General features: G+C 42.0%; 1 long non-coding RNA gene across 2 annotated transcripts; it reads right to left on the reverse strand.

The window, feature by feature from the left end:
• Positions 1–15,673: 15,673 nt before the first annotated feature.
• On the reverse strand, positions 15,674–34,237 carry LOC141276947 (uncharacterized). 2 transcript variants are annotated; one of them, XR_012327406.1, is made up of 4 exons: positions 34,221–34,237; positions 32,696–32,813; positions 31,675–31,740; positions 15,674–16,740 (listed from the first exon to the last, which is right to left on the reverse strand). It is a non-coding gene; the product is annotated as an uncharacterized lncRNA (long non-coding RNA). The 2 variants fall into 2 exon arrangements; XR_012327407.1 differs by lacking the exons at positions 15,674–16,740; positions 31,675–31,740 and adding an exon at positions 31,787–31,855.
• Between the last annotated feature and the right edge of the window lie 37,852 nt (positions 34,238–72,089).

The following is a 72,089-nucleotide window of genomic DNA, read 5'->3' on the forward strand; positions in this document are numbered from 1 at the left end:
CGGCAGGCAGACTCCCAACCGCTACGCCACCGGGGAAGCCCTCAAAGTTTTTTTTAACTCAATAATTAATGAGGTAACCACAGTGAGATGTTATAACCAGTTCAACAGAGAAGTCCAAATGCCATGCACTGATATTCAGCTAAGGAATGCTGAAACGGATTTACAAACTGATGTAAAACTGACAAAACTGCTCAATATCGACAAGGGGATAAATCAGTTGCATTGCACCTGACACAGTTTGCAATTCTATGGGCAGGAAGTAATTGCATGACTAACAGTTTTCTACAACTTCTATCTCTACAGAGTTGTATAGCCTACTCAAAGACAAAGCCCCCACCACCACCGCCATAGTATCAAATAATCTTTAGAAACTCCAAATCCATTCACAGGATATTCAGTAATCTCTTTTGCCCATTTCAAAATCATCCACAGTTTTCCCTATAATATTACTATCTGAAAGTGTTTTATTCCTTTATTTGTTCCTTTTTTCTAATCTCCCTGCCCTGGAACATAAGCTTCATGAAAGCAGAACCTTTGCCTGCCTTATTCACCAGGGTTTCCCCAAAGCCCTGAATCATGACTGATTTACACTTAGGTGCTCAGGAATATTTGAATCAATAGGTGACCAAGAAGTACATTTTTTAAAAGTCACAATTTCCCTAAGCATAGTGCCTTCCAGGTCCATCCATATTGTTGCAAAAGGCAAAATTTTCATTCTTTTTTATGGCTGGGTAATATTCCAGTACATACACACACACACACACACACACACACACACACACACTCACATCATATCTTCTTTATCCATTCTTCTATTGATGGACACTTAGGTTGATTCCATATCTTGGCTACTGTAAATAATCTGCTGTGAACATTGGGTGCATACATCTTTCCAAATTAGTGGTTTTTTCTTCAAATATATACTCAGGAGTGGAATTGCTGGATCATACGGCAGTTTCATTTTCAGTTTTTTTGAGGAACCTCCATACTGTTTTCCATAGTAGCTGCACCAATTTACATTCCCACCAACAGTGTACTAGGGTTCCCTTTTCTCCACATTCTCACCAATATTTGCTATTGGTAGTCTTTTTGATGATAGCCATTCTGACAGGTGTGAGAGGGTATCTCACTGTGGTTTCAGTCTGCATTTCCCTGATGACTACCAACGTTAAGCATCTTATCACATGCCTGTTGGCCATCTGTATGTCTATTCAGGTAAGTTTTCTGCCCATTTTTTAAATCGGGTTGTTTGGTTTTTAGCAAACTAAGGCAGACAAAGAAATACAAATACTGTATGTTATCTTTAGAATCTAAAAAATAAAACAAATGAATATGTTTATATATGAATATAACAAAACAGAAACAGACTCACAGACATACAGAACAAACTAGTGGTTATGAGTGGGGAGAGGTTTGGGGGGAGGGGCAAGATAGGGTTGGACATTAAAGGCACAAACCACTATGTATAAAATAAATAAGCTACAAGCATATGTTGTACAGCACAATATAGCCAATATTTTATAATAACTTTAAACAGAGCATAATCTATAAAAGTATTGAAGGACTATGTTGTATACCTGAAACTAATGTAACATTGTAAATCAACCATACTTCAATTTTAAAAGTCATAATTTAAAAATGCACATTAAAATAAGATAATCACTTCTTCCTTTTAATACTGGCAAAGAATCATAAAAGGTTCCATCAAGTTCTGCTGAGTATATAAAGAGAAGGTGTAGTGGATTGTCAATTCTCACCTCAGTACCCTCACTACTCCCTGCTAAGGTATGAACTGTGTTTTCTAGAATCTCCCCCCTGTGTGTTTCAGCGTTAGAGTTTGTCAAAGGGAAGAACTCACAGGAGATCTGGAAGGCAGAAGTGAAGCAGAAGCCAGAGGTCTTAGTGGCCAGAGGTGGTGAATTTTTAGACCTTTCATGAGTTTCCCCTCTGCAGTCATGGTGACCAGTTGTGACTTCTCGGACTTCTCTGTAAGCTCCAACTTCTCTGTAAGCTCCAGAACGTGGGGCTGAAGCTGAAGTCCTTAGTGATAGTTTTTCCCATCTCTGGCTGCAGGCTTCCAGACCTTCACCAACTCACTCATCCCACATTCACGTAAGCCCTAATTCCTATATTAAACTCTCTTTCCTAACAAACTTGTAATGAATGATTTTATTTTCTTGACCACACCCAGACTGATACGGAAGGGATTCATACACTGTTGGGATAAATGCCTTTCTGTTTCATTCAGCACTCAACAAATGCTCACTAAGTTATTATATCTTCGAGAGAAGTTTGATAGCAATCAAGAGTTCACAACATTTGACCCAGTGACTCCACTTCTAAGAATTAATCTATTCTAAGGAAGCAATCATTAATCCAAAGATCTAGGTTTATGTAAAAGGATATTAATGAGAGCAATAGTAGTAATTTCCCCAGTTAAGTGAAGACCAAAAAGTCCAACAATAGGTAAGTGGATTAAAGCTTAAGGTATATCCATAAGATACAACATTATGTAGCTTATATGAATTGTTGGTTTTTTAATTACTTCATGATATGGTAAAAATTATGTGAAAATGCAATATATCAAATAATGTGTAAAGTATTTCAATTTGCTAAAAAAAATAAAATAAATGCATGCCACACTCTGTTGTGTATTACCTTTGTGACTTTGGGCAGATCAGTTAAATTTTTGAACTTCTATTTCCACATCTGTCAAGTGGAGATTACAATACTTGCATTGGCTTTCCTAAAGAGTCCAATGATATAATTTTTTTATCTGAAACACCAGACCAACGTTAGGGGCCTTATATACTCCATTCTCATTATACAGCAGGGAGAGTACAGCATAGTGGTTAGGATGAAGCCCTCTGGGGCCAGCTGCCAGGGTTCAAATCCTGGCTTTGCCATGTACTAACAGTGTTATATTAGGAAAGTCAATTACCATCTGAAGCTCAATAAAGTTGTGACTTCCCCAAGGGCACACAACTTGAAAATGGAGGGGTAAGAACTTCATCCCAGGTCAGGCTAACTTCAGCCTCCCAGGACTCTTTCCTCTGAGCCATAAATCATAACAACTTTTAATTTCAAGTTTCTAATAACATTGTGATTCATTGCATTATCCTTAACCTCCCACATCCCGGGATCCCGGGATCTTTTACCCCTAGACACCAAGAACCAGCTCTTAAGCACTGTCACCGTATTACACAGTACCTAGTATGATACCTGGCTCATAGCAAGCCCTAATACATCAATGTCAAATGAGTGAAGAAATTCACACATGTTCAAATCAATGGGGAAAAGATAGAACAATTGCCCCCGACCTATTAAGGGTTTATTTAAATAGCAAGAATAAAAGCTGAGATAACTAGCTGTGAAAACAGTAACCACTCAGCTCCCAGCAAACTGTCGTATGCTCCCTGACGAGTCTGCCATCAGCTTCAGTCAATGTGCAACCCTACGGCACATTAAGTGGAGTATCTGATCCAAAAGAAACACAGTCAGTAGGCGCACAGGCAACTGTTCTGATTAAACAAGGCCTGCTGGAATCAAAACAACATAGGCTGTTCGCAGAACTCCTTGATTTTAATTAGACAAACCCCATCTTAATAGCAAAGTTACAACAATGCATTGCTCAGGCCCTGTGGAGAGACAAAAGTAATGACTCTATAATAAAGTGTGGCGATTCTGCATCCAGTTGGGGAAATTACAAGATGATCGATTAAAGCTGCCCAGTTTAATTCCTCCAAGTCTCATTTGGTGGACTAAGGTAGGCAGTTCTCCCTGCGTCAGCCTTCGGGGAGCAATTTATCTCACCAACATTCCAACCGGAAGGGGGCTAACATTTGTTACCAGCTGATTACGCACCAGGCGGTCGGCTTAGGCATTTGCATAGAGGATCTCCATCAATCCTCCCAGTGACCACCATGCCTCAGGTGTACAAACTGAGGCTCAGCGAGGTTAAGTAACTTATTCTGACACACATCTGGTATGTGGCAAAGCTTGGCTTCAACCCTGGAATTGTCTGGTTTCAAAGATATTGGGGTTTGTGGGGCAGGTGAGAGGTAACCCTGCCTGGATTCATATCCTGGCTCTGGTATGTATTAGGAGAGAGCCGTAGTAAGTTTCTTAAATTTCTCCATCCTCAGTAGTCTCATCTGTCAAATGGATATCACAGTAGTACCTATCTCATAAAATAGGCATGAAAAGTACATGACCACACATAAAGAGCAAAGCGTAGTTGTTAGCCACTAACTATTATCTCATGGAGTGTTTCTGACATCTCTGAGGTATCAGAAGAAATAAGAACGTAACAGAGAAGAACAACCCTGACTCCATATTGGATCTATTCCTTTAGCTTGAACCCTGTGTTCTGTTGCCTGTTGTTAGTCATGCTGGCTCTGCACCTTTTGTAAAAGAACGTTGCCTATAGCCTGAAATACACAGGATAGCCCATTCTCAAGGCTCTGACCTTTAAAGGTGTAATAACACTTTTCCATTCATATAGAGAGAAGAAGTTGCAGAACAGAGAATAACAATTGTCCTGTTGGAGGTTTATAGGAACATAGTGACCAGACCTATGTGGACAGCTGCAAGAACGAGGGATTCTGGCACCAAGAAATCTGCAACAAGCAGCCACATCCCCTCCCCTTTTAGTATAAAAGAAACCTGAATTCTAACTCAGGTAAGATGGTTCTTTGGGACACCAGTCCACCATCTTCTCGGTCTTCTGGCTTTCGAAATAAAGTTGCTATTCCTTGCCGCAAAACCCGTCTCTCGATTTATTGGCCTGTCATGTGGCAAGCAGTATGAGCTTGGACTTGGTAACAAGTAGAGTTCAGAGAGTTCCACATGTTTGAATGAGGTCACACAGATAGTAAGTGCCCAAGATAGGACTGAAGTCAGCTCAGGACCTCTTAAAAACTCAACCAAACGCTGCAGACTTTCACTTTATCTACACTGATCCTCAGAACAAAGCAGCCAGGTAGGGAGCACAGATGCCCTATCTGAGGAGACTCAGCTTACAGCAATAAGGTGACCAGACTCCAGGCACTCACGTGTTGAAACAAAGAGGCAAACTTAACCCTTCTCCACTGCCCTGTGTCTGGGGCACCAGTGCTGGGAAGGCCAAGACCATGGTTAAGATGGTCTGGGTCCAAAGGCCAGCCCTGCAGCTTATTAACTGTGAGACTCAATTCTCTCATCTGTAAGACAGAGACAGCCATAGTCCTTAAACTCATGTTGCTGTTGTAAGTGTTAAATAAGTTATTGTTGGGCACGTGATTAGGACTGTGCTTGGCATTACTTTGCCTTGCTGTGGTCAAGCTCCATTATCCCTCCATGGGAATAACAACAGTTCCCACTTTCTGTGATGGCTGTGAATATTAAATGATTTAGCCCATTAGAAACGCTTAGCGTGGTGTCCCACATATATACTGGAAGCATTCAGTAAATGTTCCTTTTCTTCACCTCATAGCACTAGGGCTGGGAGTGGTGGTAGTAGATCATCAAAGTACAAATCTCCTGGTAGAGATAATCCTCCCTTTATTGTTACCAAACCTTCACGCCTTAACCTGAAGGGTATTTTTATTTGTTTGATTTGGTTTCTTTCCTAAGAAGTGTACTTGTTTACTCCTGGGGGAAGGAGAAGAAGGTGGTAATTCTACTTATTACCCCCAATAATGGGGAGAGTCCATCTTGCTAAAGGTACAGAAAGACAAAGTTCACCTGCTTGGTATTTACCTCCTGGAGCTGTTGTGAGGATGAAATGGGACAATTCCTGGGAAGATCACGGTGGTGATTCAGATCCACCGTAACTTCCTGAGGCTTCACAAAACTGAACAAGTGTTATATAGAACATCACAGCAGGTGATCATCTGAAGCTCTTGCAGCTCCAGTGCTCTTCCAATGGAAGCTTGTCTCTTTGTATATGTGTTTGTATGCTGACTTTGGATGGTGTTAAAGAACAAAATGTCTTGGACAGCAGTGGCCCCTAAAGATCCCATTCTCATTTAAGAGTCTAAATCTTGGGCTTCCCTGGTGGCGCAGTGGTTGAGGGTCCGCCTGCCGATGCGGGGGACGCGGGTTCCTGCCCCGGTCCGGGAGGATCCCACGTGCCGCGGAGCAGCTGGGCCAGTGAGCCGTGGCCGCTGAGCCTGCGCGTCCGGAGCCTGTGCTCCGCAGCAGGAGGGGCCGCGGCGGTGAGAGGCCCGCGTACCGCAAAAAAGAAAAAAAAGAGTCTAAATCTTAACCCAAGAAATTGATGCTCAAATGATCCACCCCAGTTAACTCAAAACTGTCTTAGTACTTTTCAACTCAGTGCCCAGCTGTGTTCTAGGCACTGTGGGGAAAAGAAAAGATTGAGAAACTGTGGTGCCTCCCTGGTACTGCTTTAAAAACTACCTCTTGCCTGTCTCTGGGGCAGTAACGCATACCCCTCACCCGGGTTGTCTGTGCTCCAGCTACGTCGACCTTCTTTTTGCTACTTGCAACAATCTCCTTCCTGACCTCAGAATCTATGCATTTGGTTTCCTCTTTCTGAATGACTCTCTTGCCTCTTCCCTCCACCCCTCACGACTTCTCTCACTTATCACCACTTAGCTTTCAGGTCTCAGCACAAACATCACCCAGAAAAGCTTTTCCCCACTCCCAAGGCAAGGACGTGTCCTCCTGCTATATGTGTTTATCTCACCCGTCATTGCTTCTTACAGACCTTATCACAGCTACAGTTAAACTAGTAATTGGGCCACTGGGTGTATCATGTCTATCTCAGCAACTCAACTGGACTCTAAGCTCCATGAGGACAAACTCACACCTGTATCCCTAGCACCTAATACATCACTGGAACACAGTTGCCTCTCATTAATATTGTGTTTAATTACTTCAGTAATTACAAAGGAGTGTGAGGTATTTTAGTATATCTGAGTTTACATTTTTGTTTTATTTTTTGGAGGAGGAATAGCAGTAGATTAAATTTTTTAAAGCAACCTGGTATTTAAAAATATTGAAATACCTGTTTTTAAAATACCTTTTATAAAATAAATTCATTTATTCTTTGCACTTCGAATCAGTTTAGGGGGCCAACATTGGGAAGAGATAAAACCCCATGGGCTTCAGCAGTACCTACCGGAGTTATAATTCATTTACTCTTTGATGCATTAATTCTACTTCTAGACATCTATCCTACAGAAACACCCGATAAAGCATGAAACAACATACGTGGAAGGTCATTAATTGTAGTATTATTTATAAGTCAAAACATCAAAAACAACTGAAATATCCAGCCATCAGGTGTGGTTAGATAAGCCATGGTACATCCACACAATGGAGTGGGCTTAAAGAATGAGGACAATCTCTATGCAGTAACATGGAGAGCTCACCAGGGTATACTGCCAAGTGAAAACAGGACTAAATGTAGACCAATTATGATATATTTGTTTTTGCCTAAAAGAAGAAAATAAAAATGTTTCCTATATTTGCAAAAACAACAAAAGAACACAAGAAATATAAACAAGAAACTAACAAATATTGTTACTTCATAGGAAATGTATTGGGGAATGTGTGGAAGGGAAAGAGATGGACATAAAACTTCCTGTGTTTGCCGTTCTATGCCGTTAATGCCCTTTGACTAGTGTAAGTTCATACCTATTAAAAGTAAAGCTAATTTTTAAAAGCCTTTCTAAAAATTGAAAATAAACCAAGACAAATAAACCTAACCATCTATCAATTTAGTAACATAACCACACAGAGAAACGATCATTTTTTCCCCTAAGACGCTTTGACCACAGTACTTTGATTGAACATCCTTTGTGGGATATGTTCCATGGACAAAAAGGACTACAAAGTAATTTAAACTAAATCTGACCATTGTATGTTAGTGATAAAGTTCATATTGTTACTTTGAAACTATTTTCTTTATGTCACACAATAAAACAAATGAGGGATTACTAATGACGGTCAAAGAGAATAAAAGATTCAATTATAAGATCAAAAATTAACTATAAAACTAACATTGAAATTGAAGTAGAAATAGTTAAATTAATGGATGGTTTTATTAATAGTATATTATCTATCTTAGTCCATTGAAATGGCCTAGCAACAATGTCATTAAGTAGGTATAATCACATCTAGCGCTCTGTGAAGTTAGGATTTCTTAGAGAACTGGCTGCTTTTAGGACTGGGTTAGGGAAGGTACAAGTTGAGCCTGGAACATGTTATCATGTTCAAAAGCAAAGAAGCTTTCCAATAGTAACTGGGTATGTCAAATGGACACAAGAACCAGCTGGAAGGAGTTCATGCTGCCCCAAACTGTGATGATTGGAGCCCTAAAAGAAACAGTGGTCATAGCAGATTGAAATACATGGGACTTATGAAAGCCATGAGTCCATAATGATACTCAGAAAAGAAAACTAGGAACAAAAATGTACTTGTCACCATTTGAAGTGGTTATTAAAGCAACATATTCTTTTGCAAATTGGTAAACAGAAGTGATTAAGTATTCATCCTACCTTGTCTGTAAAAACTGTATTTCAGGGCAAATAGACCCATTTATGCCAGATCTGTTTTATGGAAGCAGGCCAACCAATAAATGTATTGTAGAAGGAATGTTAGAAATAAAAAGTCAACACTTCACCACTCCTAACAGATCCTCGGGCATGGAAGGCTGCTCTGTTAGCACAGAAGGGTAGGTAACTAAGGGCAGTCTTTAGAGGATCAGAGAAGCTTCCAGGGAGTCAATGCGGGCTGAAGCTTGAATGTGAGCCAAGAACAAGAACGCAGGAGGAGGAACTGTCAGATGGAGGGATATGCAGGGGAGCCTGGAAAAGTCTGTGGATCTGTACTGATACTGAAGGGGACTCTTGGCCATTCAAGAGATCCAGAGTCAGCACAAAACCTGAAAACTGCAGAGTCAAATTTTTCTTTAGAAAATCCCTTCGGAAGGAGCTTTGTGTTGACCCAATATGCCTTCTTTCAGGGAGACCATCGCAGTCTGTTTCCCCAGAGCTGGGATCACAGCACTATTTGAGAAATATGAGGTGGTTAGCAACTGACAGCAAAGAGAGCATGCTCTGCGAGGTACATGGGAACTGTAGCCAACTGAGGGAGAAGACAAGAGTCCTGTCTCCCATCTTTGGCTTTCTAGGGGATGCGTGGCACATTCCATAGACTATATCCCCACTATTAACACTGTTCATCTTGTTCACTGTTATCCCCATCCCCTCTCAGTTGTAATTGAAAACATCCATGTAGCCAGCCCCTGATGCTAAGTACTCACGGTGCAAAGGTACACGAGAAGGGGTGAGGGACCAGAGGTGACACTAGAGAAGGAGGCAGGGGTCACCGTAGGAAGGGGCTGTGCTGGAACCAGGCAGTGTGAGACTTTGGAGTGGGGGAAAGCTCCTGGAGAGAGTTCCACATGGGGTGCGGCACCGCGAGATCTGTGCTTTGAAAAGATTGCTCCAGTTTCACTGTAAAGCAGGGCATGGAGGTCATGGGGAACTGGGTGAGGGTAAGAAATAAGATCCTAGTGTAGAGCACAGGGAACTCTCCTCAATACTCTGTAATGACCTACCTGGGAAAAGAATTTTAAAAAGAGCGGATGGGGCTTCCCTGGTGGCGCAGTGGTTGAGAGTCCGCCTGCCGATGCAGGAGACGTGGGTTCGTGCCCCGGTCCGGGAAGATTCCACATGCCGCGGAGCGGCTGGGTCCGTGAGCCATGGCCGCTGAGCCTGCGCGTCCGGAGCCTGTGCTCCGCAACGGGAGAGGCCACAGCAGTGAGAGGCCCAACTACCCCCAAAAAAAAAAAAAAAAAAAAAAAAAGAGCGGATATATGTATAACTGATTCACTCTGCTGTACAACAAAAACTAACACAACATTGTAAATCAACTATATTCCAATAAAACTTAATTTAAAAAATGAATGCAGACATGTAAGGAGGATGTTGCCATCATTGTGCTTAAATCTGGCTTCTCTTTTGGGTCCTCCTCAGGAGGCCAAGAATCATATGAATTGGATATGAATACAAAGTTTTAGATCTGAAGGGAAAAGTGGATGCCAGCTTTAGAACCCCAGGGCACAAAAGAGAGGCTATTTAGGGATCTAGATTTTTCAACCACAGAAAGCCAGCGGGTGAGAAGTGGTTGGTTCCCACTGAACTCCCCTGGGCAAATGAAGGGAACCACATGGCGTTTCTTCACAATAACTGACCAGTGATGGAAATTATAAATGGGGCCAGGAAGTGGTCCTTTTCACTTCAACCCACCTAGAATACATTCAAAATAGCTGTCACTTGCAAAAACAAATCTCAAAATTCTAAACAGTTTACTTAGCACATATTCATTTATCCAGCAAACTTTATTGAGCATCTACTACCTCAGGGACTGCACCATAGATTAGATTTGCAAAAATTAGAAATTAGACCCCTTGATAAATGAGACAGACAGGTGAACAGGAAGTTCAGAACAAGGTGATGCGTGATCTGATGGGGGTGAGTACAGGGGATAGATCTTTCACCAAGCCAAGGCTATCGACTTCAGTGACCCTTGGAAGCCACACCTGAAGGTAACTGGGTGGGAACAGGATTCTTATTACAGTCAAAATGTCATTAGCCCAAAGCATGAAAAATGGAAGAATTCTGGTGCATTTAATTTCCAACTTGCCTCAGGATCCACCAACTGTTTTTGGCTTCCAGCTTCATTGTTAAAAATACGCCTCAGGTGAACAAGACCACTATGATGGTTAGTAGCTATAGTAAAATGAATGAAAGTAATTATTCACTGATAGTTATATAAATAAAAGAATTTTGTTTCAGGAATTTAAGTCCTAGAGGTGGGAATGCATGCTTTACTCCCTTGCTCTTTTTTTTATTTGTTTGTTTTTTGTTTTTCTTCTTTTCTTGAATTTTATTTTATTTTTTTATACAGCAGGTTCTTATTAGTCATCCATTTTATACACATCAGTGTATACATGTCAATCCCAATCTCCCAATTCATCCCACCACCACCACCGCCGCCCCCCCCCCCCCCGCTTTCCCCCCTTGGTGTCCATATGTACTCCTTTGCTATTAAATGCTAAAATAAACAGTGATGATTGATAGATACATCAATGACTGATAGATGAATAAAGAGATTGCTAGATATAATATACAACAAACTCGCTTTTTACATCTCTGATATGGTCTTTGCTGCATGGTTATTTGCTTTCTTCAAAATACTTAATCAAAGGAAAATAAATCTCAGTTAATCTGAAAATTCTGATGGGTTTTGATCAAGTAGCACTCAACGTTGTGCAATAAACACTTGACACGCAAAAGCCCATCAACTGGTGAATGCATTGCCAAAATGTAGTATATCCATGTGATGGAATTAAAATTAATTAAAAGCAACAAACTATGATAATTCCACAACATGAATGAACCTCAAAAATATTAAACTAAGTTTAAGAAGCCAAATGCAAAAGACTATATATCATTTACATGAAAGGTCTAGAATGACTACATATTGCATCAGTAAGAAATGTCTATGAAAGGCAAATTTGTACAGACAGAAAACAGATCATGGTTGCTTATGGCTAGGAGTGGAAGTAGCCATGAACTGCAAACAGACACAGGGGAACTTCTCGGGGTGATGGAAATGTTCTACAACTGGACTGTAGTGATGATGGCCCAACTCTATAAATGTCCTAAAATAATTAAATTGAACACTTATAATGGGTGAATTTTATGATGTGGAAATTATAGTCCAATAAAGCTATTAAAACAAACACACAAATAAATGCTGCAGAGGGTGTGGAGAAAAGGGAACCCTCTTGCACTGTTGGTGGGAATGTAAATTGATACGGCCACTATGGAGAACAGTATGGAGGTTCCTTAAAGAACCAAAAATAGAACTACCATCTGACCCCAAAATCCCACTACTGGGCATATACCCTGAGAAAACCATAACTCAAAAAGAGTCATGTACCACAATGTTCATTGCAGCACTATTTATAATAGCCAGGACATGGAAGCAACCTAAATACCCACTGACAGACGAATGGATAAAGAAGATGTGACACATATACACAATGGAATATTACTCAGCCATAAAAAGAAACGAAACTGAGTTATTTGTAGTGAGGCGGATGGACCTAGAGACTGTCATACAGAGTGAAGTAAGTCAGAAAAAGAAAAAAAAATGCTGTATGCCAACACATATATATGGAATCTAAAAAAATAAAAAATGGTTCTGAAGAACCTAGGGACAGGACAGCAATAAAGATGCAAACATAGAGAATAGACTTGAGGACACAGGGAGGGGGAAGGGTAAGCTGGGATGAAGTGAGTGAGTGGCATGGACATATATACACTACCAAACACAAAATAGATAGCTAGTGGGAAGCAGCCGCATAGCACAGGGAGATCAGCTCGGTGCTTCGTGACCACCTAGAGGGGTGGGATAGGGAGGGTGGGAGGGAGACGCACGAGGGAGGGGATATGGGGATATATGTATACATATAGCTGATTCACTTTGTTATACAGCAGAAACTAACACACCATTGTAAAGCAATTATACTCCAATGAAGATGTTAAAAAACAAATAAACACACAAACACACAGACACACACACTTCACATATTTTTTATCCAGGTAAACAGAAAGTATTTGAAGGTAATGTCATGTAGCTAACTTATACTGAGCATCTCCTTAAGAGCCAGGTACTTTTATCTCTGTTCCAGAAAACCATCTTCAGAGAGAGAATGCAATTAGCCCAGAGACACACATCCAGTGCTAAGCTAAATTATGAATGGGAGCCAGTTGGGCCCACCTCTAAGTCCTGTACACAATTTGCTTCATCATGCCCCCCAAAACAGAAACATTTTATTGCCCCAGATTCACTTGTAGTCAAAGTAGGAAATTAGATTCACTCTGCACCAGTCTCCTTCCTCCTTCCCTGCTGTTGCCAGACTCTGTTCCCTCAGTCTCCTGGCCACTGCCTTGGGATGATTCTGTAAATCAAAACTGATCATGTCATTCCTGTGCTCAAAAATGGTGCTCTGACTCTGAAACTTTGGTTTGGGCCCTTCAGAACCTGGCTTAATCACCCAGCCTCCAGAGCAAAGCTGCTTTGCCGCTCCCCACGTTTAACCCTGCATTGCCTTGCTCTGAATGTCTCACTGGTCTTTGAAGGTGATGGCTATTTCCACATCACTCTGCCCTTTGTCCAAGCAGCTCCTCTCATGCGAGATGCTGGACCTCTCCTTGCTCCTGCCAGGTACTGACAACCTCCTGTTCTTCCGTAATATCATGAACAAATATCATACTCTTCGTAAAGCCTTCCACTGCTTCTCTAAGCAGAGTTAGTTGTTCCAGGCAGCTTGTGCATACTCAGATCATCTTCATCAGTCTTTGAAGTATCATTTAAACACACTTACCCAGTATCAGTCTAGCGTATTTTTCACATTTTCTTTATAACCATAGCGTGTGTCATTAAAGGGACTACTTGGATTCCATCATTTACTGGCTCTGTGACCTTGGACAGATTATGTAAACTTTGTGCATCAATTTTTCCCAACTGTAAAATGAGACCAAGGAAATCATATATTTCGTGGGTATTTATAAGAATTAAATAAGTTAATAATTGTTAAGGAAAAAGTATATGTTCTGGTCCATAATAAGTACTTAATAAATATTACCTAATAATATCAATTTTATTGTTATAAAAGGCTCAACAGATGTGAATTGAATAAGCAAGAGGGAGAAATACAGAGGAAAGGACAGAAGGAAAGAGGGAAGAAGAAGGAAGAGACCCTTGACGGTATAGGTAAGAGCGTAAGTTTTAGTCAGGCAGCCTGGAATCTTTGCCCTGCTACTTGCAGGTTGGGTAATCTTCAACGAGTTATTTAGCCTCCCTGTGTTTCAAGATGAATATAAGGGGCTTCTCTGGTGGTGCAGTGGTTGAGAATCCGCCTGCCATTACAGGGGACATGGGTTCGATCCCTGGTCTGGGAAGATCCCACATGCTGTGGAGCAACTAAGCCTGTGCACCACAACTGCTGAGCCTCCGCTCTAGAACCTGTGAGCCACAACTACTGAGCCTGCATGCCACAACTACTGAAGCCTGCGTGCCTAGAGCCCGTGCTCCGCAACAAGAGAAGCCACCGCAATGAGAAGCCCACGCACCGCAATGAAGAGTAGCCCCACTCACCGCAACTATAGAAAGCCTGCACACAGCAACGAAGACCCAATGCAGCCAAAAATAAATAAATAAAATAAATTTATAAAAAAGAAAAATGAATGTAAGTATGCTATTGGATAACACATGTAAACCACTTAGCAGCACTAGCCATAGTAAGTAATGCTGAAGAAGAAAGAGAAACAAAGTTTTGTGAAAAAGAAAAATCCTCTACTTAATTTCATTTACTCATTTTTAGGCAAGGGCCACCTAAATATTTCCTTAACCACTCTTTATTTGCACACTGGAGGATATTGCTAGAAGCCCAGGACTCCACAGTGGTTGAGAGAGGTGGATTATGAAAAATTACAATTCAGTCTCACCTCCATCTTGTTCCAAAGCTCATGGGTATTATAGGAAAGTTTCTTCCAACATGGTCATATCCAGTGAATCTTAAATATTTGTTTTTCAGCTACTTCTTCATGAGAATAGTATTAAAAGCAGAGAGAAAATAGTTCAGTGAAAAAGACAAGCCAAGAAACAATGAAGAAATTCTCAGTAAAATATTAGCAAATCATACAGATTCATAGAAGAAGAATTAAACACCTTGACCAACTAGGATTTGTCAAAGGAATACAAGGCTGTTTTAGCATAGAAAATCAAAAAACCACATGATCATCTCAATAGACAGAACATACGTATTTGACAAAATCCAACACACGTTCATGATAAAACTCTCACAAAAGTTGAAATAGAAGGAAACTTTTTCACCATGATAAAGAGAATCTACAAAAAAAAAATACAGCTAACATCATATTTAATAGTAAAAGGCTACGTTTCCCTGTAAGAGCCAGAATAAAGAAAAGACACCTGGGCTTCCCTGGTGATGCAGTGGTTGAGAGTCCACCTGCCAATGCAGGGGACACAGGTTCGTGCCCCGGTCCTGGAAGATCCCACATGCCGCGGAGCGGCTGGGCCCGTGAGCCATGGCCGCTGAGCCTGCGCGTCCAGAGCCTGTGCTCCGCAACGGGAGAGGCCACAACAGTGAGAGGCCCGCGTACCGCAAAAAAAAAAAAAAAAAAGATATCTGCTCTTGGCACTTCTATTTAGCATTATACTAGAAGTTCTAGCCAGTGCAATCAAACAAGAAGATGAAATAAAAGTCATCCAGATTGAAAAGGAAGAAGTAAAGCAATCTTCATATACATCTGACATAATCCTGTATGTAGAAAATCCTAAGAAGTCCACAAAAAATATTAGAAATAATAAAAAAGTTTAGCTAGGTCACATGACAAAAGATCAATTATAGTGATACACAAAAATCATTTGTATTTTATAGAAGCATTGAACAATCTGAAAGTAAAATTAAGAAAACAATTCAATTCACAATAGTATCAAAAGCAATAAATACTTAGGGAAAATGTCAATGATAGATGTTTAAGACTGTACACTTAAAATTAGAAAACATTGTCTAAATAAATTAAAGATCTAAAAATAAAGACAACACATGTTCCTGTATTAGAAAACTCAATATTGTTACAATGGAAATTCTACCCAAATTGATCTATAGGTTCAATGCAACCCCCATCAAATTCCTAGCTGTCTTTTTGCAGAAAATGAAATGGCCAAACAATATTGAAAAATAAGAATAAAGTTGGAAGACTTAGACTTCCCAACTTGAAAATTTACTATAAAGCTACACTAATCAAGACAGCAAGGCACTGGCATAAGAATAGACGTATAAATAAATCAATGGAATTGTGGGCCCAAAAATAAACTCATACATTTGCAGTCAACTGATTTTCAACAAAAATGCCAAGAAAATTCAATAGGAAAGAAAATTTTCTCAACCAATGATATTGGTACAACTGAATATTCACCAGCAGAAGGATTAATTTGGACACCTACCTCACACCATACACAAGCACTAACTCAGAATTGATCAAAGATCAAAGCGTAAGATCTAAAACTATAAAACTTTTAGAAAAAAAAAAGAAAATTTCTCATGATCTTGGGCAAGGCAACGATTTCTAGATACAACTCAAAACCACAAGCAATGAAAAAAAGTGATAAAATGGACATAAATTTAAAACTTTTGTGATTCAAAAGACAACATTAAGAAAGTGAGAAGACATACACATAATGGGAGAAAATATTTTCAAATCATATATCTGATAAGGCACTTCTATCTAGAACATATAAAAGTTTTACAACTCAGTAATACATAGAAAAACAACCCAATTTAAAAATGGACCAAGCATTTGAATAGACATTCCTCCAAAGAAGATAAATGAATGGCCGATAAGCACATGAAAAAAATGCTCAACATCATTACTCATTAGGAAATACAAGTCAAAACAATAAGATACCATCTCACACCCAGGAGGATGGTTAGAATCTAAAAGTCAAATAATAACAAGTGCTAACAAGGATGTGGAAAAACTGGAATCCTCATATATTGCCAGTGAATATAAAATGGTACAGCCACATTGGAAAGCAGTTTGACAGTTCCTTAAAAAGTTGAAATACACTTACATATATGACCAGCAATTCTACTCCTGGGTAATGTGTTAGAGGAATGAAAGCACATGTCTGAAAAAAAACAAAAAATAAAAAACCTTGTACATGAACGTTTATAGCAGCATTATCCATAATAGGCAAGAAGTGAAAAAAATCCAAATGTCACTGCACACTTTTTATACGGATTTGCTAATCCAGCTAATTTGAATGTCAGCTTCTCTAGCATTTTACATTTGTCTCCAAACACTTCACATAGTCAACATTTTGTATTCTAAAGATGAGACTTTAATTTTACAAACTTTGCTATTTTTGCAGCCTCATGCCCTTCCCCATTCCCTCCCCTCCTGAAGCCTTGCCTCTGCTATAGTCCTTAAGCAAAATCATCTGCTCTTGCTAGGAAACAGTTGCAGCAAACTGTCTTAGATCTGGCCTAAAATATTTGTTTGACAGTTTCCAGGGAATTAGGCAGGTTGATCTTTCGGCGGATTTATTTTCACTGAATAGGTTTACAGGGAATTGGTGTTTTGGTGAATCACCTTTTGGCAAATGGATTTTCAGCAAATTGACTGAGAGCCAGTGAACGACTCAATTCTCCTGTATTCTATGCCTCCTCACAGCTTCATTCTTTGTTCACATAAATGAGTCCATTGACAGTCACATGTTTTCACTGCTTGAGCCTCTAAGGAACTTTGAGCCTCTGAGACCTCAAGCTTGTCAATTCAGATTTGATGACGTGACTGTGGAGCAAAACAAAGTTAAAGAGTGCAAACCAGGCAGTATAGACTAGTTGTCCCCCTGCCTTTTTTTTTTTTTTCAATAGCCATGAAATCCTTTCTTCAAAAGCATCCGGAAGTCTAATATGCAAAGGAGATAAAAGAAGATAAGCTCCTGCTGATGTAGGATCCACTCAGCTTCCTCCCATGACCTCCCCTGCATGCACACTTATTTCTCTGAGCTCCTGGGAAGGTGACCTGGTGTTCTAAATTACTAGTTTCATCCCATCATGTCTTTTCAGGGATCAGAAAACTGAGGCACAGAGAGTCCCAGTGACTTAGTCAAATTCAAAAGGAAGAATGAAAATATAATGATAAGATATTAACTCCCCCCACCCTGCCCCAGAATGTGAATAACTATAGCCAAATCCCATTATTTGGTACAGATATCTTCTCTAGTATCCAAATGCATCTTCCCAAAGTGATAATGGAAAGAACATGGATTTCTACTCTATCAGATCATATTCCAGTTCTATTTCTTTCTATCTCTGTAAATGTTGGCTGTCTCTCAACCTATCTGAGCCTCCATTTCTTCATCTGCAATGAATGGATTAAAATATCTGTGTTCCCATTTGCTGTGATGATTAAATGAGTTAATATATGTAGGTGCCTAAACATGTGTCACAGTAGGTATATGTTATTTCCTTTCCCTTCTCCTTGCCTCCTACCTTCCTCTCTACTATACACAAGACCTAAGGATTTGAATGTTGTGTCTATCTTTCAAATGCAACCCTCCGCAATGAGTCACCAACACTCAAAATAATCTGTGACCGCAAGTCCAAATAAAGTTCTCATTGATCAGTCAATTAAAACCCACAAGGTAAATAAACACCACAGAGAGCAGCAAATAAAGCTGAAAATAGTTAAAACCCATATAAATTTGCATCAGAAATATCACTTCACTTTGACATTTCTCAAATCATCTATCAACCTTCTTTAGGTTCTTTACGCAGTCTTTTCTCCAGAATTCTACTGGCAGGTTCCCACGTGCTTAAGACAGATGTATGAACCAATAACTTTCCTAGAAGTTCCCAGACTTAGCTGTTCTCCAACACGCAGACTCTCCAGGGAGATAATGCTGAACACCTGTATGCTATCTTCTCCAATTCCCCCGTCCAGGTATTCCTGGAGAGCTAAATAATGTACCAATGGAAGGACCTTCCACAGAAAACTTGGAAATGAAACTCAGGATTTACCTGGAATTCATATTAAGTCTTCAGCTGGAGGGAATAGAGAAAGGGGGTAGGAAGATAAGTGTGTGTATTTAAAATATTGGAAAGCAAAAGAGAAGAGAGCAGTCTCTAAAATCCAGTTTGCCCTGTATTCCTGAGCGGTGAGAGGTGAGATGTCAAGTGTCGGCAAGAATGACCTTGAAGGTCAAAGTAGCCCAAGTTGCTTCATTGCGGCCAGCCTCATAGCTGCCTTTTGCTGAAAGCCTTTTATACAAACAGGCTCCAGGATGGAAGCTTTATATACATTATTGCATTTGAAACTTAGACCCCCATCTAAGACTTAATTTTGAAAGAAAGAAATTTTAACTTTGATCAAAACAGAGAAAATTATATCCCAATAATAAGATGCAAAAGATCCCCATTGGGGTCACTCTGATTCCCTTTCATTTCTCCTGAAATGGCTCTACTTAAAGCCCAACATTAGCCATTGCTTTTATACTATAAACCAAACTCCTCACAACGGCCAAAGAGTCCAACATGATTATTTCATTCCTGCTTACTTGTCCTGCCTCTTACTTTCTACTAGTCCTTCCTTTACTATTTCATGCTCCAGATATACATAATTGTATGTTTTCTCTCCCTGTCGCTTTCACATTTCCTCTTCCTCTCTCTCTCTCATGTATCCTGTCTCTCTCTCTCCTCTACTCTGCACCACTTCATGTATTGCTCGGGAAAGTTGCTGATGAAATATTTCTCACCAAGTCATGCGTAATTGGTTTAATGCCTTTGTCTCCCAAGAGCTTTTGCATTTTAATAGAGGACAATATTTTATTAGCATTAATGTTAATTATTAAGTAAAATAGCTTTCGCTTTTATAGCACTTTAGAGTTTACAAGGCACATTTACATATAGTATCAAATCTATACTCACAGACATGAAGAGAGGAGCACATTTTTATTGAAAGAAAAAAGCTACCTTGAATTACATTTTCTTCCTGTGGTATGACTCTTCCTTTTACTTGGTGGGAAGTGCACTTAAACTGAGATATTATATGCAAACAATGAATAATGCTAAACCCTAGACAATTTGTACAATTAAGAAAGACTGATTTCTACATTGTAATAGAAATCTTTTATTTTGTTATAATTAACAAATAATTCTCATCGTAACAAATTTAAGAAGTGAAATTTTACCTCGAAAGAGAATTCATGATAAGAATATTCTCTTATTGGAAGAACAGTCATTATTAAATAAGGGTGGCATTCCACTTACAATCATACTAGAAACATAAGACTGAGATGTTAGGACATTTGACAAGTTTCCAACTTTTTTCTTTTCTTTGCCATCTCTCACACTGGGAATCCATTATAGGGGAAAACATGGTGGTCTTTTCTTGCTGGATTTCAGTTCTCTGAAATCAGTTATTGAAGGCTTTGTATAAAAGTAGGGATGTAACCAGAGGAATTTTGTAAATCTTAATCTAATGACTATGGCCAAATTGCAAAGAACTGAGAGAATAAAAATGGAAAAAATTGGTCAGAGCTCTAGATGAGATACAATTAATTAAGATCCAGTCCAGGGTTGCAGCAATGGAGATGGAAAGAAAGTGAAACGTGTGAATATAACATGAATGTATCTCCATGTATCTCCAGTAGTGAATGAAATGTCATTGTCCTGCCATGAGGTGACATTCCTAAGCCCATTATTAATTTTGCCAAGAGCTCAAGAAGGAAAAGCCACATTCAATATGGTGATACAATCAGAGCCTCTACTTTTTCTTATACACAATGTCCAGCATTCATTCAATAATTACTAAGAAGAATAAGAAACAGGACTGAGGAAAAAAGAAACTAAAAATAGAAATATATAGACATGGACTTTTTAAAAACTGTTAATGTTTTGAAGAACATAGATGACAGGATGTAGAGCACTATCAGATAACTGGAATCTTTAAGAAAGAATCAAATGGAAATTCTACAAGTAAAAAATACAACTAAAATTGTAGTTCAATAAATGGATACATTGGGTCACATATAGCTCATAAAAGGTTGAGTGAACTAGAAGTATCAATAGAAATTATCCAGACTGAAGTACAGAAGGACAAAAAATTGTTTAACATATCAAAAGAAAATATAGATGACAATATGTGAAAAAGGCATAAATGTAACTGAAATTCCACAAAAGGAAGAAAAAGTATTGTTGACAATTATGCAATTTTCAGGTGTATGTGGAACATTTACCAAAACTGACCATATATTGATATTATGCTATAAAGCAAGCTTCAATACAATTCAAAGGCTTTAAATCATTTAAAATATATTTTATGATGGCACTGGATATAAAATTCGATAATAGACAACTAGAAAATTCTCAAATGTTTGAAAATCAGACAAGACTGCTAAATAATACATTCAATGTTAAATCAGATTGGATATTATAAAATATGCTGAGTGATATTAAAAATTTGACATGTTAAAACTTGTGGCATTTAGCTCAGGCATATGTTAGAAAAGAAGAAAAGCTGAAAATCAGCAGTCTATTCACCTGAAGAAGTTTAAATTTTGAAAAGAACAACAAATTAAACCCAAAGAAAACAGAAGGAAGAATTAATTTGAAATGAAGGAAGAATTAAAATGAAATAAAAACAAACATAAAATAGAGAAATCAATAAATTCAGAAGTTGGTTCTTTGAAAAAACTAATAAATTGAGGAATCTATAGCAAGAGAGAGACAGAAAGAAAAAATAACCAAAATAAGGAATGAAAATATAGACATAACTTTATATCAAGATATTATAATACAATAGTTTTGTGTTAATAATTTTAAAATTTAGACAGTCAACCAATTTCTAAAGAATACAAATTACCAAAACAGACACATAATGAAACAGAAAATGTAATACTGTATTAAATAAATTAAACATGCAATTAAAAATATTTTCACAAAGAAATCTATAGGCCCTGATGAGCACTTCTGAATTCTTTTTTAGATACTTAAAGAAGAAATAACACCAATATTACATAAACTCTTCCAGAAAAAATGAGAAAACAATTCCAAACTTATTTTATAAGAACAGCATGACTTGATTTTCAAACCTAACAAGAATATTAAAACAAAATAATATTATGGATAATTACCTCTCAAAAATACAGAAGAAAACATACTAAATAATTATTTCAAATCCAGAAATAATGAAAATCATAATATGTTACAACAAAATTTACTTATTCCAGAAATGAAGCTGATGTAGTTAACCAATAATATTTACTATCTTGAAAAAATGAGAAAAATCATGTAGGCCTATTTATAGATATGATAAAGTGATTTTTAAAAAACTTAGTAAACTAGGAATACAAAAAATCTTTCTTAATCTGATGAAGAGTATTTATTTTAAAAATCTATAAATATGCCTGTCTTTATGGTCTGAAAAAAAACTTACAACAAACATAGTATTAATGGTGGGATATCGAAATATATCGCCCAGATATTGAAAATTAGACAAAGATATCCACTATCAATACTCCTATTCAACATTGTACTGGAAGCCCTAGCCAGTGTAATAAAGCAAGAAAATGAAATGGATGACATAAGATTGATAAGGTAGAAATAAAAATATGATCATTCATTGACAATGTGATTGTGTACATTGAGAATCCATAAAATTCTATAACCTATTGAAATAAATGATTTTGTTAAATGATTAAAAACTTTAAAATATCATTTATTAAAAAATCAAACAACATTATATATTTGGCAGTAAAACTGACTAAAGATATGGAAGACTTCTAAACTGAAAACTACAAGATATTATTTAGAGAAATTTTAAAAGACCTAAGCAAACAGAGGGATAGACCATGATTATGGATCAGAACACTCAATATGTAAAGATATCGATTTCTTCCAAATTGACTTATATATTCTTTGCAATCCCTATCAAGACTCCAGAATTTTTTGACATGAATATTAACCAGCTGATTCTAAAATTTATAGGAAATGGAAAGGGTCAGAAAAAGCCAAGACATTCTTGAAGAAGAACAGTTAGAGGACTTACATTACCAGAGATCAAGATTTATTATGGAGTTATAGGTAATTAGGGCAGTGCAAAGATAGACAAACAGGGCCTGTGAGCCATGGCCGCTGAGCCTGCGCGTCTGGAGCCTGTGCTCCGCGACGGGAGAGGCCACAACAGTGCGAGGCCCGCGTACCGCAAAAAAAAAAAAAAAAAAAAAAAAAAAAAAAAAAAAGACAAACAGACCAATGAAACAAAAAAATCACGCCTGTAGTCATTCATAACAAAGGTGATACTGCAGTTAAGCAGAGAAAGAATGGTCTCTTTAATAAATGTTGCTATAGCAATCATGACTCCCTTTTTACAATAGACACAAAAGGCCAGATGGATTATAGATCTACATGAAAATGCTAAAAAAAATAGAGCTTCTACAAAGTACCCTAGAGGAATATCATGATATTTTCAATAGACAAAAACTTCTTATACAGGACTTACGCACAAACAATTAACCACTTAGGAAAAGTTTGACAAATTAAAATTTTAAATCTTTTCATCCAAAGAAACCAGAGTATGATAAGGCAAGCCACAATGTAGGAGAAGATATTTGAAATTCATGTGCCTGACAAAAGACTCCATTCTGGATTTTATAAAGGACTCCGATCAATAAGTAAAATCAAAGGTATAGAATTTGAAAAATGAGTAAAATATTAAACAGGCATGTCACTAAAAAGGATACCCAAGTGGCTAATAAACATATGAAAAGGTGATCAAAATCACTATTCATCAGGACAATGTAAATCAAAACTACAATGTGATACCATTACATGCCTACCAGCACGCCTTAAATAAAAAACACCACCAATATTACACAGCATTAATGAAGATGTGAAGCCATCAGAACATTCCTGCTCTGCTGGCAAGACTACAGGTTGGTATCACTTTAGAAAACCACTTGGTGGTTATCTCCCGAAGTCAAACACATTTGTACCCTCTGGTGCAGCATTTTTTACTCCTAGATATAAACCAATTAAAAATGAGTACAAGGTCTTCCCTGGTGGCGCAGTGGTTGAGAGTCCACCTGCCGATGCAGCGGACTCGGGTTCGTGCCCCGGTCTGGGAAGATCCCACAAGCCGCGGAGCAGCTGGGCCCGTGAGCCATGGCCGCTGAGCCTGCGCGTCCAGAGCCTGTGCTCCGCAACAGGAGAGGCCACAACAGTGAGAGGCCAGCGTACCGCAAAAATAATAATAATAATAAAAATAATAAAAATGAGTACATAAGTGTCCTAAAGAATGTGAACAAGAATATCTGTAGCATGACATATTCCTAATTGTGAACACCGGAAACAACTTAAATGTCTTCAGCAGAATAGATTAAAGTTTTTATATTCATATAATAAAATAACATACATACAGTGAGGAGGATAGACAAACTGTTGCTACACACAACTACATGACTAATTCTCAGAAACAGAATGTTGAACGAAGGAGACCAGATGCAAAAGAGTATGTGTTCTATGATCTCATTTATATAAAGTTCAAAACAAACACAATTGGAAGTCAGGGTAGTGGTTCCCCTGAGGGGAGGTGGTGATGGGAAAGGAGCAGCAGGGGTCATCTGGAGATTTGGCCACAAGCTATTTCTTGATTTGGGTGCTAGGTACTGGGGAGTGTTGTTGTTGATTTTTGGTTTTTTTGTTTTATTTATGGCTGCGTTGGGTCTTCCTCACCGCGCAGGCTTTCTCTAGTTGTGGCGAGCGGGGTCTACTCTTTGTTGCAGTGCACAGGCTTCTCATTGTGGCGGCTTCTCTTGTTGTGGAGCATGGGCTCTAGGTACGCGGGCTCAGTAGCTGTGGCTCACAGGCTCTAGAGCACAGGCTCAGTAGTTATGGCGCACGGGCTTAGTTGCTCCGCGGCATGTGGGATCTTCCCAGACCAGGGATCGAACCCGTGTCCCCTACATTGACAGGTGGACTCTTAACCACTGAGCCACCAGGGAAGTCCCAGAAGTGTTTATTTTTGAAAATTCATCAAGCTGTACTTTTATGATTTGTGCCCTTTTCTGATGTTATTTATGAAAGGTTTGTTCAGTAAGAGGTTTACTGATAAGAAATTTGTGTGGCAGTCCAAAATCTTACCAAACCTACTCTCCAGTCCCTGGAAGAGTCCCTCCACCCCATCTTTTGGGTTTCTGGACCAAATGATGTGTGTTGCAATATGTGTGTTGGTGGAGAGGGGTCCGCACACCAACAATTCTCAGGACACCAGCTGGGTGTCCTACAATTCAACTCAATTCTGACACTATCTACCCAGAGACAGCATCAGATTCCATAGGTTAAGGGTTCAATCCTACAAAGCTGTTACCCACCCACTTCAGACACCAACTGCAAGCCCAGGTGATAACCTGGGCTTCTGACCAACTGGCTATAAATCAGAGGTTTCCACACCTCCTCCTTGGGCTCAGTTAATTTGCTAGAGTGGCCCACAGAACTCAGAGAAACATTTTACTGGCTAGATTACCAGTTTATTATTAAAAGATATAATTCAGGAACAGCCAGATGGAAGAGATGCATAGGGCAAGGTGTGGGGAGAGGGCACAGAGCTTCCATGCCTCTCCATGTGCGCCACTCCACAAATTCACCAAACTGGAAGCTCTCTGAACCCAGTCCTTTGGGGGTTTTATGGAGGCTTCATTACACAGGCATAATTGATTAACTCATTGGCCATTGGTGATTGATTCAAACTACCCTTCCCCCAAAATCAGGGGATGGGACAGAAAGTTCCAACCCCCTTGTTGGGCTGCACCCCACAGGCCTGCAAGTCTTGTAGTTGCCCAACCGTGAGACCAAAGAAAGAGCCTTGATACAGTGACAGGGACATCAATGGCGTATTGGACAGGGGAATGTTACAAGTCTGAAGCACAGTCCTGGAGTGACACTCCACTGTGTATAGTAGACAACAGGCAGGACACGGTAGGAAGCGTCACTACTCCAGAGAGAAGGAGGCTACCATTTACAAAGGGATTGATGTCAAGTTGGCTCATCATTTACGAGGGAAACCAGTGGGGTAGGGGGCAAGCACGTAGGTATTTCCTGATTAAGCCCTACGATTAAGAGGATTGGATAGTCATGTGAGTAGCATGCAGGTGAAGCAGAGATTGGTCAAGCAGGAGATACACAGAGAGCAAGAGAACAGCCATGTTGAGTGGCCTGACCGCACACCCGTATTCATAGCTGGTTCGTCTGGCAACCAGCTCCCATCCTTCAGCGCTTTCCAAAAGTCACCTATAAACACAAACCCAGTTGTGATGGAGAAGGGATTGTTACGGATATCAAGACACCTGTTCCATCCTTATGGCTCTGAAGCTTTCAAGCAACCAAAGACAAGACACCAAATACTATAACAAGAGATATTCCCATTTCACTTATCGCCCAGGAAATTCCAAGGGTTTTGAGAGCCAGAAACTGTGGATGAAGACCAAATATATATAAGAAATATATTTTGGCCATCTGAATGACCAAATATATATGCATTTTTTTCTTTTTTTTAATTTTAATTTTATATTGGAGTACAGTTGATTAACAATGTTGTGTTAGTTTCAGGTGTACAGCAAAGTGATTCAATTATATTGCACGCCATTTTTCAACATTGCTTATCCAAGATACTCCCCCTAACTAAATGCCTAAAATGGTCTTGTGCTATTGGGCAAGAGAAAGTTGTCTTTTTTTTTTTTTCAAAGAATAGAAATGTATCCACCTAGAATAAATGAAAATGAGTATCTGAAATACCATATACACTTCAAGTATATAACATGGAGAGCCAGACTTTGAAAAAATTAAGACAATAAAAGAATTGCAACTTACAATAAAAAAAATTAGGAAATTAAGAAAATCACACAGAAATTCTTGAAATTTTTCCCTGAACTGTATGCCAGGGACCTTCAGATTCAACACTCCGGATTCAATGCCAGACCTAGCTAAAAAGTTTGGAAGAAAATAACCCAGTCAAGTGACAAAATCCTCTCTTCTGCTCATAAACTGGTGAGTCCTCAGTTGCAAACCGCTCAGTTCCTGAACAGGTGCTACACATTAGCCAACTAGCAAGCCTGTGAAAGCATTCGCTACTGTCTGCACCTAAGCCACGGCATGAGCACTAAATTTTCCTTCCATCTGAAATCCTTCCACAACCTCTTCCCCAATGGGCAGCCCTCAGCACAGCTGTTGGATGTCCCAAGCAGATGTGGAACACAGGAACCTCAGCGGGGAGATCATTCCAAATGTATGTCTGCCTGCAGATCCTAGGCCCCAGACTATCTCCCTGCAACAGAACCTCATCTGGAAACAAGACAGTTATCTTTTCTAGTAGGGGTTGCGGAGGGTAAAGGAAGAGAGCTGGAAAGGAGAAGGAGTTAGGGGATGGGAAACCAACAACATGTGGTTCGTTTTCAGGAAGCTGCTAGGCTGCATCTTTCAGAGCAGCTCACATTTTTTTCAAGATGCATTTTCTTTGAGGTCCCCCACTCCGGATACCCCAGTGCCCTCGTTTCAGCCCTGGCCCTTGCATCACCACCAACTAGGGGAAGGAGCCGGGGCAGCGGTCACCGTTCTCTTGGATAAGCTCTACCGTAATCTTCATAAACCTCAATGCTCAAGGTGCAGAGGGAGATTGGAGGAAACTTGTTTTTCCGTTGGTTTCTCTCTGACTTCTGTGGCTAATCATTCCTAGAACAGGAAGCTGGAGAAATTTAGGTGGGAAACACTCTTCTGACCAGTCGGGTTTCCTCACCCTTCTAGGGTACAACTGATTAGGAAAAGCTTCAGGGTTACATAACCTCCTTCTTTCGGTGGGGAGGGGGGTGGTTCTCATCAAAAGTTAAATGGGCTGCTCACCCCTGAGAATTGTGATGACCCCACCCCGGCCCGGAGAAGCAGGGCAGGAATCCCTTGGTTGTGTTTCAGTATTGTTGCCAGCCTCATCTCAACACCCCAGTGGACCAGTCCAGCAGGACAACCAAGTCCGTTCATTCATTCAACAAGTACTAATTGAGTGCCCACCATTCTAGGTACTTGGGATATGTCAGTAAAACAAAACAGAGAACTCTGCCCCGGTGGACTCATCTTCCAGTGAAGGGAAAGAGAATGAACAGTAGTAAATAAATTAAAAGTGTGTTGGAAGGTGATAAGTGAAATTAACAGAAGCAGAGCAAGTACAGAGTGTTGGGGGAGCGGAAGTGGGAGTTGCAATTTTAAACAGGGTTCGGGGCATGGAAAGATGACATCTGATCAAAGCCTTGAAGAAGATACAGTTATGTGACCTTCTGGAGGAAAAGTAAAGGTCTAAGGTCTGGGTGTTCCCAGTGTTTTCAAGGGACCACAAAAGTGGTCAGGGTGGAAGGAGCAGAGTGAACAGGGCAGAGAAGAAGGGGAGGTGAGGACCGAGAGACACGGGCCAGTGCAGGTAGGGTTTTGCAGGTAATTGTAAGGATTGGGGCTTTCAGAATAAATGAAACGGTAGCCATTGCTCTTCTGAGCAAAGGAGTGGCAGAATCAGACCATTCACCATTGTGCTCACTCTGGAGTGAGAACAAACACAGGAAGGTTCTTCGGATATTGTTATATCCTCCTCCATTGGAGACCCCTACAAGCTTCTGGGTCAAGTTCAGATGACCTACAGACCCACCCCATCTTGGCCTGGGAGGGGGTGGGGGAGGGAAGGGAGCCCAACAGCCTATGTGCTTAACAATATGGTCTAAATCATTCAAGGGGCCCAGCAAGAATTAAGAAGACCATTTTTAGTTTATTTTCCTGCAGAAGGAATGGCCTTATTTTGAGCCCGTCCCCTTTCCTTTCTTCAAACTTCCTTGTGACCACAGAGACAGATTCCAAGGACTGCTAGCTGGGTGCAATGGATACGCTCAGAACACGGAAAGCTACATGGCGACTCTGTCCCCAGCTGCCATCAACAGATGCTCTAACTTTCCGAGCTGGCCACCCATAATGCTTTATGGAATGCAACCTTTTTTTTAGTCATGACATAGCACACTATTGTTTCAGTGATGTGGTAGACCGGGGGGACTCTTTCAAGGCTATCAGTCTGTTCATTCTGAGCAGGGCCACCAGCCTCTGACAGAAGGAACTACTGTTTGTTTCTCTGAAGGCATGAAACCAGAAGGAGAAATATATACTGAACTCACTCAGGGCAAAACGCACCGTGGCCGAGCCATGCTGACCACAAAATCCCAACAAATAATAGCAAGAAGGTGAGGTTAGAGGTCATGTGTGGAGATGAGCCAGATAAGAATCACAGGCTAAAAATAAAAACCTCAGGGAATTAATTTTCCAAAGGCCCGTCCTTCCTCCTAATGCAACCTAGCGTCAAAGCCTCCATGATACTCTGGGGTCAAGTTCTTGGTTACATTTCAGAATTATTTTTAATTTGGCTTTGATTTGGTTTCACTTGATCCCCACAGCGAGCTGCATTTGTGGTCAAAGGCTTGAACAAGCATGCAGGGTTTGGGACGCCAGGCCTTGCCAGAGCTCAGGTGGAAACCATAAAACCACCAGGTTTCACTGGAAGCCGATGGAAACCGTAAAACCGCCAGGTTTCATTGGAAGCTGGTGGAAACCTCTTGTCCTGCTTGGTTAGCGGCGTTTAGACTTTGGACTGGAGTCAAAATGATGAGTGTGCCTGCCCCTCTCCCTCACTGGGATTGTGGCCTGGCCTGACCTGTAGCCAATGGCGAACGATATCAAAAAAACCTGTGTTTGGGACCTGGCAGCATTGTTCTCTGAGCTCTTTCCATTTGGTCCATATCTCCATCCCCCCTTTTGGGCTTGTAAAGGCCCAGGCTGTTCCATTTCTTGCCCATTCTCACAGTCTTCAGCAAAGACCTAGCACTGTGCAGGATACCTGGCTGCCTTTCCCAGGGACATTCCAGCATTAGACTTTGCTGTAACAGGGGAGGAAAGGACCTCTATGAATCACAAGAAGGTAGCAGAGAGATTTGGGCAAGCAGAATGCTTTGTTATTCATTCATTCACTCACTTACTCATATAAGCAACCAGTACTGAGTACCTTCTGTTCTGAGTGTTTAGAAGATCTCAATGTCACTAACATACCTGCCCTATCCTCAGGGAGCTCACAAAACCAAATCCTGACCTCACAATACTGACATCACATCAACACGTGTGACGATTGAGGGGCCTCTCTGGAGTCTCAGTTTCCTCATTTGTAATAGAAGGACGCCATTAACCCCTACACTGATGAGCTTTCAAGAGCAAATGGGACAAATGGATGCTAACATTCTTTACAAACCACCAAGCACAACTTCAGCACCTGATTACCATCTCATATTACTTGTGTTCAAGGATTTGAACCACTGTGGCCCAGTCTTTTAAGTAAATAAATACAGAAGGGAAGTCTCTTCCTTACCATCGAAAGCTAACAAATGTAGAAAGAATCATGGAACTAGAAAGCCACCATTTGGCAACAATTATAATAATAATCAAGTCAGGCAAGCATCATCAATGCGCAATAAAACTAGTGGCTTAAAGCATGAAGAGTATGTTTACAAAATCAGGTATCTTCTGACAAGATACTAATTAATGAGAAAGATGGTAGAGAAACCTGGCAGACACAACCTTAATCAAAGTCAACACCACCAGTAATGGGAGAAATTGACACTGCATGCCTCCTTATATAATGCATGGAAAAAGGCATCACTTCTATGACAGCTCAGCTGAAAATGCATAACCTGAATCTCATCATGAGAAGACATTAGAGAAACCCAAATTGAGGAACATTCTACAAAATATCTGACCTGCACTTTTCTAAATTGCCATTGTCATAAAAGACAAAGACTGAGGAGGGTCAACAGGCACAAATTCAAAGCATGACGCAGTACTTTGCTATATAACATGTCATTGGGATAATTGGTGAATCTGGATAAGGTCTATAGGTTAGGTAATAGTTCTGTGTTAATGTTAATTTCCTAGTCTTGATGATTATGCTATGGTTATATGAAAGAATGTGTTTGTTTTTAGAAAATATACACAGAGGTATTTAGGGGTTAAGGGCATCATGTATAAAACTTACTCTCAAATAATTCAGGAAAACAATTATATATAATTGTATATATAATTATATATGTATATAACAATTGGAGAGAGAGAGAGAGAACAAGGGAGAGAGAGAGACAGAGAGAAATTAACCAAAGTTGGTAGAATTATTAACACTGGGGAATTCCTTGTACTATTCTACAGAGAGTTCTGGCTGTACTTTCTGGAAACCCCAGATGCCAAATGTTTCACCCATTTTTCATCCCTGTTGTCAGGGCTTCTGATATTCATGACAAGATGGGAGATGACGCTAAATGAGACATTCCTTCAGTGCTGCTTTCCTATAACGACCCACCCACACCCCAGAGCAGCATCCTTAGGACTAGCTGTCGTTGCCAAGCCCGCTGGGGTCTTAAAAATTTATCTCCTGAAACACATAGTCCAACACCATCTCTTCCATTCCTGATGGAAGGCAGAAGTATATCGCTCCTGCAGTGCAACATGCCGGCACACATAGATCATGCAGAAATCAGGTGGCAATTTGATCCCCTGGTGTTATTCGCACCATCTGTTTGCTGTGCTGGATTCTTCACATGCCACTTGGGCCAGGTGGTCAGCTCCTACCCGTCCTGGAAAAACTACTGGTAAAAATCAACCCAGGCCTGGACCCTTTGCATTTTGGGGAGTCATGAAGTGACCAGTCCCTGAGAAAGGGCACAATGGAACCCACCCCACCCCCCACCACAGTGACAAGAATTAAACAGGACAATAAGACTTTGACCCCTCCCGACGCTTAGTTAAGACAGTCTAGAGAAAGTACAAGAGTGCCCCCTTCTGTCCACAGCTGGAATCATTGTCATTGGCCCGTCACACATTTCCGTCTCGAGAGGACTTAAAATCATGCCTTCCAGATAAAAATATGATTCCAGAGCTCACGCTTTTAAACACTATGCTACAGTTGTCGCTTAAATCAGCACGTATGCACACTGAGATTTCACCTTTATTATTTCATGTTACCCTTCCATGACCTCAAGAGGCAAGCAGAGCCGCGATCATTACCGCCCCTAACAAATGATTTGAAACAGACAATAAAGTTACTTATCCAAGCTCAGAAAGACTCTCCTCCGTGTCTCCATCTCTGAAACTTCAGTGGCTGTGATGAAAGGCTTCTAAACTCTCCTGCAACCCCAATAATACAGATGAGACTCTGGGATTCTGGGTCATCCTTGATGCAACAAAGACTTGGGGAAGAGGGTGAAACTGCCATTAGGATGATCCACAATGACTTACGTCCTTACAAACCAAAAATACAAACTCTGTAAACTTTCCTATTGGGGTGTGACCTGCCTGGGGTTGTCTTCTTGGTTCCCCACGAGCCCACTCTTCCTCTCTGCCCTGCTCCGTGATAGCCGCCAGAATGGAAACATCTATCAAGTCTGAAGAGAAAATTCACTAGACCCGAGCTACGCAGAGCATTGGTCCAGGTCAGGTACCTACCAAGGTGCTCAAACTTGTCTGCAAAGACATAGATAAAGGTCTAGAAGGATGTGCACCAAAATGTTAATAACGGTTTCCTCTAAGAAAAGTTCGGGAGTGGAAGAAGACAGCCCAAAGGGAACTTCAGTCTTACCTGTAATATTTTCCCATATTACCATATAAGAATGTATTTATGTTACATATGAAAGTGAACATAAATTCTTCTTAAAATTCAAGACATCTTTACTGGACACCTAAATGTCAACTGGAATATGGGGACAGCTTTTGTTTTTCCCAGACTAACCACAGCCACTGTTAAAACCTACCCAAATGGGACCCTTTGCAGCTCAATCAGTTGGTAGGATTTTAGGAAGAGGGACCCAAATATCAAGAGTGTTGGACCAGAAAACGACTCTGAAGTCTCTTGGACTCCGAAGATTTAACTGTGTGCTAAGTATGTACCAGTGCACTGTGCAATGTGAAGGCCTGGTTTAAACTGGGCGGGAGAGACGTCCACCCTTAACTGCCGCCCCATATGCTCACCCCAATAATGCACGCGCGCGCGCACACGCGCTCTGTCCCCGCTCCCGACTAGGTACAGTGAAGCGAATCAGCTCCAAGTGGAGGCACGTTCTCATATCCGCTGGTCAAGGCTTCCAGCCTGCGGGAGGGGAGAGGAAGGGGTCAGAACCTAAGGTGAAATATTAACAAATGTTTGTGTTGCCAGGTTAGAAAAGGGTCTTTCATGCCTGACTAGACAAGCGGAGTGGGTCCTCGGTGAGTGCTGGCCGCTTTCTCGCATCTTCAGATGCAGTGATCCAGCTATCTGGGATTACCTACACATAGCTGAAGACGGCTAGAATCGTTCTTTCAGCAAAAAGCCAAGAGCTTATGGTTTCACGAGGTGTACTGCATAAACAGAAAAACCTGCAGGACCAAACTGGGACACTCTAGGAGCTGGCACTCTATGATAGGGAGAGGGTGGGAGCCGGCCGACCCTCCCTCAAGTCCAGAGACTGTTTGGTATCAAATTGCTCTTATCAGTCACAGGCGGAGGTCGGCACAGAGTTAATGCTCTGCAATGGCTGTGTTCACTTCGAAAAACAGTGAAGCTTGTTGTGGTAGCATTTGTCCTCTTGAAAAGTTGAGCATAAGCCGACCCAGGAGGGTCTGTTCATAGCTGATAATGATACCAGAATAAAGAAATGTTTTGCTGAATAGCTTAGAGGGAGTGATTAATTACTTGGGCTAAAAAAATGAAGAGAAATGGAAAAAAAAAATACTACACTTGGAAACTGAAGACCAGGGTTCAACACAACTCTATTACTCATGAGTGTGCAAACTTGAGCCCAACAGTAGTCCTATCTGAGCCATATTTGTCATCTATAAAATGGGTATAGTGATAACATGTAATTAGTCAAAATGTTGCCATACAAAACGAATAAAATAGTTCTCATTAGCCCCAGGTTACACATGAAAAAACTGAGAGTCAAAGGGTTACATGGATTACCCAGGGACACACCGCTAGGGAGTGGCAGAGTCCAGTTTCAATCTCAGGATATGTGGCTGCAACGGTCAGTATCTTCTATGCCACCTGCCCCTACTGTTGCCTGGGGTTGGATTATCTGAATTCCATCCATGACTAGTCCCATCTTCCAGCACCCACCATATTATAGCACATATACGTGCTTATGATACGTATTTGTTGAATGAACCAACCCAAGTTCAATGAATGAGTGAGCTAAGAAACTGTCGATTCCTTTGCAAATACTGTTAAACGGTTACATGCGTAACATGTGGGATATGACTGTTTCATGCCCGTAAAGTCAAAACCATTTCTCCTGATTTGATGTGGGTGTTTCAAATATTAATGTGTGTGTGTGTGCCTCTGTCATACATGTGTGTGTCCAAAAGAGAGGGAACGACATGAGCAAAGACAAAGACAAAAGCAATCACCATTATGTAGCAGCCCCCTTGGTATAAGATGGATAGCAAGTACCCGTCTTTGGAAACCCTGGAAGCTCCCTGGGTATGAGCCTCCCTCCATGCCTCAGCTAACAGCCCTTACTTTGAATTGCAGAGAGGATTGTCTTTGAGGAGCAATTCTAGCTCCTTTCTCCATCAGCATTTGGTACTCAGAAAAGGTCAGGTTTGAAACTGGATCCATTCTCTGCATTGCCAAGGTTCTGGCTCAGTGGGAACCATCGAGGAGCTTTGTGATCAAATAACCAGTGTCATCATATAACCTTTCATTACACAAGAAAGGCCACCAGTGCCTGCCTCCACCTTGCCACACTGGAGGAAGGGGGTCTGGGGAATGCTGGATTTCTAAGGCTGGCTCTGAAATGCAGCTTGGCCTCCAAGACAACACCCAGCTGCTTTTCCCACGTGTTTTATGTTTTCTGCTCTTTCTTCTTGGCTCTGGTTTTGAGACTGGCCTGGAAAGTTTAGTGAACTCCTAGGTAGCACGGGCTCTAGGCGCACGGGCTTCAGTAGTTGTGGCTCACGGGCTCTAGAGCCCTGGCTCAGTAGTTGTGGCACACAGGCTTAGTTGCTCTGCGGCATGTGGGATCTTCCTGGACCAGGGCTCGAACCCGTGTCCCCTGCATCGGCAGGCAGATTCTCAACCACTGCAGGTCTGTTCTTACTCCACCGCTGACCACCTGTGTAATTTGGGCAAGTTCCTTGACCCCTGTGAACCTCCACTTTCTCATCTGTAAGATGGGAACAGTGATACTTAAAGGCTTAAATGAGTAGCACATGTGAAGCACAGAATGCAAGTCGACTGGGAGGGTTCATTAAGCTGCAAAATCGTTAACAAATAAAAGTATAGTTTTTGACTGTGTAAAAGGAGACAGTGAGTTTCACAGAAAACAGGTGGCCATGAAATTATACTCCTCATTCAAGACCCAGATTGAGCATCTTCTTCTTGGGATACTTTCCCCGAGTCCCTTCAGGCAGAGCTGAGCAGGCCTGCCCCGAGCCCCTCCCAGCACTTCATTACCACACGGAGCAAACTCATCTGCAACCGTCTGTCTACAATCCTCCGACCAGATCATGACCCAAAGGCCAGGGTCATGATGTCTCATGAATCCTTGTCTCCGCCACTTGGCACAGATCATTCAATTGAAAATGCTTATTGAAATCACTGACTTGACATTTTAATAATCAACATTAGATGACCGTTTAGTCCCTGAACACTGCACTAAATCGTAGTGCAAGGAAAGAGTCTTATGCACCTTTTCAAAATGATAACATCGAGGCTCAGGCAGAGAAGGTGACTCTTCTAAGAACAGAGAGCTGGTGGAAGAGCCCAGACTGGATCTGGTGTCGTCGGGCTGCACCCCACAGGCCTGCAAGCCTAGTAGTTGCCCGGCCACGAGACCAAAGAAAGGGCCCAGAGATAGTGACAGAGACGTCAACAGTTTTTTGGACAGGAGGATCTTACAAGTCTGAAGCAAAAATCCTGGAGCGACACCCCACCACGTACAGCAGACGGCAGGCAGGACACGGCAGCAGCTTTCGCTACGCTGGGGAGAAGGAAGCTACCATTTACGGGGGGGTCCTGACGTCAGGTTGGCTCATCAGTTACTAGGGAAACCAGCAGCTGGGGTAGGGGGCAAGCACTAGGCAGTTACTGATTAACCCCTATAATTAAGAGGATTGGATAGTCACGTGAGTGAAGCAGGGCCTGGTGGAGCAGGGATGCACAGAGAGCAAGAGAAGAGCCACCTTGAATGGCCTGACCACACAGGGGTCTTCTGCCCCCAAACCAGTGTGGCTTCCATCAGCAAATATCTCCTCCCAGAGAGGGTTCCCCAGTGACATTTGAATTTCAAATAAACAACAATAATTTTTTAGCATAAGTATGTCCCATGCAGTAGTTAGGACATACATCTACTAACAACAGTATTTATTTATCTGGAATTTGAATCCAACTGGGTGTCCCGTATTTGTTTTATGAATTTGGCAGCCTCACTCCCCAGACTCCAACACGGATCTAACTCATCAGTCCACGGTCACCCGGCTGATGTGGTAGCTTTTATGAAAGCGCTGGGGACTGGGAAGGAAGAACAGTGTGACCTGAAGTGGGAAGCTTTCGACCACAGGAGAGTTGCTCCAGGCACCTGAAGAAGAGGCATCCAGAAAGGCGTGCTAAGTAGCAGTACAGACACAGGGAAAGCACAGGGCTCTGTCGTTAGAGCCAGAGTCCCATGGAGACGTGCTCCTGCCCATCTAGAGACTCGTAAAGCTGCAATAATAATATAACCACCTCCTAGAGTCATCACGGTGATCAAGTGAGACAATGTATGTTTAGCGCTAAGGCCTGGCACTTAGCAAACTCCCCAAAGTAGCCTTAGTTATTATTCCTATTTGTAAGGGAGCTAGAAGTGGTATTTATTGAACATATTGCATACGTCCAGCTCTGACATGAGAATTATACACGTATATTACCTCATGCAAACCTCAACAATAAGCCAGGGTAGTTACTGGTATTCATCTCAATGTACCAAGTTCAAAAAGCTGACACCTAAAAAAAAAAAAAAAAAAAAAAGCTGACACCTGCCCAAGGCCCACAGATGCTAAGCGGTGGAGACAAGATTTGAAGCCAGGTCTGCTTATGCTTGAAGTCGCTCTTTCTCCAATGCACCAAGCTGCTGGGAAGCAACCGTTGGGATCTTTGCCTACTGATCAGGGCTGACACCCACCAGGCTTCAAGCCACTCCTTTCTGGAACAGCCTTCTGAACGCCGCCCAAGGGAGAGTGCATGGGAGCAGAAAGTAGGGTCTCAGAGACAAAGCACAGGAGGGTTCAACCTGAAATGGGGTATCCAGACAGGGACCTGTCCCCCTTTCAAAGTCCCCTACGTGACCAGTGAAAGCAAGGCTGCACTTTCGGCTATGACATCTGATCCATGACCTAGGGCCCCCTCTTTGCTCCATCTCTCTCGGCCCAGAGCCAGGGGTGGGCTGTGGAAAGACATGAGGGTGGACGAGTCTGAATGGACCCCCCCTCCGGTGGTCACACGCACACACACACACAGCCCCCCAGCCCCAATTCAGTTAAAGATTGCAGGAAGTGGTTTGTCCGTTTAGAAGTCCTCTCCAGCTCTGGGGCCCTTCTGAGAAATGAACTTGCAGTTCTCTAAAGATAGATTGCGCAAAACAGGAGGGGGCGGCCCCCAAGGACCCTCCAACAACAACTCTCCTGAGGACGTCCAGAGGCTCTTCAAGCGCGTCTCACTCCTCCCACCCCGCCCCCTCCAGCAGCTGCCGTCCCTGGATGGACCAAATCAACGCCCCGCTCTGTGGTGTGCACTCTTGTGCAAGGCTCGGGTTTCGTGTCCCCAGTGAACAAATTTTGTTCTGAAGAGCTGAAGGGGGGGGAGGGGAGGGACATAAAAAACAGGGGGAGGGGAGTTGAAGGGGGCAGGGGCGGGGTTTTCAGCTGTTCGTGTCATTTATTTTCCATGGGCTCTTAACTGTAATTTCAAACTGCATCTGGGTTTTCTGAAACTATGTGATTTGACGTGAGGTTCACAGAGCGTTTAGGCCTCTCTCCAGACTGTAGTTCTTTCATGCCTAGGAAAACAGGTGGCAGGATCTCGGAAAGAGGAGGGATGTGAAGAAGCGAGGCCGGCGGTCCAATGACAGAGGTGCAAGTAAAGAAGCCAATCGGCAATTGGCTTGGGCATCGTGGAGGGTGAGGACACGGAAGTGCGTCCGCTCAAAACCTGACATTTCCTCACAGTTAGGGCTGGTCTTTGGTGGAGCAAATCTACTTTTTACTTTGGACGATGAGTTTTTAAGCGACTGGTTTTGGAGAAAGGAGGTAACTCAACCAAAAGGACTGAAATAGGCTTGAGGCTTCCACAGCCATCAACTCATATCCCCGATTACCACTCTGACCAGAAGGACTCCTTCACTTAAGCAACCCTCAATGTCTCTTTCAGTTTGTTTGTGAATCTTCTCTCCTGAGTAGTGGGAATGCAGAATGCATTGCAAGACGCAATGAGCTTAAGGTCTAGTGAAGGAGGGAAAAAATGCAGAGGGAAGACCGCAGTTCCATGTAATAGGTTGAGTAATTGCAAAGCATAGGTTGGCAGAGGAGGGAGTGAGCTCCTCTCGGGAGGGGCGTGGAAGCCGGGGGTGGAGAGCATCAGGGAAGCCTTCCTGGAGGAGACGGCAGTGGAGCTAGGTTTTGAATTCACCAGGCAGACATGGTAGGCAAAGGCAACTCTGACAGGAACAAATAGCACAGGCAAAGGCACAGAGACATAAAACTGCCTGGAGCGATGGGTGAGGGTCTGTAATTGTTCAGGAGGAAAGGACATTGGGCACAGTGGGACCTAGGCACCCTGAAGCATTTGGCCTTGGGACACAGGGGGCCAGGGTCTGCTCTGAGCTCCACCCAGTGCAGAGTGGGCTTTGAGGCAACCTGGAACCCTATAAAAGCAGGCACAGTGGGGCTGGAAATCCCACAGCCAGAACCCTCCAGCTAGACATGTCTTTATCATCACTTCACCTCCGTGGTCCCCGATTCACCACGACAGACTTGCCGTGAGAGATTTCCACCACGCCTATCCCGACGCCTGACCCCGCATTACCACCTGGAGCCTTAGGACGAGCTGCGAATCCGAGCCGCCTCTTTCCCCCGAGGCGGTCTGTTCACCTCGCCAGGCACGAGCCCTATCGGTGGCAGCTTGTTTTCTCAGCCCCACTGGTTCGCACCGTCGGAGTCTCTGTCCCTCCACCCACTACTCTGTTCTCCCTCGCACGCTTCCGCTGTTGCCCTGGCACCGTATTTCCCTTTAGCCTTTCCACTGGACGCTCACTCTTCCTTCTCCGCCTCCTTAATTTAAACCCGACCCGTAAGTACCTTCGGGAGCTGCCTCCCCTGCTCCCCACTCAGAATCAGGAGGGTCGCCAGGAACCCCTGTCTTCCCACCGCCCCATTCCCACACATTCCCACAACCTGGCAAAACCCCAAACCCGAGTCAAACTCACAGTCACTTTCTCGATTGAATTAAGTGGCTCCTTTGTTGGGGTGACCGATCACAGTCAGAGAAAATCGCCGAGCTGTGAAGCAACACCACAGCTCCACCACTGGACTGCAAAGGTGTTACCATCAACACCCAAAACTCTCCAAGAATCAAGGGACTAGGCAATTCCTCCTCTTTGGCGAGTTCAGCAGCCTCTGCCGTTCACTTCTAAGACCTTTCTCTTCTACTTCCCTATCCAGTCCTCGCCAGCCTAGCATATAACCTGGCTTCCTAACCCAGCAATGAATTGAGGTCCCTGGGTATATGTGACAGAAGTCCCTGACCACCCTTCCCCCAAATTTACTATTTGTATTCCTCTATCTTCTCCCACCTCCAGTATCAGACATATTCATTTCCTATTACTGCTGTGAAAAGTATCACAAACGTAGTGGCTGAGAAACGACACAGATTTATTCTTATACAGTTTCAGAGATCAGAAGTCCAAAATGAGTCTTTACAGGGCTAAAATCAAGGTATCAGTAGAGCTATTTTCCTCTGGAGAATCCAAGAAAGAGTCAATTCCTTGGCTCGTCTGGCTTCTGGTGGCACCTGCATTCATTGGTTTATGGCCGCGTCACCAAATCTCTGCTTACATGGACACAACTGCCTTCTCTTCTTCTATAGTCAAATCTCCCTTGGCCTCCTTAAAAGGATACTTGTGATTACATGTAAGGCCCACCCAGAATATCCAGGATAATCTCCCTATTTTAAGATCCATTTAATTTAATCACATCTGCAAATTACCTCCTTTTGCCATAGAAGGTAACATCCACAGGTTCTGGGCACTGGGACTAGATTTGTGGGCCATTACTCAGCCTAGCACAGAATAGGAGGTGGGGACCCTCCTCCGCATGGCCGCCCCTCCGCCTGCACCCCTCATGGTTTCTGTTTCTCCCCTTCTTTCTGGCTCCCACCGTTGGTCTTCCGGGTCCTCCATTCCCTATGGGCTCTCCCCACGAGCCTATAAAGAGAATAAAGTGCCTTCCATACTAAAATGTAAAGCACTCTGGATCTAACATTTCCCTCCAACTGCTACTCTGTCTCTACTCTACTTTTCTTGCTCTAGAAATAGTGTTCTTCACTTGTGGGCCCCACTTCTCACCTCCCATTCCCTTGCCAGGCTACTACAGTCTCCCTCTCCCCCCTCCACTCCACTGGAACTGCTCCTCGGAAGGTCTCCAGTGGCCACAATATTGCCAAAACCATGAACGCTTTTCAGTCCTATTCTAACTGGACTTTCTGCTGCACTGGACTGTTGACTCCGCACAGCTCTTCTGAAATTCTCTTTCCCTTGTGTGATACGGATACCGAGCAGGACCCTGGGGCTCCTGGGCACAAAAGCCTTTCTGTGTCCCCCATTTCTTGATTACAGGGAATAGGCTTCACTGAGCCTCCATGACCTTCCCTGAATTCCAACTAGCAGGTTCAAACCGCTGCTAATCAGGGAAGGGAGGGGATGCAGAGACAGGGGAGGAACAGTCAAGAAACAATAGTGCAGCCTTGGGGCAGGGTCTTGGTTCCCCCTCAAGGATACACATAACAACACCTTGGAGCAGTTTTGCAGATACTGAAACCCTCACCAGGTGGGAGAAGTTAACTGTCTGCTGCCCACAAGCACGCAGACACCAGACCAGTTGGAACCAGAAGGTTGATGATGCTGACTCCCACGTACCTCCCCACCAACCAGTCAGAAGAGTGTCCACGAGCTGATCACACCCCTTTGAACCATAACTATAACACTTCTCACTACCCCCTCCAGGTTGGAACACACAGGTTTGAGGGCATTAGTCCACTGTGCCCGCCTTTGCCTGGCAAAGCAATAAACCTATTCTTTCTAATTCACCCAAAACTCTGTCTCCAAGGTTTAATTCAGTGTTGGGGAACAAAGCTGGATTCGGCGTCAGTACTCCCCATGTGCTACTAGCCATTTCTTTCCATTATAATTTATGGCCTTCTCCTCTTTCCACTTTTTGAATACTTGAATTAAGTCCTCAGCATACTTTTCTTCTATCCATAGGCACTCTGCTTGGGTCATAGAATCTGCTCTCGTCATTTTAACAACCATCTCTATGCAGGTGTCTTCTAAGTCTGCATCTCTAGCAGCAACATCTCGCCTATGTTCTATAGTCCGTCCTCCACTTGACACCTCCAGTTTGATATACCACAGGCTTCTCAAGATCATTACATTTGTCCATCCTCCTATGTTTCTAATCTCAGACAAAGTCATCATCACCTACCAAGACATCACCTACTTTCACTCAATTACCAAATCTTAATTATTTCACTACTCTATGTGTTTGTTTTCCTTTAATCTACTGACCTACTGACCTAGTTCAGGACATCCTACCAAAGCCCCATAGCTGGACGTACACCACCCCTTCTCACCTCTGCTCACCACAGATCCATCCTCTGTGACTCACCACAGTCTTCAGAGGCATTGGCCTATTTTATTTCTCTACTTAAAACACTTCAGAGCCAGTTCAAGATGATGACGAAAGAAGATTCTGGGCTCACCTCCTTCCAGGAACACACCAAATCTGCAGCTACATATGAAACAACTTCCTCTGAAAAAAAGCCTAAAAACTGTCTGAGCAACTACTAGGCATCAGGCAAACAAAAGAAGCCGCTAAGAGAGGTTGGGACACAGAACTGCCGTAAACCCCATCCCCAGCATTGCGACCCACAATCGGGAGGATAACTCGAAACCTGGAGCTTCTCCCTGAAGAGTGAAGGTTTTGAACCCCACATTGGGCACCCCAACTTTTTAGACCTCCAACTGAGAGACGATGAGCCCCCAAAACATCTAGCTGTGAAAACCAACAGGGCTCCTGTCCACAACACCCTCAAGACTGTAGCGATCTGAGAAAGATCTCTTACAGAGTTTGTGCGTGGATTCAAGACTGGACTTGAATGAGGCTCATTGCTAATCGTAAAGCACTGGCCTGAGAGACAGGCATCTAATGAACACACATCTAGGGGCCTGCTGGCTGGTGGGCCTCACCTTTGTGCCCTCCCTCTGCCGCCTTCCAGAGCACCAATATCTCCCGGAGGGGAGCTTTTCTACACCTCTGGGGCTCCGGTTTTTGTGGCTGCCACCCAGGGACACCCCCTGATCAAACCTGGCTCTGGAGACAAGTGGAGGCTTGCAATCCTGGGTTCCATGGGACTATGACAGACCCCTAGGGTACCGCGCAGATAGACTGAAACACACACCCAGTCTTTCTGTGAAAGAGGCTTATTTCCTTGTCCCGGAGCTTCAGCCTGAGGGGCAGGCTTCTGGTTTGGCACCTAACTACTGATCTATGGAGGTGCTCTCGGGGAATGGAGGCCAGGAATTGGGTTACTTGTCTTTTTTTCTTTCTTTAATTGTGCTAAGAGTTCCTTCTATACCCTAGATACAAGCGCCTTATCAACTATATGATTTGCAAATATTTTATCCCAATATTTATCTATGTGGATTGTCTTTGCACTTTCTTGATAGTATCCTTTGAAGTACAGAAGTTTTTCATTTTGATAAATCCCCATTTATTTTTTTTCTTGCTCATGCTTTCAATGTCATAGCTAAGAACCCATTGCCAAATCAGAGGTCATTCAAATGTATCCCTACATTTTCTTCTACAAGCTTTATAATTTTAGCTCTTACATTTAGGTCTTTAAGTCACTTTGAGTTAATTTTTGTGTATGGTGTTGGGGGGGGGTAAGGGTTTAATTTCATTCTTTTGCATGTGGCTCTTCAGTTTTCCTATAACAGACTGTCCCCCCCCCCCCCATTGAATGATCTGGGCACCCTCGTTGAAAATCCATTGATCACAGACACACGGGCTTATTTCTGGACTCTCAATGCTATTGCATTGACCTATATGTCTGTATTGACGCCCGTTCCACACTGTTGTGACTACTGATGCTTTTTAGTAAGTTTTGAAATGAGGAATTGTGAGCCCTCCAACTTTGTTCTTATTTTCCAAGATTGTTTTTGTAATTCAAGAGCCCTTGAAATTCCATACGAATTTTCAGATCAGCTTGTCAGTTGCCACAAAGAAGCCATCTGAGATTCTGATAGGGAGTGTATTTCATCTGTAGATCAAGTTGGGGAGCACTGCCATCTTAGCAGTATTATGTCTTCCAATCCATGAACATGAGATTATTTTCCCACTTATTTAGATGTTCTTAATTTCTTTCAAAAATGTTTTGTATGCCACATTTATACTATACTGTAGTCTATTACATGTGCAACAGCATTATGTCTTAAATAAAATCATACATTATTTGTCCTTCTCCATCTGACTTATTTCACTTAGCATAATGGCCTCAAGGTCCACCCATATTGTTGCAAATGGCAAGATTTCATCTTTTTTTTTTACAGCTGAGTAGTACTCATATGTAGAATATAAAAAAATTTTTTGGAACAAAATAAATGAACAAACCAAACAAAAACAGACACATAGGTACATATATATAGTAGTGCTTCCCACAGTAGGGGAAGGGAGGGAGAGGGGCAAAATGGTTAGAATGTCAACAGTGTGGTGATGGATGGAAACTAAATTTTTGGTGTTGAGCACGCTGCAGTGTCTACAGAAGTCAAAATACAATGTTGTGCATATGAAACATATCTAATGTTATAAGCCAATAAAAATGTTTTGTAGTTTTCAGAGAATCAACTTTGCACATCTTTTATTAAATTCATTCTTAAATATTTTGTTCTGTTTGATGCTATTGTAAAAGCACAATAAAACAAGGTATGCCTGTATACCTAGCTGTATCCCTAGGAGTGGGATTTCAGGGTCATATGATAATGCGATGTCTAACTTCTTGAGCAACCTCCAAACTGTCTTCCATAGTAGCTGGACCTTTTATATTCCCATCAGCTGTGTGTGAAGATTTGAATTTCTTCACATACTCACCAACATTTGTTTACCTTTTTGTTGTTGTTACAGCCATCCTAGTGATCGCAAAGTGGTACTTTGTTGTGGTTTTCATTTCATTTCCTTAGTGACTAACAATGCTGAACATCTTTTCATGTGCTTTTGGCCATTTGTATAGCTTCTTTGAAGAAATGTCTATTCAAGTCCTTTGCTTATGTTTTAATGGGTTGTCTATCTTGGTTTACTGAGTTGTGGGGTTTATTTTTGTTGTTTGTTTGTTTTTTGATCACACATTTAATTTCTATTTGTTATAGGTCTATTCAGATTGTCTATTTCTTCTGGAGTCAGTTTTGGTAGTTTTTGTCTTTCTAGGAATTTGTCCATTTCATCCAATTTGTCTAATTTATTGGTATAGAATACTTCTTTTATTTTTATTTTTATTTTTTTTGTGGTACGCAGGCCTCTCTCACTGTTGTGGTCTCTCCCGTTGAGGAGCACAGGCTCCGGACGCACAGGCTCAGCGGCCGTGGCTCACGGGCCCAGCTGCTCCACGGCATGTGGGATCTTCCCAGACCGGGGCACCAACCTGTGTCCCCTGCATCGGCAGGCGGACTCTCAACCACTGCACCACCAGGGAAGCCCAATACTTCTTAGTTCTATAAGATCAGAAGTAATGTCCCCTCTTTCACTTCTGATTCTCATAATTTGAGTCTTCACTCTTCCTGTTTGATCCAGCTAAAGATTTGTCCATTTTCTTAATGTTTTCAAAGAACCAGCTTTTGCTTTCACTTGATATTCTCTATTGTTTTTCTATTCTCTAATTTCCACTCTAATCTGTATTATTTCCTTCCTTCTGCTTCTTTTAGTTTTACTTTGTTCTTCTTTTTCCAGTGTCTTAATGTGGAAGGCTAGATGATTGATCTGAAATCTTCCTTTTTTAATATAGGGATTTACAGCTATAAATTTCCCTCTATGCACTGCTTTAGCTGTATCCCATAAATTTGATATGTTGTGTATTTGTTTTAGTTCATTCAAAGTATTTTCTAACTTCTCTTTTGATTTCCTTTTTAATCCATTGGTTGTTTAGGAATCTGTTGTTTACTTTCCACATATTTGTAAGTTTCTCAAATTTCTTTATTTATTTCTAACTTTATTCCATTGTGTTTGAAGAACATACTTTGCATTATTTCTATCATCTTAAATTTATTGAAGTGTTTGTTTTTAAATGGCCTACCATATGACCTATCCTGCACTTGAGAAGAATGTATATTGTGCTGTTGTTGGGTGGAGTGTTCTATAGATGTTTGTCAAGTATGATTGGTTTATTGTGCTGTTCATTTCTTATGTTTCTTTGTTGGTCTTCTGCCTACTTGTTCCATCCATTATGAAGTGAGGTATTGAATGCCCCAACTATTTTTTTTTGAATTGTCTATTTTTTTCATTTCTGTCAGTTTATGCTTCATGTATCTTCGTGCTTTCTTGTTAGATGTATATATGTTTATAACTGTTACATGTTTCTGATAAATCAACACTTTTTTAATTATGAAATATTCCTCTATATCTCCAGTAACGTTTTTAAGTCTATTTTGTCTGATTAACACTTGAGCTTTCTTGCTGTCACTGTGTGCATGATATATCTTTTTTCCATTCTTTTACTTTCAATCTATTTGTGTCTTTGAATCCAAAGTGTACCTCTTGTAGACAGCATATTATTTGGATTTGGTTAACCCAGCGTGACAATCTCTGCTTTTGATTGGATTGCTTAATCTATTCATATTTTATATTATTGATATTTTTGGATTTACATCTGACATTTTACTTTGTTTTCTATATGTCTTGTGTCTATTTTATTCATCTATTCCTCCTTTACTGCTTCCTTTTTCATTAAGTATTTTTAACATAGCATTTTCATTTCTTTAATAATTTTTCATCATATTTTTGAGATTTTTTAAATGCTTGCTCTAGGACTTGCTATATACATCTTTTTTTTTTTTTTTTTTTTGCGGTACACGGGCCTCTCACCGCTGTGGCCTCTCCCGTTGCAGAGCACAGGCTCCGGACGCGCAGGCTCAGCAGCCATGGCCCACAGGCCCAGCCGCTCCCCGGCATGTGGGATCTTCCCGGACTGGGGCACGAACCCGTGTCCCCTGCATCGGCAGGCGGACTCTCAACCGCTGCGCCACCAGGGAAGCCCTGCTATATACATCTTATTTTTTATAAAACTTCGGTTTACTTATTTGCAATATGAGAAAATAAATCTTTGCCATATGGACCTAACACTTTTGTTTGTTTGTTTTTGTGGCTGAATGTGAAACCAGTATGTAAAGTGAAAGTACTATAAAGACTGTAACTGAGATGTCCCTTAGGAGCTCTAAGACTTAAGTAAACTTAACTCCTCCACCCTTCTAATATATAAATACAGTTGAATTCAGGGTCTCCCTTATAACTTCCCCCAAATTCTCTTCCTCTTGGTCCCATCAGTCTCCCTTTCCCATGTGCTTAGAATAGTCCCTGGCACATAGCAAGCACTCCATAAATTTTTATCAAATACATAATTGAATCATTTCAAAAGATCTTAAAGATTCCTTCCAACTTTTAATATTCCATCTTTCTTAATGTTTCCCACTCTTATTACCCTCCAAGGGGTAGCAACAAAGAGCCACAGGCTCTGAACTACTCCTTGAACCACAGATTCTGCCCCTCAGGAAAATCATACTTGGGTATGAGAAGCCCTGAAGGATGGGACTCTTGATGGCTGACCCAAAGAGATTGGTCCCTGTTTATGGAACTCTGTAGCCCCCCTATACATCTCTTAATTGCACATTGAAGGGAGCTTCCAGAGCCTGGACTTCAAGGGCTTAACATGAGCATTTCTCCTTCCTCTTCACCCTTCACAGAGACCATGAGAGAGTCTTTGTTCTCCAGGAGAACAGCAGCCACCTGGGGAACAGATACCATCTGCATCTTTTAAGCACTCAGAGGGAACGACTTCCTGCCTGGAAGGGACTCCCCAGGCCTGGGCCACTTCACACCCATTCCTCACAGCCTCTAAAACTATAACCACTAAGAATCAATTACAGATAAGTAAACCAACAGACAATTACAGAACGGTGGGATGAATGACATGCCAGAGGTAGCATAGGGTGCTCTGGGGACAGAGGGGAAAGGTGCTGAAGTAGATGCTCAGCGTTTTGTAAATGATTTCTCCTCTCTTGCCCAAGGTGACCCATCTGTGGAACAGGAAAATACACTTATTTTTAGACAAGAAAAAAGTATTTCTTTGCAATCCCTACTACCTTGTCCAGAAGGGTGTGACATGATCAAAAATGGTGAAGTTGCAAATTGGAGATGAGATGACAGGAAAAGGGCCTGGGGAGCTATGGTGTGTGGGGAAGATGAATGAGGTAGAAGAGAGAGAAAGAGACTCAGAGTACATAGCCAAGGGAAGAGATTTTATGGACAGGAGCATTGACTAGTGAAAGAACTGTAACAAATAATTTTGGGTGATGTGCAATGTAACCTAACCTTCCCCTTCATGTCCACAATGAAATAGTCAACTAAACATTAAAAACTCAATAAGGATGGAGTTTATTGGGGGGTGGGACAGAGTGAAGAAAGGTGCTGAGCCCTGCTTAGGTGGTGCGGAGGTAAGAGTAGAAGCAAGGATGAGAAAAGAAACGGCATCTATAGACCTGGTCACATCCAGGTAACCAGACAAATGAAGGGAAGAGCCAGAGGACTGTCCTCCAGCTCTGTGGTTAGGTCGGTCCTCACCAAGAGGTGTGCAGTGAAGCCTCAGCAGGAGACTCCTCCCAAAGTTCAGGGTAAGAGACCCAGGAAGGGTTCCAAGAAAGGAGGAAGGATTCAGAAGAGCGGCCTGTGACCTTCCTAGAGAAGGGATGTGTTTTGTTCATCTCTGTAACTTTCACACTTAACAAAGTATCATTGCCTGGGCTCAGTGAGTGAATTAATTAATTAATTAATGGATGGATGGATGAGTTTAAAAACCAGTGCCCTACCTGTCCACTGGTTCCAGAATGGTTTCTTGGAAATGGACAGCAACCCAGATTTCTCAGAACAGCAGCCGGCCTGTCTCCCTGGCCTCTTTGGTTTTGGAAATCTTGCCCTTCCTAACTCTCTAAAGTCTGATTTTGCATTCCCCATACACATGGGGGGAGGGGTGTATAAGTTTACTGATCAACGGAAGGCTTTTATTTTCCCACGGGTTCACACACATAACTATGAACCTGAATTCACTCTAGGCAGCTTTTTTTCCTAAGGACTAGGTAATGCCCCACACAATTTTACACCTGCTTCCTTAGATGTACTGTGAACTCAACCATGCATGCCACTAGCCATGAGACCTTGGGTAGGTCACTTCTCCTCACCATGTTCAGTTTTCTGAAGCAATGTCTTTTGTTGCTCTGGTACTCCACGATCCTGAAACTTAACTGGGTTCTTTCTGTTGTACAAAACTACAGAATCTAATTTATGGTCTGAAGACCCCAGCCGCAAATACAGAAGCCATTTTTTGACCCATAAAATCACGTCACTTCCATACTTTCGTACACTGATACTCAAAAGAACAAGTTTCTGTTTGGAAAAGTCTGTGCATTGCCAACTGTAAATCTGGAAAGTAGACAAAGAAGATAATTTACATTAAGGGTTACTTTGAGTCAAGCACTCTGCCAGACAAGCTGGACACATGATTTCATTTAACACCTCTTAACAGTCCTGCAAGATCAGCATGATTGTTCCTATTTTACAAATTGCAGAAACCAAGGCTGTCAGTAGGCAAGAAGCCTACTGACCGTATCCAAAGTCATACAGCTGAAAAGTGCAAGTGGTGTTCAAACCAAGTCCACCTGACACAAAGGTGATGTTCTTGCTACTACAACAGGAAGAAATAAAACTAAGGCTTTTCAGAATGTGATTAGCAATTTGATCAACAACATCCTGTGGGAACCCAGGATGTATCCAATTGTACTTTCACCCTCACCCAGTTCTGCAAGAGGACAATCTGTCTCCTTCTATTTGACCACAGAAATAGAAAAATCAACATTTCCTAATATATGTGTTAGGAGCTGATGATAAGTGATTATGCAACTAATAACATAGATTTCACCTCCCATGTCTCAACTTATTTCATAGTTTGGTTAAAATAAGAGATGTTTCAGAAACATTTTTAAAAATATACATTAATAAGCTCTGATGTTCCTAAAAACAATCAAAACATCTCTTAAGACCTCAATTTAAGAACAAATTAATGCTTTGTGTTTTCCTGATACCTTCCAAGAATCTCTAGATTAAATCTCCTTTGCAGGAGTATCAGCAGCAGTTCCAAGTTCATTTGGCTTTTGGGGAAAAAAAAAAAAAAAAGCCAATAAAGGAAAATCTTCAAAAAACAAAACCCCTGACCTAGGTACAAGATTCTACAGTTTTCAAAGTCCTGTCAGGCCTATTATCTCATTTGAGTTTCTCCCAACACTCTAGGAGGTAAAATGGTCAGAAATTAATGATGCTTGATATACCTTCATTCAGTCTAATGTATTCATGGAGAGCCTGTTGTGTGCCAGGTTCTTTGTTGAACACTGTAGATACAGTGACCTAAACACACATAATCCCTGCCCCAGGAGCTCCTGGTCTAGTCACTGTACAGACATTACACAAACACAGTCATTACACAAACCTATATATGAATGAGAACTCGCACATTATGAAATTCACCCAGTAACAAAAGCTAGCAGCAGCTAGTAAGCACTGAAGCCATGCCTCAAATCCCCAGTCTTCTCTCTTCAAGAGTAGCATTGACATATATACACTACCAAATGTAAAACAGATAGCTAGTGGGAAGCAGCTGCATCGCACAGGGAGACCAGCTCGGTGCTTTGTGACCACCTAGAGGGTGGGATAGGGAGGGTGGGAGGGAGATGCAAGAAGGAGGGAATACGGGGATATACGTATACATACAGCTGATTCACTTTGTTATACAGCAGAAACTAACACAACATTGTAAAGCAATTTTACTCCAATAAAGATGTTAAAAAGAAAAAAGAAGATTTTCGGTTTCACTTACAGGGTCATTTAACCTATCGGAGTCTCAATTTCCTCACCTGTAAAATGAGATGATGATGGTACCTACCTTATCTGTGCATGGAGGGAGTTAAAAGACATAACATATATAAACCCAGAGTGAGTGAGCAGTTACTCTTGAGCACAGAGTAAGTGCTCAAGGAATGTTTGTTCCCTTCTTTTGCCCCTACCTTCCTCCTTTTCTTTCAAAGTTCATCTTTGATGAGAAGGCTTTTCTGCCTACTTCATCCCTCACCTACTAGGGTATCTACACTGAACCATAATAGATGTTGCTACCTATTTCACTCCTATAAGAGTCTTAAAATAAGTTATTTTACTTTTTTCTTATTTTTCTAATTAGAAAAGCAATAAACACTCCTTGCAGAAAAATATGTGATAATATTGATGAGGCAAAAAAAAAAAGGAAGACAGAAATGAAGCAATGGCCTAAAACTCAGCTATAACCACTCTGGGTATATGTATTTTATGCATGTACTTTCAGATATTTCCCTAAGCATATTTTCCTTAAAAATTTTATAACCATTTTACAATATGCTTTTTCCACTGTTATATCATAAACATCTTTCTATTAAAATAAATGTGCTTTTGCATTATTTATATCAGTCCATTGCATAGATGGGATCTATTCCATTGTATGGATGCATTTTCTTAATCAGTCTTCTACATTTGCATATTTATGTTGTTTACAACCAGTGTTGCAATGAATATCCATCCTCACAGCTTTCTTTTGGATTTTTTGCACATCCTGAGTATTTCCTTAGTATCCACTCATCCCTTTTAACACAAAGCCCTGTCCTGATCATAAGTTCCATTAAGTTGGCATCCATCTATGTCTGGTACCACTTACGTTCCTCCTCAGAGTCTACGAGTCTTTAAAATTTGAAATTTCTCATTAAGCTTAGACTGATGAGCCTGTATATCCCATAGTCTTTCTCTGAGGGTTTAGGGTTGTGTTATTCCATATGGTAGCCATCAGTCATGTGTGTAACTATTTAAATTTTTAAAAATTAAAGTTAAATTAAAAATTTAGTCACTCAGCCACACTTCTCACATTTCAAACGCTCGAGAGCCACATGTAACTGGCGCTGCCATGTTGGATGGCATAGACAGAGAACATTCCCTTCATCATGGGACGTTCTACTGAATAGCCCTGGTCTAGTGGGATATGGCTATGAATTTGCTTTGAAACAAAAGGATTGAAGCGGTCGCTTTTGTTCTCCCACCCAACTCTCTTCAAGGCGGCCCCCAAGTAAACCTAAGACATAGATCCAAACTTCTATCATCTCTGTTTATAACTCTTTGGTGGGATTCCCCTGCCCTCAGGATAAAGTCCACGGTGTTCCTCACGCCTCTCTCATCTGCTGAATCTTCTACCTCTCCCTCTCCTCCTTCTCCTCCACCCACTCTGAATGGCTGACATTTTCCAGAACATTCCATGCCCTGTCACACTTCTGTGCTGAAGCCAATCATGACCTCTGCTTGGACGATCTTTCCTTTCTTTCTATGCTTAGCTAAATTCCATTTGTCTTTCAAGACTTGGTTTAAGCTTAGGCTTCCTTTGCCACGTCTTTCCAGCTAAAGAAGGTAAAGAAGGCCTTGGGCAGGAGCTCTAGCACTGTGCTCACAAGTTCACATGTTATTGTAAAACTGGCAAAAATAAGATATTTTCACTGAATCATTTAGGAAATGCTTCCCTCCTATTATACTTTCCTTTATGTCAATCACATTGCTGTGGCTGCCAACATTTGTAGAATAGCTTTGGGGAATGTCACTTAATCTGGAAAATGGAGAGACATTTTATATCTATTAAATAAGACAGAAATGAAAGCCTCCTGATGTGAATACATATAAAGGCAGCTTTTGTCATCTTTATACATTAAGTTGTGGAGAGAAAGTGCAGATAAAACATGGAAATACTATTCAGCCACAAAAAAAGAACAAAATAATGCCATTTGCAGCAACATGAATGCAACTAGAGATGATCATACTAAGTGTAAGTAAGTCAGAAAGAGAAAGACAAATACCACATGATATCACCTATATGTGGAATCTAAAATATGACACAAATGAACATATCTACAAAACAGAAACAGACTCAGAGACATAGAGAACAGACTCGTGGTTGCCAAGGGGGAGGGGGAAAGGGAGAGGGATGGACTGGGAATTTGGGGTTGGTAGATGCAAACTATTACATTCAGAATGGATAAACAACAAGGTCCTACTGTATAGCACAGGGAACTATATCCAATCTCCCGGGATAAACCATAATGAAAAAGAATATTAAAAAAAGAATGTCTCAATGTGTATAACTGAGTCACTTTGCTGTACAGCAGAGACGGGCACAGCATCACAAATCAACTAGACTTCAACTTAAAAAATAAAAAAATAAATTTAAAAATGGAATATGGAATAAAAGCAATACAGAAGATTGATAAAATCAATAGAAATTATTCTGACCTCAAGAAGTAAATTGCCAGGAAAAAAAAGAAAATCAGACCATACCAAAAGTAGTAATTCACTAAGAGAAAGAAAAAATTTGAATCCTCTGAACACGTTGAAAAACTATTTGTTTCTTGCTGATATAACTGACATTGATAAAAAGATAAAAACTCATAATCCACCACCAAACAAGAAATGGAAGACAAATCTGTGAATAATGTCATTAATGAAAAGAGTGTGGCAGGCAGAATAACGTCTCCCTTCCAGCAAAAGATGCCTACTTTCTAATCTAATCTGGAACCCGTGAATATGTTACCTTATATGGCAAAAGGGTCTTTGCAGATGTGGGCACAGACCTTGAGATGGGGTAATTATCCTGGATGATCTGGGTGGGCCCAATCCAATCCCACAGGTTCTTAAAAATGGAAGAAGGCAGAAGAGTAGATCAGAGAGAAATTCAACCACAGAACATCTTGGGCTTTAAAGACAGAGGAAGGGGGTTACCAGCCAGGGAATGTGAGTGGCCTGTAGAAGCTAGAAAAGGCAAGGAAGTGGACTCTCCCCTAGAGCTTCAAAAAACGAATGCAATCCTGCTGACACCTTGATTTTACTCTAGTAATCTCTGTATTGGACTTCTGACCTAAGAACTTTAATAAATTTGTATGGTTTTAAGTCACTAAGTTTATGGTAATCTGTTACAGCTGTGCTAGAAAACTAACAAGCCTTTAAGATTAGACAGTGCTCTGGAAATGCCCTGAAATCTGATGGCTCTCATTCATGTATGAAGGAAACTTGGTGAAGATTTCCCGAAATCTGATAACAATCCTAAAAGTTCACAGGGCATTATTCAAAAGGGACTATGAAGAAAAATGGAAACTTTCCTAAGCTATCATTTTTTTGGCCGTGCCACGTGGCATGTGGGATCTTAGTTCCCTGACCAGGGATCGAACCCACACCCCCAGGGAGTTCCCCCTAAGTAATTTTTCTTTTAAACTTTGTGCAATCATGTTAGAGGAAAGACTGAATTATCTTTCTGTTCTCCTTATAGAAAAATCACAAAACCATTGCCATGTAAAGGTAAACAAAGGGCATATAGCCAAAAAGTTAGGAAAAATATTATAAAGGTGGCTCAGGCATTTAATTAATAAAAACGCAGTTGTCTTCATTTTGAGGTATTTGTGGAATACCTCCATGACGTCGGTTGGGTTCCCCCAGATGCAAAGGCCAAGGCAGGGAAAGTACAAGTAGTTTCTCTGGGAGAGAATACCAGTCCCAGCCCCAGCTTCCTAGGCGCACAACCTGTGCACTCACTCGGGGCCTGTTTCAGAAGGGTCCTGTGCTTGGTTTAATGCTGTGCTGTCAGCATCTTGAAACTCATAATAACTTTTCAACAAGGAGCCCTGCAATTTCAATTTGCATTGGACCCTGCAAATTATGTAGCTGGGCCTGACTAGGAAGCACCTGACTAGGAAGTACCAACAGGAGAGTGAGGACGTGAGAAAGGAAGGCAGCTGATAAAGGTGTATTATAAAGCAAGTTGCTGCCGTGGACAACTGGGGCTCCATACCCCTGGGCAACTCTGGGAGTTTGTGTAGAAAATATCTTAGAGTTTTCCTACCCAACAAGGGCTACAGCTAGTAGGCTATATGTTGTTACATCACACACTTCTGAACCCATCCATTAAGTTATATACTCACCAAGAGTCATCAGTATGCTTTTCTCAAACCAGTGCATGTCATTTTCTCCCCTGGGAAGTGGGGATAATAATATTACACGCTGGCTGTAATGATTAATAAGTGAATTTAGGCCAAGTACTGAACACAGTACCTGTAGTAAAGTTAAGCTAATATCATAATAATATCAGCTAACATCATAGGAGTGTCATTTAATTAAATAATCTGTAAACCTGAGTATATAATCTCAGTATAAAAAAATAATCTGAGTATAAAAAAAATTATTGTTTCCATGAAACCTTTGTTGAATTCTTTAGAAAAATTTGATAAAGTCTTGTCGGTTTTAAAAATGTTTTGTTAAATTAATTATGAGCTAACCGACCATAACATTTGGAAGGGAAAGGATTGTAAAAAGTTAGAGGTGTGAAATCAAACTGCTTCAAAAGTTTCTTTAAGCTCCTCATCTATTTTAGAGAAAATAGAACTAGAAACTGGGTGATGTTGGGTGTCTTTGTGGTTTTTTTCCCAAGAGAGATGAAAACCAATACACAAATGATTGTATCAGAAGATGGGTGAATGAATATACAGACATGAGTTTTAAGTAAAAACAAAAAGTTTTAATAGTACATGTATTTTTTAAAATAATTCCCCTCCTTAAAAATCTTTTTGATTAACTGGTCAAATATAGGTCCTCCTCACGTTAAAGGCAGGACTTCTAACGTAGATGCTCTAGCTATTGAATGAATAAACGAACAGTGATGTAGAAATGAATGATGAAATGAATGGCTAAATAAAGTGGCCATTTCTCTCGGTAACTGACCTGTTTTACATGCACACTGCTAATCAGGGGTAAAAATATTTGCCCTTTTGTTACTGGTTTGATGGCTTGTTAGACCTTAGAAGTAAACAAATGTGGGACAGCTTCTTTTGGTTTTCTCTTTCTTTTCAAGTTCCCTAAAGCTCTTCTTTTCTCTGCCATCATTTTCCCATTTTCTTCACCTGCTTGGGTGGATGAAAGAATCTTAGTGAAATAAAAAGCTCAATGAGGTGAAAATACACCTCATAAACACTCCCATTAAGGAGTTTACGGAGGGGCTCGTACTCTTGTCACTTAGATGGCCATATTTTATTCCTCCCAAGGAAACCGGACACCCTTAATCCAAAAAGAATGCAATGAGAATCAAAGAGCAAGAGAGAGGGTCAGGTTGCAATCCTTTTATTTTCCGAAGAGGGTTCGGGGGAAGAGATAGGAAGAAATAACTAACTATTCTAGCTAACTAGCTAGCTATGCTAGAGTCTTCTGAGCACAAAATTTAAATCATTCTAACTTCTGCCTGACTTCTTCAACCTCAGCCTGATGAACAAAGTGAGATTCTGTGTGAAAGGGGAAATCTGGGCCAAATGTAAAATAAAAGAGCTGAAGTATAAATAATAAATTTAGAATATACCTTTACATATAATATGTAGATATGTTGCACTAATGGATGTTGTCTTAATTGGATGAAGCAATGTAAAGAAGGAAAAGAACATGGGGTGTGGAATTGGACAGAACCAGGTTCAAATCCCGCCTAGGTCATTTAGTGACCCTGTGACCCTAAGGCAGGTTATTTAGCCTCTCTGAGACTTGGTTTCCTCATCTGTTAAATGAAGATAATACCGATTCGCAAAATTTGTGAGGATTATATAAAAAACACTAAATATAAAATTATCTAGCACAGTGCCAATCTCAAAATAAATCCTATTTATGGATTTAAAGTAAGGGGTTTTACAAACTTATGGTTACCAAAGACGAAAGGTGCGGGGGAGGATACATCAGGAGGTTGGAATTAACATATATACACTACTACATATAAAATAGACAATCAACAAGGACCTACTGTATAGCACAGGGGACTCTACTCCATACTCTGTAATAACCTATATGGGAAAAGAACCTGTAAAAGAATAGATATATGTATATGTATAAATGAGTCACTTTGCTGTACACCTGAAACTAACACAACATTGTAAATCAACTACACTCCAACATAAAATAAAAAATAAATAAATAAATAAAAGCCCTGCTACATAATGTATTTTGTGTGTGTGTTACGCGGGCCTCTCACTGTTGTGGCCTCTCCCGTTGCGGAGCACAGGCTCCGGACGCGCAGGCCCAGCGGCCATGGCTCACGGACCCAGCCGCTCCGCGGCACGTGGGATCTTCCCGGACCGGGGCACGAACCCGCCTCCCCTGCATCGACAGGTGGACTCTCAACCACTGCGCCACCAGGGAAGCCCATGTATATATATTTTCAAATAAATAAAGTAAGGACTTTTATTTCAGTCTGGATGCAAAATCTCACCATCCATATCCTGGGAGTATTAGTAACTTTAGGTAGGTAAGTCTTTACCCTGGCAAGAGGCATTCACTCTCTTTTTTTTTAAATGAGCATATATGAATTGTGCTAAGCATTTGTATTCATCTACTTGTTTAATCGTCATAACAATATTATGAGGAACCTGAGATCTAGGGCTACTAATTCATTTGTCTAAGGCCACACAGAGAATAAGAGAACGTCAGGGACTGACTGCAGATCTGTTTGACTTCCCTTACTTTCCTGGATTCTCCAATACTGTATCAAAGAGATTACAATTGCACATATAAACAAAAGAACCTAATCTTTTCTTTTCCTGATAAGCATTCACAGCTTGCATTGACTATACTGTGTCTTGATTTGAAGAAAGTCTCTTTGATATTGTTTATTTGGGGAAATGTACTGCATGTGTTTACTTAATTTAAACTAGGGGGTCCTAAAAAATGTTTATACTCTTGGACCAAGTAATTCTCCTTCTAAGAAACTAGAAGAGAAATGAGAAGATTTCCATAATACAGACATTCATTACACCGTTATTAAAAATTCAAAACCACCCAGATGTCCAACTAGAGAGGAGAGTCAAATTAACTCTGGCAGACCTATTTGAAGGAATATTATCTAGTGATTAAAATAACAGTTTCAAAGAATTTTAAGGACATCAAAAATTTTTTAAATGCTTCTGAAATAATGTAGATGCTAAGAGGCAATATACCCTAAGAGTTAAGCACTTTAGCCCTTGTATTAGTTTTCCAGGGCTGCCAAACAGATACCGCAGGCTGGGTAGCTTAAACAATAGAAATTTACTTTCTCACAATTCTGGAGGCAACTTCTTAACACTTCTGAAAGTCTGATATCAAGGTGCTGGCAGGGTTTTCTTTTGAGACCTCTTTTCTTGTCTTATAGATGGCCATCCTCTCTCTGTGTCTTCACACAGTCTTCGCTCTGTGTCCTAATCTCATTTTCTTACAAGGGCAGCAGTCACATTGGATTAGGACCCACCCCAATGCCTCCCTTTAACCTTAATTACCTCCTTAGAAGCCCCATCTCTGAATACAGTCACATTCTGAGGACTTCAGCATGTGAATTTGGGAAGGGGTGGGGAGGATATGTGAACACAATTCAATCCATAAATGTCCTGGGATCAAACAGACCTGCATTAATATTCTGGCTCACCTACTAAAACTAAATTTCGAACAAACTATCCTCTCTGAGTGTCAGTTCTCTAATCTCTAAAATAATAATAATAATCGTGTCTGTCCCATAGAGTTTTTGTAAGGGCTAAAAGAAATGCACATTTAAAAAAATTAACACAGCGTCTGACCTCTGCTCAAAACATAGTAAGTGGTAGCAAGTATAATTACTGACTGAAAAAAGGAGGATTCAAAACTATACAAAATTGATCTCCCCTATGGTGAAATACATCAAAAAAAAAAAAAGAAACTATGATAAATCTTTAAATTTTTCTATTGGTAACATATATTAAGCAATTTTTCTCAATAGTTTTCTATAATTAAAAATACAGAGAATAGGGGCTTCCCTGGTGGCGCAGTGGTTGAGAGTCCGCCTGCTGATGCAGGGGACACGGATTCGTGCCCCAGTCCAGGAAGATCCCACATGCCGCGGAGCGGCTGGGCCCGTGAGCCATGGCCACTGAGCCTGCGCATCCGGAGCCTGTACTCCGCAACGGGAGAGGCCACAGCAGTGAGAGGCCCGCATACCGCAAAATAAAAAAAATCAATAGAAACTACTAGATATAAAATCCAACAGAAAAGTAGAGTTGAAGTCACTTTAGAAAAAAATACATTGGAATGGTTAATACACATAAAACAATACTCAACCTCACTCATGCATAAAAAAGTGCTTGTTAAAACAATGAGATACCAGTTTTCACATCATACCAGAGAATATTTTAAAAATCTGATAGTACCCCGTGTTGATGAGTATGTCGAAAACTGCTGTTCACTGCTAGAGGCACTATCCTTGTAGGACAATTTAGCAATAGTTCTCCAAAAAGGCTACTCCACAATACCATTCAACCCAGTAACTACATTTTCTGAAATTTTTTCTGCAGATATATATGTAAGTATATATATACTGATTTTCATTGATGCAGTGCATTTAATTGAAAATTACTGAAAATAATAGACTAAATAAATTACAGAAAGCTAGGCAGCTGTTAAAAAAGAATGAGGCCGATTTCTATATGCTGATAGTAAAGAGCTCTTTGTTATTTTACTCAATGAAGCCCAGGGGAACAGAGGAGTATTTATAATATGATTGCTTTTGGAAAGAAAACATACACACACTTATATATACATAAAACTTTCTGAAAAACAGGTAAGAAAAATTTAATCGCAGTTGTTTCTGGGGAAAAGGATAGTATATTTTACACTGGTCAAAGTTTTTAACCAAATGTACTTGATTATAATTTAAAATATTAGATGTGAAAATAACGAAAGCCTTAACGAAAGGTCATGTACTAAAACACCACCAGACTGACAGGGAGTGTGATTTGCCAGGAGAGTTTCAGGTGAGGCTCAGGCAAAAGGGAAGAAAGGAAAGGAACTCTGATGTATTCATCACCCGCAAAGCTCCAGGCACTTTGATTTAAGTCATCCCTCACCACCTACACCATGCTTTAGCCATACAGAATGACCGGCTGCCTTCTGGACACACTGCAAAATGCCCTTCCCTGTCATGAGTTAGGTCCTGGACCTGTACTGCCCTCCCTAGCCTCCTCTACCTGCTGAAGTCAAAGAGGATGCTGTAAATGTCTACCCTGAAATTACAACTTGTAGTTTATCCTCCTTTAGGAAAAAAAAAAAAAAAATTATAGTTTTTAAAATGCTCAAAAAAAATTTTTTTAAGGAAAAAAAATGCTCTTTCTGAATTCTAAAACAGCCTGGGGACTTCCCTGGCCTGGTGGTCCAGTGGTTAGGACTCTGCGCTTTCACTGCTGAGGGCCTGGGTACAATCCCTGGTCAGGGAACTAAGATCCTGTAAGCTGCTCAGCATGGCCAAAAAAAATAAAATAAAATAATAAACCAGGCTGGGTGAGCCCCTGCTTAGCCACCATGCCTCCAACACACCCTCTGAGGGCCTTGGCTCTCCATGGACCAGAGCATGGACAGGGTACCAAAACTCCCTGCACCCTGGGAAAAAAGCACTCTCACTATCCCTCAGTGGGCAGTCACTGTGGTTCTACCTGCCTGTCTTGTGAGTTGGGTCAGCCTCAGTCTTTCGGGGCTGAGATCCTGCTTATGGGTCTGTGAGGCTGGCAACACCTCCAGTTCTTCTAAAGAGCGTCAGCAGCTTGCATTTCCTCATCAGTTGATGGTGATGTGCACACAGTGTGCCTTCAGTAAAAGCTTGTTGAAAAGCGATGGGACTGAGCTCATGTGAATAACATCACCTCTGCACAGATCCCATCCAAACCAACACTGCCGGTCAGCCTAGGAGGAGAAACGATGGGAACAAGGGCATCATTTCTGAGGAGTTCCTTGGGAAGAAGTTGTTAGTTCCTCCCTCTGCAATTCTCATCGGCCCTCTCCTCACTTCCTTGACATGGAAGATTATAGGGTAATACGCACATTCAGACTTAAGGTACACCCCCTTGTTCCTTAGCCCCCTCTTCACTAACCTGGGCTGTCTCCTTTATCCTCCCCAGAGTCAAAACTCAGGGGGTGCTTCAGATGCAGGGCATGGAGGTGCAAGATGCCAAGATTCACTGTGCATATGCTGAATTGCAATACCCATTGGACGCGCCAGGTGAAGGTAGAAGGGCATTTGGGGCAAGAGGGACCGTGTAGACAAAAGCAGGGCAGGCGAGAAGGCACCCACAGAGATATGGGTGGCTACAGCCTCAGGGGAAGGGAGCAGAGCCTGGATTAGAGCAGAGACGGCCACTGAAGCCATTGGCCTCCGTTTCATAACAGCAGAAACGGCAGCAGGAACCGCAGCGGTTCAGCAAAGCCAAGAAGCGGGAGTCAGATCTGAAATGGAGGCCTTCACCCACCCCACGCCCGCCCATCTTCTCCACCACCAGGGACAAAGGGCCACTTTGAATTTGTGCCTCGCTATTTTAAGAACCAAAGATTTTCATTTGGCAGGCGCTGTTCACGCAACACAAACTCTCTTTCCTCTGACATAAATTCTTTCTTTAAGAAGAAAAAGAAGAAAGACTCCATCATCACAGCCCACGGGTCCAAACAATGGCGAGAGCGTGGCTGCCAGGGCTCCGTGAAGGAGGCCTGTGTGCCTGGGCGGCCGCCCTCCCAATCTTTTATCTCCTGCCTGCGCCAGGGCTCCTGTTTGTCCTGGGTGTTTTGACGACTTCTCTCCTTCAGCTGCTTTGACAGAATTTGCCGGCTGCCGGCTGATGCAAAACAACCCTCTTCTTGTGCCTCGGCCGCTCTGTCTTCTCTCCAGGCCACAGGGGAGAAAACGTGTCTTTGTGGCTTCCCTTCAATAGCTTTCTGAATCCAAACCCCTCGTGGGCTCTGGCAGGAGGAGCCCGTGCGGCTGTGAATAGATGGTGTTGTCTGCTGCTCTTTGCAAAGCCGGCCTCTGGGCACCCAGAAATGCTTCCACCGCCCAGACCTGGTAGTCTGGGGACAGATTCATGGGCGAGCTGGCAGATGCCCTAGCCCATGGAGAATTATTATTGCTCGTCTGTGTACAGCTCATTCAAGTCCATCTACAAAATGCCTTCAGAACTGCTGGCTCATTGGATTAACATTTACTGTGGACCTACTCTGTGCCTAGCACAGCCCTTACCATCTACTATCTCCTTGAGCCTGTAATTAGGCTCCACTATGGGTACCATAATAGTATCTTCATTTTATAGTTGAGGAAACCAAGTCTCAAAGGAGTAAGGTGACAAAAAGTGACAAGGATCCAGCCGGAGGTACCAATGCTTCAGATATGCTCAGGGACCCCTAAAAAGCATCTGATTTTCTGCTAAGCAACAGAGAGGGAGTATAACTCCCACCAGCCTAGATGCTGGGTACCATGCTCCTCTCCCCACATGAAGGGCAAAGGGGGAAATAACTGATTCTCCTTTCCCTCACCCCACATTCCTCCTTCCCACACTCCACAAAGTCTCCTTCAAATAAAGAATGGAGCCTGCCACCAGGCTAACAGGTCAAGGTGACTTTCTTCACTATAACATTCTGAACCTAAGCGTCCCTGATGTGTTCACTGTGCCTTTGCTGGACACTATAAGGTGGCCTAGGATGTTCCTCAGGCTCAAGTAGCAAAGCTCAAAAGACTTGACTCTGGGGCTTCCCCGGTGGCGCAGTGGTTGAGAGTCCGCCTGCCGATGCAGGGGACACGGGTTCGTGCCCCGGTCCGGGAAGATCCCACATGCCACGGGGCGGCTGGGCCCGTGAGCCGTGGCTACTGAGCCTGCGCGCCCGGAGACTGTGCTCCACAACGGGAGAGGCCACAACAGTGAGAGGCCCGCGTACCGCAGAAAAAAAAAAAGACCTGACTCTGGAACTATGAGCTAAGGGACCTTCAGCAAGTCACTTCTCTGGGCCTCATTTTTCCTCTGGTAAAATGGGGGCACTGATGACACCACACAGAGTGTTGAAAGGGTTAAATGAAAGGAAAAAAATTGCTGTGGAAGGACAAAGCAATAATACTAGTTAAACTATAGCAGCAGCAGCTGTATAAATACCAGTACTAGGGATAGTAGCAGTGGTAGTAACAGTAATCTTACTGCAGCCCTGGAGGCCTGAACATCAATGTCAATCCTCCATTTTGATCAATCATAAAGCAGCGTTTCATGTGCGCTTACCAGAAACAACGCCTTATTCCAGAAACTCTCATAGCTTCCTCATCTGCAAAATGACTAGTGCTGGCATATGGGAGAGGTGGTCTAGTTGATATCTACCAGTTAGTACAGAGTATGCAATCTGACTACCAATGGAACAGATTGATCCCATAGATATGTTTTATTTGGAACCCAGTTTTGTTTTTTAAGTGAGCCTGAATTTTAAAATTGGAAGTTCTGACCACACTGAGCCTATATTTATACAAGAGAGAAATCAGGTAGAACTGATAAAGCATTCCTCCTTATACAGGGCAAGCAGGCTCCAGTTCACCACGGTCCCCACCACTCCCTACTGCCTCATCAACACTCAATGTCATTACCATTTGTTACTGTGATTATGTTGCTGTTGTCCTTGCAGTAAGTCTCCTGTCCATGTGTATTAGGGTAACACTAGCTGCTGTAATTAACGAACCCCCAAATATCCATGACTTAATGCAATAAAAGTTTATTTCATGGTCTGGTAACAGTTGATGATGATGGCTTTCCTCTAGGTGGTGATTAAGGACCTAAGCTCCTTCCATCTTGTGATTCTGCCATTCCCTCTGGCTTTGGTATTTGACATTCATCCAGAAAACGAGGAGAGAGAGAGAGAGTAGGAAAAAACCAATCTGCTTCTTAAAAGCTCAGGCACAGATGGGACATATATCACTTCCCACACACCTCATTGGTCAGAACTAGTCACATGGCCCCACTAGATGCTAGGTGGGCAGGGAAATATAAATTCCATCTGGAAAACCATCTCTGACAATAACTCGAGTATGGAAGAGGTAGCACTTACTTTTTGTTGCCATCAGTCTCTGCCACATCTTAGCTCTAGGAAAAGTGGGGGAAATAAAATACAGACTAAGAGCTATAGGATTTTTCTTACACTCACTTATTGTACTCATTTATATTCCATCCCTTATGGGTACTTTAGTTTTCAATGCCTGAATTGCAAGTCCAGAAACAGAGCAGAGTCTGATTCCATAGTCTGGGTCTGAGCCTCAGATTCTGCATTTGTAAAAGTTCCCAGGTGATGTCATAATGCCAATCTGTGGAGCATGATTTCAGTAGCAAGACTCTAGCATGCTATCCTTCCTAGACCACCTGCCTCCCCTCTCAAACTCCAACCCCCTCCTATACAAGCTCCTGTATCTCTCTCTCTACCTCTGTCACACTTCAATGAAATTATAAGTCTGAAATGATGTTTATTAGTCTGTCTTCCCTAGTAGACTATGAAACCCTCTAGAGCAAAGACTGTATTACTCATGCTCAGTACATGTTTGCTTGGAAGAATGCATGAACTTTTACTGAGAACCCAGCTATATTGTAGGCATACAATGTTGCATATTCCAGGATACGTGGCAAACGAAAGGAACAGACTCTTAGTATTTCTCGTGTACCCACCATGGTGAAACATGAGCCATAATGTGGCAGAAACACTCTGGCCTCAAGGGGCTTTGTATCTAGTTGAGGTAATGAGACTTAGGATGGGACTTGGGCCAAAAGAAAATCGAGGAAGAACAGTCAAGGCTCAGCTTGCATGCTGCTCACTCAGGGAATCTGGAGAAGGGAGAACGAGAGGGAATTCATTGCTCTTTTATACACAGAATCAGCCATGTGTTTGCACTGGTGCAGTCAGAATCCTCCTGTGTTATGGGCTGGATTTAGTCACCCCCCCATTCATATGTTGAATTCCTAACCCCTAGTACCTTAGAATGCAACCATATTTGGAGATGGGGTCTTAAAAGAGGTAATTAAACTAAAATGATTAGGGTGGCCCCTAATCCACTAAGATTGCTGTCCTTAAAGGAGTTTAGGACACAGACATACATAGAGGGGAAACCACGTGAGGACAGAGGGAGAAGATGGCCATCTACCAGCCAAGGAGAGGGGCCTCAGAAGAAACCAACCCTGCCGACACCTTGATCTTGGACTTCTACCTGCAGAGCTGTGAAGAAAACATGTTTTGCTTTCTCAGCCACCCAGTCCGTGGTACCTTGTTACAGCAGCCCTAGTAAAATAATACACCTTGTCTATTAACTTCTTTGCCACTCAGGGTCCTTTCAAAGCTGGAGAAGGAGGTAGAAGGTGGATATCTGTTGAACGCCTCTGGTGTGATGTGTTAGGCAACACTCCTCATCACAGCCACGTAGGATAGAGACTCCCCTGGCGGTCCAGTGGTTAGAACCCCGCCCTTCCACTGCAGGGGGCATGGGTTCAATCCCTGGTTGGGGAACTAAGATCCCCCAAGCACAGCATAGCCAATAAAAAAAAGAAAATAAAAAAAATTTTAATATAGGATAAATAGCTATATTTTCTGCTTTTTGTAGATAGAGGAAAGTGAGGGTCAGAGAGATGAAGAACTTTTCCTCTTTCACAGAGAGAAGTCAAGGAAGCCAGGTTTATACCACCTCCATTGACCGCAGACGCTAAGCTCCCTAGGCTTCACCACGCTGCTTCTCTCAACATCAGCCCATGGACCTGTTGAGAACATCAAAAGGTAGACTGTGTACAGGAGCCATGGAAAGTATTTTTAAACACTGTGCATCTGAGTAGCATTGCAGTTACTCAAACGAATCCGACGCCATTCCTGAACAAAGGGAATGTAAGAAAGTATTGGGGCTCAGGCCTCAATACCCACATTTCGAACATTTTAACACTACACAGCCTACAACGATAGCGAATTCTACTCGTGTTCCTAATCTTTCCACTCAAGTTGGCTTTGTAAGTCGTTGGCTTTATCAAAATTGAGTGAGAGAGTGTTCAATACAATGTTGGATTCATTGGGGAGAAAAAAAGCAAAAGAAAACCCTCGGTTCTTCAATGCCAGGAGCTTACAAAGACATATAAACCATGAGGAATTCCAAGGACTTACTCAGAAGCCGCTCTGCAAATGCATTTCTTGAACAAAGGGCCAATGTTCCTTTCAGGGAAGAGTGTGGTACCGGTTTCCGGCATTTTTCTTTAAGTCATTAGGACCATGCCAACAAACAAACATATACTTCTCCTGGGAGAAAGACTCTCATTCAATGCAGCTTACAAGAGTGTGATTATTGGGGAAGGGGTGCTTCATGGCACGTGCCTCGCCAGCCGGCCCCCGAATGTACAGATCTGCTTAAAGGGCTTTATTGATGGTAGCCACAGACAGATCGGGGCTTGTGGAGAGAACTGACATCCCATGGATACTGACAGATCAGCACCATCCTGCTGAACACACAGTTCCGCCAGAAAGAGCTGAAAAGTCTGCCTCAGTCCTCAGGAAACTTGTTTCCTGAACATGCGAAAATATAGAAATAAAAAACTCGTGTCTAACAGGTTTGCAATTTCCTTTGCAATGACAGTTCAAGGGTTTTAAAGTACCTGGGATGATACAAAATTGAATGACATAAAGAGACATGATGATTGAATTCTTAACCAGATGCAAATTTCAGCTTTTCATGAACCGGAAATATTGTGGGGTGACTCTGAAAACACACAAGCATGGGATTAAGAAGGGCGATAGTTCAGGCTCCAGCTCTGCTACCTGCTAGTTATATGACCTTCGGTTATACCTTAACCTCTCTCAGCTTTAGTATCTTTATCTCTAAAGGATGATAATACTACCTCCTAGGAACTATGGGAAGATGAAATTAGATTACACAGCATGTTGAGACAGCGCCTAGCATGAGGATAAACTCTTAAAATACATGACCATTTCTTCCGTTCCTTCGAGCAACTGGTTTCAAATACACAGCGTGTTTAAAGTACACCGAAGATTAAAGCACTACTACTAGTAGTATTAGTTAGTGAGGGGGTGGGTTCTTCTACTCCAGCAGTTAGGAACGGATGGGTTTTCTACTCACCCATACCTTGACCTCTATATTCATTCATTTAGTCAAGCAACACTTATCGAGCACCCACTGTGTGCTATACTAGCTTGCTGGAACGGGGAGGGCCACAGGGATGAACAAGACAGCCTCTGGGGGCTCAGACTCTGAAGGGGGTGATAAATGTGTGCAACACACCATACAACAGGCAGAAGAAAGCAGAGTTAAAATGGAAGAATAAGCATTATGCAAAGAGAATCTGACGGATTCTACCTGAAGGCCAGCCACACGTACACAATATACCACTGTAGACTGCAAGCTTTATGAAGATCAGGGCTTTGTTTCGTGTTTTGTGTGCTAGTACTTAGCACATTGCCTAATACTCAAGTAGGTACTCTAAAAAAAAACAAGGCTGTGGAATAAGTGAATTGATAACTACCTTAATCCACTTTGACCAGAAGACCCTAGATGTAGAGAACTGCTGCAGTCTGGAATAGAGGATGCAAGAGCAGGGTATTTTGGTGGGAACCTCTGGGCTGGAAGTACAGATCTGGGGTCACCTAAAGATGGGGACTAAAGCCAAGAGAGGCAAGTACCCAGAAAGGAAAGGGAATGCTGAGAGCCAGTACAGGAGTCAAAAGAGAACAGCTTTTAGGAGGAGTTTGAGAAGACCTCTCAGAACAGAAAGCTCTGTCATTGGTGAGTCAGGATATAAACGAGGAGGGAAAGGCTTATCAACCACTGGTCAGGAAATGCCAGCGGGAAAGGCAGCCCAGGGGGAGCATATGTTCCCTGGGCTCCCAGGCCCTGGTGGAAAATGTTATCTTCATATGACCACGCACTCCCACGGACCCTTCTCCCACCCCAGCCCTTCCTCAGCTATTTGTGTTGATGCTGTGGTTTTCCTTTCTGACCCTTCTTATTGAAACTTTGGAAGAAAAGGGGAAGAAAGCCAGGAAGTCACAGAGGGACTCGGGTTGGTGGAGGGTGGAGGCCTTGACCCTAGAGGGTCTCTAGGGAGGCAGCATGAGGCCATAGGAAGACCATAGGTTCTTCAGCCTCTCGCTTCACAGTGACATCAGCAATTCTGTATCTTTTCTGTGCCTCCGCTTCTGCGTCAAATGGGCACACACATACACACACACACATACTTCACAGTGTTCTCTAGACAATGCAATCAAATTACGAACATGAAAAGCTTTCACATCATGTCTGGTACATAATAGGTACCCAATAAACGGGAGCTTCCTTTCTTTTGGTCAAGTCTTACAACTGCTCCAGGTCTCCAATCTTTTAGAAAATAGAATTAAACTAAGTGCTACCTGTCTCACATGATTGTTCTGAGGATCCGGATCAAAGGTGCTGGGTGTTTTATAATATAGGTATCTTTCACCCCTGGGTATGCTATGTCCCTGCCTGGTTCTCCTATTGGAGAAGCCAGATATAAGCAAAAGAGTTGGTATGCTAGAACTCACATGTACCTGAGAGAGAGACATTTAAACAAGCGCATGAATGAATGGATGATGGAAGGATGGGAGGATGACGGGATGGATGGAGGGGTCTGAGTTAATTCTTACAGAATCTTCCAGATTCATGCTGTTTCAACTTCTGAATGGTCTCCTGAGAAAGAGGGGTCACAGAGATCATCTCTCGGGTGCCAGGACTATGAAAAGACTTTCCCCTTATTTTGTGTACCAGCAAGCTAGCCATTCTTCATCAAGTCTTGTTTAGAAATGGTTGTGCAGCCTGAGAAAATTGGGTTCAACTTGCATGTAGAATTTTGGTAATGGAGTTGTATAAACATAGCTCTTTATTAATCTAAATTACTGACCTTCAGGGTGAGTTTATTTTATTTGCACACATGATCTTCAGTCCCTGGGAACCCTGAAGGACAACTGTGTTCCAGTGAGAACAAGCCTTTTGTGAACCACTTAGAAATGGACCCTCAGGAGGTGCTACATAAACAAAATGTAATGAATTGTTCCCTCTGTCAAAAATGAACAATTCATAATGTGCCCTTGAATGGAACCAACTGGTCCTCTTGTCAAACACTCTGTACTTTGATGTCCATTTCATTGGTTAGGGGAAAAAAAGAAGAAAGTAACAGTCCTTTTTAATAATTTTTTTCAGAGTAAAAAGAGAATAAAGTATCAGTTACCAAGACATAAGCATCCATCCTAGCTGAGAGAGAAGTCTGGCTATACAAATTAGACTTCCTTAACTGAGAAAAACTTGGATAATGCAATTGAAATATTTTTTACCAGTGTTGGAAAAACAAACTAAATAAAACAACAACAGTATGCTTAAGTGACAAGTGGGTGCAGTGGAAACAACAGCAATAGTAATTACTAACATTTCTCTCTTACCAGGTACTGTACTTTTATACTTTACAGATGCAGTATTTAGCAATATAGTCTATACCACAAACCTACAGGGTACACGCTACTATTATCCCCGTTTCATAGGTGAGAAAACTGAGGCAGAAAGAGATTAAGTGACTTATCTAACATCACGCAGATAAATACAGAGTAGAAACAAATATTCAAACTCTGGGCTGAGGAATCATTCTTGAATCACTGTGCTATAAAGAATACCAAACGAGGAATGATGAAATATCTTTTTTTTTTTTTTGCGGTACGCGGGCCTCTCACTGTTGTGGCCTCTCCCGTTGCGGAGCACAGGCTCCGGACGCGCAGGCTCAGCGGCCATGGCTCACGGGCCCAGCCGCTCCGTGGCATGTGGGATCTTCCCGGACCGGGGCACGAACCCGCGTCCCCTGCATCGGCAGGCGGACTCCCAACCACTGTGCCACCAGGGAAGCCCTGAAATATCTTTTTAGTCCAGATTCTGCCATTAACTCCCCATTCGGTTGCGGGCAATTGAAACCCACTTTAGCTAATTTAAGGAAGGAAGAGGAGGACAAAGAGGAGGATGAAATATCAGGAAGGATTCACTCCAAGATATTTAGGCAGCTCACAGTAATGGACAAATGGGAAGAGGCTGGAAAGCCAGGCTTGGAAACAGAACTTGCATCAGGACGCGAATCAGCATGGCATTTATGGTCTGGTGGAAAAGATACTAAACTATCACGCTCAGGTGCCACCAAGAAAACAAACGAGCCCTCAAAGTCTGTTCCATTCTTATGTCATTCTTTAAGACTTAAAGTCCCGGGCTTCCCTGCTGGCGCAGCGGTTGAGAGTCCGCCTGCCGAGGCAGGGGACGCGGGTTCGTGCCCCGGCCGCGAAGATCCCACATGCCGCGGAGCGGCTGCGCCCGTGAGCCATGGCCGCTGAGCCTGCGCGTCCGGAGCCTGTGCTCCGCAGCGGGAGAGGCCACAACAGTGAGAGGCCCGCGTACCGCAAAAAAACGCAAAACAACAAAAAGATTTAAAGTCCCCATAGAAAGTACATTGGCCTTGCTTGAGTTAAATAATCATCCTTGCCAGGGGAGGGCAGGGCACCTGATTTACAATCCTACCAATACTGTATCCCCCAGTGAGAATGGGTCCCAAAGAGAATCCTGTTAAAAGGATATGCATTTTTTTAATCCACTGCTACATGGAAGGTTACTTTCAGATGACTGCACAGCTTAAATAAGATGCACATAAATTTTGAGTTGGGCCCAGTTTATAGTCAGAGTGCCATAAATGTTGGGGACTGTTGTAGGAAGGTGGAGGCGGCAGCCACTGTCCTGCTGTTTTTTCCACTATTGTTGTCATTCTCAGCATAGAAATTGCAGGATTCTGTGAAGTAGCCAGGACCTGGTCAGGGGATTTATATTACCAAGTCACTGAGAGTCTATCAAAGCTACTTCTAGTTTAGTGGGGTGTTCGTGTCTCCCAGAGATATTGATCACACTAAATTGTGCCCTTTGATGTGATTCTTCCTACTAGGGGTAGTATAGAGAATAAACCAGAAGGTAAACCATTTGGATGGTTTTTGCAATATTTCAGGTGAGAGATGATATATGTCTAAAGCAGGTCAAAGATAATAGGAGTGGAGAAGACAAAGCACTTTCAGTAGACAGTTTAAGGATTGACTTGACAGACCTCAAAGACCTGGCAAATGAAAGGGAGATGTTAAGGATGGCCTCAAGGTTTCTGGTATAGGTGACTGGGTGGATGGAAAAAACATTTACTGTGGAAATACAGGAGCCATTGGCGGTTTATAAGAAAAGGTAATGGACACGGTTTTGGACATGTTGAATTTGAAGTCCCTAGGAGAGACATCTAGAAGTCGGCAGCATATAAGAATCGAAAGCCCAGGGGCTTCCCTGGTGGCACAGTGGTTAAGAATCCGCCTGCCAATGCAGGGTACACAGGTTCGAGCCCTGGTCCAGGAAGATCTCACATGCCGCGGAGCAACTAAGCCCGTGTGCCACAACTACTGAGCCTGCGCTCTAGAGCCCGTGAGCCACAACTACTGAAGCCTGTGTGCCTACAGCCCGTGCTCCGCAACGAGAAGCCACCGCAATGAGAAGCCCGCGCACCACAACAAAGAGTAGCCCCACTCGCTGCAACTAGAGGAAGCCCGCACGCAGCAACAAAGACCCAACACGGTCAAAAATAATAAACAAATAAAAATAAATAAATTACAAAAAAAAAGAATCGAAAGCCCAGCATGGAGTCTGAGAATGATATTTGGCAATAATCCACAGTAGCATTAGTTTGAGGCATAGGTCTGCTTAATCAAGGAAGAGTTTATGAGTTGAGAGTGAGTGAATGGGGGCTGGAGGGGAGAAAGAACTGGTGGTAGGTCCCTGAGATACAAAGGGAGGTGGGAAAGAAGCCTGCAAGAAGATGGAAAGGAAGAATCAAGGGGGCGAGGGGAAGAAAACAAAGGCAGAAGACATTGATGTCCAAGACTAGGAGACAGCCCATTAGCAATAAGATCTAAAACTCAGAATACAAGAATATGAGGAGAAAAACCAGGTAGAAGATTGCTTTTGCAAGGGTCCTTGTGGGAGGGCAGAGAACTACATAATCAGCTGATGGACCTAAAAAGAGTAAGACTGACCGTAGCAAGATGAGGCTGGAAGGTGGGCAAGGCCAGACCATGCAGAGTCTTGTGGACCATGATAAGGAGTTTGGACTTTATACTTAAGGCAAGGAAAAGCCATTGGGAGTTTCAAGCAAGAGGATTACATGGCCACAATGAGTTTTGAACAAACTGCAGGGTAAAGATTCCTAGAAGGTCAAGAGTGGATACAGTGAAACCAGTTAGGAAAGTCTTGCAAAAATGTTGGAGTGATGAACATGGGCAGTGGTCCAAAGCATGAGCCACGAGTCAGACTGCCTGGATTTGATTCCTCGCTCTGTCACAAGCTGTTGGCAAAACGTTGAGCTTTTTGTTGCCTCAGTTACTGCTATCTGAAGATAGGTTCTGCAAATACTCCCTACTTCCAAAGTTGTTGTTAAGATCAAATGCAGTCATACGTATCAAGCACTCAAAACAGTGTCTAGCACGTAGTGAACACTCAGAACATCACCCACTGCTGTAGCAGTGCAGTGAGAAATAATAGTAATCAGAACTGTAGCAGAGAAAAGGAAAGACGTGGATGAATTCTCTTGGTGTCAAGAGCCACTGCGCTTCAGCAAAAGCTAAATGCATGGAATTTGTCTTGTAGGAATGTAGAAAATGATATTGAAGGGTAGCTTGTAAAAGTATGGTATTTTGTGAGTTCTTTTTAGAAATTGTTACAAATTCAGATGTTGTATAATGAACACGGAAGTTGAAGTTCGGATAAACAAACAAGCAATGTAAAGGTTTGCATTTCTCAGAACGGATGTGAGAAGCAAATTGTAACCTCGTCTGCAAAGAGGCCCATTATGTGTGAAGCATTACCAATTGC

This window comes from Tursiops truncatus, chromosome 17 (assembly GCF_011762595.2).
Source record: "Tursiops truncatus isolate mTurTru1 chromosome 17, mTurTru1.mat.Y, whole genome shotgun sequence".
Lineage (NCBI taxonomy): Eukaryota > Metazoa > Chordata > Mammalia > Artiodactyla > Delphinidae > Tursiops > Tursiops truncatus.